Source organism: Cryptomeria japonica, chromosome 6, assembly GCF_030272615.1.
Source record: "Cryptomeria japonica chromosome 6, Sugi_1.0, whole genome shotgun sequence".
NCBI classification, from domain to species: Eukaryota; Viridiplantae; Streptophyta; class Pinopsida; order Cupressales; family Cupressaceae; genus Cryptomeria; species Cryptomeria japonica.
The window spans coordinates 450,415,792-450,487,880 of NC_081410.1; the positions used below are offsets into that span (position 1 = coordinate 450,415,792).

Consider the following 72,089-nt stretch of genomic DNA (forward strand, 5'->3'; position numbering starts at 1 on the left):
CCATCCCTCTCATGTCAAAGCATTTATTCCTTTTCAAAATCCCCCATGCATGTCCAAATTCTAACTCCATGTCAAGAGGATGAATCACACCACGAAGGAATAAATTTTTAAATGAATCAAGATCAAGACCCTAAAACCTTTCCATTGCATACTAAATTTGACTAAGATCTCATTTCCTTTGGTGATCCCCTTATTCCTATCCAAGAACACAATGCCTTTTCAAGTCCTATTGGTATCCACTCCTAAAGAAAGATCAAGATATCCCAGTCCATCATATCCTAGGTGATCCCCTTCCATTGCATGACCAAAATGTCCTTTTAAGTCCCATTGACACTCTGCTCCCTGAGCAAGGTCAAGACATCCCTTCCATTTTTCCTAATGATCCCATTGAAAGCCAAGAGTAGAGCACCTTCAAAGAGGATTCCAGTGATCTTCCTCCTTGTTTAGATCAAATTATCCCTTCACTTTCATGTCCAACACAAGATCCCTTTATTCGTCCATCTCCATTTCTTAATCCTCCAAATACACCCCAAGATCTCATTTCTTTTGATTATCCCATTATTCCTCCCATTCCATCTCATGCAGAGCTTTACATTGATCCTAGTCCCCCTCATGATTCTTACATGTTGGTGCGAGATGTTCAAGGACCCCCTACATGCAAAATGGGTTCCTCCACTTTGGTCTAGTCTGATCCACTTCATGATCTCGTCATTCATATCATATCATATCCACATCATAATGGACTCTCATCTTCTTCCCAAAGTAAAGAGTATCCTGTAGGTCAAAATATTTATAAACGCCAAGGGTTAGAATTTCCCAAGCAATAACCCCTTCATGTTATAGAAATTATTAATGGTCATGGCCTCAATGACATTCCTCAAGATGTTGGTATCCCTACCAATCCTAAATCCACACATATGCCTTCCCCTTCATTCCTTCCATCCATTTTAGGTCCTTATACCCTCTTTGTCCTCTATGCAAGATAAAAAAAGGCACACATCCTTGAGAACCTTCCATCCATCCAAAATACCTCCATTTCATTCCTATCCATCCATGCATTCTTTTTCCCCTCCAAGCAATTTTGATGCCAAGAATAAAATTCATAAATCTAGCAATCCACATGTATTAAAGGATCAACATGTCCAGTCTAATCGACATGTCAAAACAAAGAAAAATATGATCCAAAAAGAAAAGGAAAATAACAAAAGGCCATAGAAGCCCGTTGAGAAAAATAAAGCAAAGTCAAAAGCTATATGGGTTCCTAAATCCCTTGTGCAAGTGATGCATTCCAAGGAACCACAAAAGCATGAAAAGTCAAAAACCATGTGGATTTCTAAGAGGCTCCTTGAAGAACAAAAGTCAAAAGAAGAATCCAAATTGGCATCCAAAATTTCTATTCCTCCATCCAAACCTTCAAATCCATTCCTCCATCACCTCCTTCATCCATTTTGGGTCCTTATGTCCCAAAATGCCTATCCTTTCCTCCATCAAAATCTCAATATCCAAAATCCATTTTTCCTCCATTAGTCCACTCCTCAAGGTGTGTGCCAATGTTGATCTTTCCAATATTTCCATCCATTCAAGCCTAATTATTCCAATACCATATCAATTATCTAACACTTCTTTTCTATCCTATCCAATCGTTGGCCTAAATCCTTAGTTTCATCTCATTTCCATGTCATTACCCTACCAATGTCTTTGAACATACATTTAATAGTCATGGTCCATTTTTCAAGTCTAATATCCAAACAAAAGGTGTTTGATTCCATCCATCCCCTATCATGTGTCCATTTTATTCCAAAAAGTTAAAAAAATGCAAAAAAAAATTTGAAAAAGCAAAATAAAAATAATGAAAAAAAAAAGGAAAAAAGAAGAAACATAATGAAAAAAAATAGTAAAGAAAAATAATTCTTCCTTTGGTGAAAAATTGGTAAACAAGCACCTTGGTCAAGTACCATGATGAAAACCTTGCAAAAATGCATTATGCATAATATACATGAACTTCTTGCATACCAAAATTGGGGGCATGCTTCATCCATCATTATCCTATCATATCCTATTGCCCTTCATGATCCCATTATCCTTTCATACCCATGTCATATCCTCCATTATCCTATCATCCCTCATGTCCATATTCCGTTTTCCACCTTTGATCTTGACAAGGCTGAGGATCTTGATGAGCATCATGCTTCCTATTTGCATCTTTCAGTCCATCACAACTTTTGGTCCTTTATCCAGTGGCTTATTACAACTTTTCATCCATATTTCATTGTCTTATTATAATCTTTCATCCATATTCCTTGGCTTATTGCAACCTTTTGTCACTATCCCTTAGCCTATCACAACCTTCAGTCCTGTCCCTTATCCATTTTTGATCTTGCTTGTCCTATCCACATCTTATCACCGTCCATACACTCATTTCCATCTCTTGATCTTGATTTGACATATTCACATAAAAATGCAACACATGGTTTCAAAAACCTTTTGACATTTCCCTCATGCTCATCCATTGTTTTACATTGTCATATCCAATCCCTTATTCCATCGCATGATAGCCCTTGTAAATTTCATTTGCTTTATCTCCATAATAAATGACCTCTATCTTCCCCCCATCCACTGACATTTCAGCAAGCTTATTTATCCATTCATCATATTCCTTTCCTTGCTAGACAATGGGGGCAAAATCATAAAAAATTAAATAATGTCCTGAAAAAAATTCCAAAATTTTTAGGAAAATGTCTTGAAAAAATTTCAAAAAAATCAAATACGATCCTGAAGAAAATCATTAAAATCGAAATATGCCCTAAAAAAATCCTAAAAAATAAAAAAAAATGTCATGAATAAATTCTTAAAAAAATTCAAAAAAATCAAATACGATCTCGAAAAAAATCACTAAAAATAAAAAATGTCTTGATAAAATACTAAAAAAACATAAAATGACCTGAAAATATCCAAAAAAAATCGTAAAATGTCCTAAAAAGGCAAAAAAAAAAAAAATTTCACAAAACCGTAAAAATTGGAAAACGTCAAAAATCCAAAAACAATTGCTTTTGTTCATTTCACCAACAAACTATCGCTCATCTAGATATACAAACATTTTAGTAGGTGTCAAACGGAAACACAATAAACACTGCACTTTAACGAAATCACTCTTTAACATATGAACTGTTCATCAAACCAAGCATTCAAACTGATCAAAGTTGTCCTATCAATGATCAACATCAACATTATCAGTCCTTTGTCAGCATTATCATGGGTCTTATACATGGTGTAGTATACTCAAAACTAAATTGTGTCCTATCTTAGACAGGGTACTACATTCCTTGAAACCAGACAACATGATTGTCCTATCAACACAACACTATCACTTTGGTAATGGAGATCAGGATGTTTGTTTGACTTGTTTGAATTGGTGTGTCTTATCTTTCTTTGATTTATCTTTGATCATGTTCTTATGCTACTCAATGATGTCACTGAGTGATTTAGAGTGGCCAGGATGGTTCATGGTCATTTATTGGTTTTTGTTTTAAGTTTGTGGAATGTTTTCGTAGCATTTTGGGGCATGCATGTCTTGGGTGTCTGTAATAAGTACATTCTCTTTGTGAACGTCGCACATACTTTGACCCTTGACACATGCAATGTCTTTGGATGTTTTGACTCATTCATTGTCTGCGATGTGTCAGTTTTATGCAAAGGGATCACATTATCGCCCTAGCCTTTATTGCCATGGTGTGTTGCATCTGTTTTGTCATATTAAATAAAGGTTCTCACCTACTTTTTGTGCATTTTTGAAAGCAAGTTTTTCTTCAACACTAACTATTCTTCATTTAATTTCCTCTTACTAACATTTCTTCCATCAGTCATTATAATCCTCTTGGTCTAATCTTGGCATTATTGTCGATCAATTGGCATCTTTTTTGGATTTTTCCGACCAATTCCTTGAGGGAGCATACATATAACCTAATTGTAGTCTAGGGCATATTTCTTGATTATTCTTTGAAACAATGCTCATAATCACATTGTCTCAAAGAGGGGAAAAATGTAGGCATCTAAAAATGGTTAATGCTTGCAACGCTATACTTTCACATGTCCGCATGAACTTATTTTAGGGTTTTCGTATCTTATTAACATTTGTTGTACATCGTACACTTGATTTTTTTCATTTGTTGACATCTTGTCATTCTTCAATATTTCTTCCCTCTTCGATTGTGTTTATGACATTTTCAATTAGGTCTTGTCAACGTCATCTGCAGCTTGCAAGCTTTGGTAGTAATCATCTTATCATGTCAATTAGACATCGTCAATCCTAATTGATGTCGGATTAGGGTTTTTGTCCTCAATATTTATCATTATCAACTATCAATCATTTTGGATCCCTTGTCAATCATCATTTTGTTGATCCCTTGTCAATTATTGATCAATCTGTCATTGACCTTTGTCAATCAATATCGAATCTTTATCAATCATCAAGTCTTCATCATTTAATCATGATCAACCCTATATCAATTGCTTTAGTCTTGTCATGACCTAACTGATATCCTTTCATTTCTAATCTATCTCCTAGAGTTTTGTGATTTTATCATTTAATCCTAATTAAAATTCCCCTCTAGGTTAAATAAATCAATTTATTTATCCTAGGTCTCTCTTGTAATAATTAAATATTTCATTTAATTGGCTAATTATGTCTCCTTTGTGAATTACTTAATAAATGATTTATTATTTAATGTCACCTAATTTCCTAATTTCCTCATTTCTAATTTCTTAATTCACTAATTTCACTTTTCCACCTATTTACTAATTATTTTCAAATTTAATTTTCCACCTAATTATCCCTCTCTAGTTTCCCTTATTTTTGTGCTTCCTTTTGTCATAAGATGGAAGCACAACTCTCTCATTCATCATAAGTGTTGACATAGCAACATGCCATAGCTCTTGACAGAGCAACTTGTCCTCACACCTTGCATGGGAAATTCGTTATAGTCATGACATAGAAGGTGTCATAACCCTTCCCTTTTTGAATCATTGTGCCAATTTCGAATGAAATTGCCTTTCTCATCCTCTTTCATACTACTTTCACCCTTGTTAGATACTTGATCAGTCCCAAAGACATTGAGAGGGGGGGGGGGTGGGGGGGGTGAATCAATGTCTAACCGGTTAGCAAAAGATTTAAACTTCTTTGCAACTTTATAACCCAAATTAATATACCAGTAAACAAGTAATAATGCAATAAAGAGAAATAACAGTATAGCCATCAACGCACACCATAACACATATATTTTTGGCGAGGAAATCCGGAAGGGGAAAAACCTCGGTGGGATTTGTGACCCACAACATTTATGCATTGGCCAATATGAATAAATATTACTTATACAATAGGGGCCTGCACATGCAGGAAGGCCAATAGCCTAGAGCTCACTGCCAAACCACAAAAAGGAGTCACAAAGACTACAAAATTGGATGATTAAATCCAATGACAATGTACTGCTCAAAATAGCATCTGCAATGCTGGATTCAATACCGGTTAAGCTCTGAACATGAGTGTCAAAACACCTTCATAACCTTCCTTCTACCTTTAAATAATGTCTGCGTGATTCACACAAGGATCTACTTATTTTTGCTCTTCAATATTCGAACATACTCATACCATAACCATATCCCGATCTTCAATAAGATCTTACAATCATTTATACAAAACCTAAGACCAAATGTATAGGTCGGCTCACTAAAGATATTACAATTAAATCAATTATAAATAAGTCTTGATGCGATACAACATGTCAGCTCAATACATTTACCACATTAACCAATCAATTAACTATTTCCATAACGTGTCGTGCTGATCTAGAGTACTGATCCATAACCTAGACCTATCTATCGGTAAAGACAAATCTATCAACTTGATTAGACCAATAAGCAAAACACTAGATCCAAAGTTCCAATCCATGTCTTCGACATAACCAAATGATCTCCAAGATATCATTGCCGCTGGTGAACCATATAACCTATTGGTGAACAAATATCGGTGATTGTGCATAAGCCACTAACCATACCGGTGAACCATATTGTCGGTTCAATAGTAAACCACTATAAAAATAGTACCAAAACAACAATATAGACCTCCAAGAAGATAAGTGTTGACATCAATGACAAAACCAATGCAACACATGACAAAGTCATCCATAATACCAACAATCTCCCCCTTTGGCATTGATGGCAACACTAGATGGAAAAATATCTAAGTGCCAAAAACAGAATGCCAAAAACCAATAGACCAACAATCTCCCAAAGTTTTGTAACAGAAACAAAAACCAAAACCAAAAATACATATATCCAAAAGAGAATATTTTTCCAAGTAGAATGATCATCTCTCCCCAAATACAAACTATTTCCATAGATATCTCTCCCCCTTTGACATCAAATGCCAAAACAGTTAAGAATTCAAAAACATAACATTTAGCCACCCTGAGAAGTAGCTCTGGTTAAGCTCATAACCTCTTGTTAGGGATTTTCTTCTTCTTGTCAAGTCTAGAACTGGTGGAGGGTAAACTAGTAATAGCCCTTATAGCTTCATTGGTAATCTTAAATATTGAGTCCAACCACATAAATTCACCGTGAACCCTGCTAAGGACATAACATACGACTTCATCTGAGAATTCAGGCATATGGTGGATGCCTATAAAACCTAAATCCTCAACTACCTTATGTTCCAGTTTCACTACCCCATTCTTCTCAGTGATTACATTCATGTACATGTTCATCAAATCTTCACAATAGTACTCTGAATGATTTTTTGTAACATTTTATTATAACATCTATATGCCTTGCTTTTAGATAAATAACCAAGAAATATTTCTTCATTACTTTTAGGATCAAACTTGCCAATATATTCATCTCTTCTAATGTAATATTTTCTTCCAAATATTCTGAAATACTTAAGAGTAGGAATATGACCAAACCATAGTTCATAAGGGGCCTTACCATCCATAATACCAACAATCCTTTCACCAATTTATCTATAAATTGGTCTCTCTCATCAATCTTTTTCAACCACTTCTCGAATATCCTCACGTTGTCGAACTCATTTGCAATCTTGCTTTCTTGCTCACACTTGCATTTTGTAGGTGAAACCCACATATTTGGAGGAAAAGGAGAAACAATGGAGGTCAATGGAGGCAACATTCGCATTTTGGTTTGCAATTTCTTTTGAAGTTTGATTTACATTCCTTTATTGGGTGTGAGAGGATCTATTTTCATTGAAGTTTTGGTTTGTGGTTGCCTAATGTCATATTTCTTTGATGTTTTTCCATTTTCCTACCTCACACATACACATACATACATACATACATACATACATACACACACACACACACACACACACACACACACACACACACACACACACACACACACACACACACATATATATATATATATATATATATAGAGAGAGAGAGAGAGAGAGAGAGAGAGAGAGAGAGAGAGAGAGAGAGAGAGAGAGAGAGAGAGATTATTTTCCCCATCATTAAAAAGTTAATAAAATTCCAAATGAACATCGACTTATGGGGGGCGCTAATTTTGGGAGGAAACCACTTTTCAAGTGGTAATATAAATATATTTGATAAGCCACCTAACCACTTTGCAGGTAGTAAAATAAATAAATTTAATAAGCTGTAACCACCTAGGAAATGGCGACATTTGATTTGGGGAATGGAAATTAATTATTAATAAATTTATTCACTTGGTGTTTTAAATGTTTTATTTTATCACACATCTTATTAACTAGGTAAGTGTTACTCTGTACAAGATTATATTTTCATTTTTGGAGGATAATGGTTTCTCCCATTTCTAGATTTTTGGTAAATAGGGAATTAACGACCCCATTTATGGGCCCAGGGATTTAATTAATATTATAGTTGTAAAGTTAATAAGGGATAACAAAAATTTGTTCGGGATTATTATGCAATTTAATCACCCATTATATGGGTGGGAAATGGATTAAATTTCTTTGGAGATTTTTTCTCAAAGTTGGCTATATATAGGATAGCCAAATTTTTTAAAGGGGCTTTTTGGGCAAATTCTCTCCATGATGTCTTGTTTCTTTGAATTGTAGAATTCAAGAAGTTTGTGAAGAAAATGAGGATTACTCACTCACATTTGGGAAATAGATAGAATATGTAATCTCACATGTTGAAGAGGTGAAAGGAAATAGGTTGGTTGGAGAAAAAATAGTATCTCTTAGCTATCTTCTCCCAACGATCTTAGCGGAAAACTAAACAGGCATGTCCTGTGAAATTTTTCTTTGATAAGTTTTCTTAAAACTAGTGTCTGGAAATGTTTAGTACGAAATATTTGAATATGGGTAAAACATTCCATTGTAGAATAGTTAATGAGAATGAGATATAATTTGATCTATGAAGATAATGAACAATGCTGGATTTGCTATTAATGTTAAGGACTTTTTCCCAAGTTGCTCTTTTGAAGATTTTATGTAATGAGTGGAGAATATATTTATATACAAATGTCACTTAGATATAAATTAAATAGTGTAATGAAAATAATTGGAGAAGTCATATATTATAAATGTGATATTCTTAGTAAAAGTATCAGTTTGACATTAAGATGAAGCTAGCCAAATAAGAATGACCAGGATGTCATAGGAGATCGGATGAGAATCCCATGACTCTATTTCATTGGTTTTGAAAATTAGTATTGAAAGGGAAAGTCCATATATGAACTAGGATGGACTAAGATAATAGTCTCATACCTCTATATGGTCGTAGCATAGGGTAGAATGCCTAAACTAGATGTGGGTATCTTAAGCAATCTCATTTGAGTTTTGGACTAGTTGACTATTAATAAAACCCTAGGATGAGAGAGTAGTCTCCAAGGAAAGTAAGGGGTGGGTGAATGGGGAATTTTATTTTATGAAACTTTGGCCAAAGTGTCATATTAGTCACTACATACGACAAGTGAGGTTCACATGGGCCGAAACATGAACCATTCTAGATTGGTCATACTTGGTTAGAGGGTATCTATAATAGTATGGTTAGAGTGGAATATGTGGCACACAACCACTAGTACTCAAATGGAATGCCATAGGTCCCTTTTTCTATACTCCTCATGAAGGGCAGGGCCACTTCCAGTAGGAAGGTGTGTGGGGGACTGTTGGTGTATGGCTGGAGGAATAGTACTCAAATGATTCTCTCCCACCTGTAGTTGACATGCCAAGTCTTGCAATATGGATACAGATCTTTCCTAGAGGTAAAAAAAATAGTAAAGTTCTTATATGTCAAAATTTATTTTCAATAAAATCTATGCAATGTAAAATCGAAGGAATAGATTCTTTTCTACTTGATTTCTAATGAGTTTAGTTTAAGCAATTATTTATTTGAATGTAGTGAATTTTTTTTTTTATAACCTCAACCTAAGTATGGGTTTGATAATAGCATATGTTTTCTTTACCTATGTGTTAGGTTTAGGGTATTTTGCATTCCTTCCTCGCTTCCTTCCTCTCAACCTATTCTTCCACTAGAACCTCGTATCTCGTAAAATCTTGGTAAGGAGTATGATCTCATTGAACAACTTAAAGCTATTCATATCTCTTTGGTATTTGATTCAAACTTAATACACAAATCATGGAATGTTACAAGATGCTTTAAATAACTTAGATGTACCACCAACAATGACACCTAATAATATGGATTCTTTGATTGATCCTATGAACAAATCCAAAGATCAAATTGTATTCACACAAGACGAGTTGCCATCCCATGAGATTCAACATCAATATGATCCTCTTATGATTGTTGTCCCTATCAATGGTAATGTTATAAGAAGAACCCTTGTTGACAATGGCTCCAACCTTAATGTTTGTAGCATTAGTCTATTACATAAGATCAAGGTGGATACATCTCTTATTAAATCAAATTATCTTACTATGCATGGATTTGATAACGTTTCTAGGTCCTCTTTAGGTACTATTTCCTTACCTATTAAGGTGGGACCTGTTATTTTACCTACACCTATTCATGTCATGCCTAATAAGTTTACCTACAATCTTCTATTAGGACGACCTTGGCTTTATTGTATGCAAGATATCCCTTTTACTTTGCATAGGCTACTTAAGTTCATCTACAAACAATAAGATGCATTATTTGTTTGCTAATACCAATTTACAAGCTCTTTTGGAAACCTCATCTTATTGTTCAAGTACTTCTAATTCTTCTAAAAATACTCCTACATTTTCAAGTATGTATATTTCTTTGAGTACTCCTGATTATTCTTCCACTCACATTGAATCACCATCTCCTCCTAAAGATACTTTTTCACTAGAAAAAGTGCTCTTGGAAGATGATTGGGGGTCCTTAGATTTTACACCTACCTTTGTAGGAGAATACAAAGTCCCTCCAAGAGAAACTAAGATTAAGAAGGAGAAAGATATGGATGTATTTGAAAATCAATCCACTTTGTCTAAACAACTAAGTAATAATTTTGTGGCTACTTCTAATTCAAGCAATTATTCACAATCTTCTTCTTATTCATCTAATTATGGCATTGTGACCTATGAGGCCCCACCATCTTTTTATGATATGGCATCCCTTGATGGTCTAGGTTTTCACATCTTAGCTAAGAGTGGATATAATGGTAATGGTTGTGGCATAAATGACCAAGGGATTAAAGTTTCTATATAAAATAACATACGTGAAGCTTCATTTGGACTTGGATATAATCCTTCAAAGCCCACCAAAGCATCTAAAAGATCATCTCTCAATGTGAATTCTATATTTAGTAGTGATGATGAATCCATCTCAATTAAATCATCCTCTATATCTCTCAACACTTATCTCACTCATAAGGAAATTATGGTGATTGACAAATTTCTTTATGAATCTCCTCAAGAGATTCACAATCCCACTTATGAGGCTTTATCGTCTATTTATTCTAATATCCTCCCTTCTAGAAACAAGGCCTTAATGAGTTATACTTGTCCCTCTCCTAATTTTTCCACTATGTATGAGAAAATTTGTGTGCAAGAGGAACATGAATTAGTGGCCTATTCTCCTACTAGAGACTATTTTATTGATCAAGACATTTCAATACTCATCATCTTATACATTTTTTTTCTTTCATTGATTGTAGAGCATTTATCATGTCATATTCAAATTCTTCGTCCAATCTATCATATGATTAAATAACATTAGTGGCTATTATGTTGCTCTTTACTATGTGACATTGGTAGCTTACCCATTGGGGGATCATTGTGATTCATGATAGTAGAATTTCACGTGCAATAATACTTTGGAAGCAACATAATAGCCTATTTATGTTCCATCTATTGTCTTTATGTATGGGGGTAAGAATAATTTCGAACATCTCCCCTTCTTAAGATTAAACTTTCCCTATTGGGAATATCCTTCCTCTTATTTGAACAAGCATCCCTAATGAGGATCTTAAGTACATATCCTTAATTGGGACCTCTTCCTTGTTGTAAAAGTCTATAATCATTTATCAAATTATTTTCATTTATCGAGTGGTATCTTTTATAATAAACCCTGTTGGATATTGTTGAGAAGTTTGCGGGAATGTTGTTTTGTCATTGATGTCAACATATTGTCACGATCCTTATTATTTTTAATTTTTATTTATTTATTTATTTATAATATTTGTTTATGATTTTTAATATTTTAATAAGTATATTTATTAATTTTCTTTTGCTCGTTAAAGATTTAATTTAATGAAACAATAAATTATATTATTAATTAAAAATATTATTATTAAAAGAAAAATTAAACTCTTATTTTATTTATAAACTTAAAAATATAAATTCATATTATATTTCTACTAAGAAACAGTAATCATTAAGAGAAAAAGGGGGGAGAAATCGATGTTTAAATATCTATAAATTATATTTTAAAATAATAAATAATAAAACTAATTCATACATGGAAAATAGTAATAATTAGTTTTAGTACAGTGAAGTTTACTTTACTTTTTTTTATTAGTTCCTGCCTACAAGGAAACTATAGCGGAGGCTATTCCCTTAACGTCTAATTAATGCTAGGGCAACCAACCAATGATAACTTACTTTTTTGCAAATATTTTTCTATTTCCTTATGTCCACTGTCTAACCTGCGTATTGTTTAAGCCAATTATTACTGCCAAGTTTCCTAACGCTTGCCTATTGGAGTTGCTGGCCATTTGCAGGGGATTGATTGGTTCTCAATGGGAGAGAACACACATCTTCAGAGGAAGTTGTAGGGGCCGTCAAAATAGAGTTTCCCACAGTAGCTCGAAAGACATGGCCGTCGAAAAAAGAGTTGCAGAGGTAAAACCTAGGGATTGTGGCCGAATGCAGGGCACAAGAACAGGTGGTGATAAAAGAATGATTTCATCTGCATGCAGGACACTTGCGGTAGACTATAGAGCATCGATTTGTACAACATTGATAATTAGAAAAGCACAGAGGTAAAAAAATGCAAAAGCCTCGGTGAATATGTTCTTATAACTGTTTGGTAAATCTCTGTTGTAAATTTGTCTTTTCCCTGTAATTTATCGCTGTACTCGTACTAAATTATTGTCTTATTTTTTCTAGTCCTTTGCACATGCTTTTGATTCTCCAGCCATTACAATTGTGTAGCCAAACCCTAAATGAGTCTGATTATGTGCTATTCTCTCTGTGTTTGATTCTATTGAGAAGAAAATGGTGATGCATATTGAATGAATGTGAATCAACTCACTTGAATATCTCTTTACCATGGCTTTGATTTCTTTATTAGTTATTGAAACTGATTTGAATCACAAGGAAATTGATGCTTTTCCCTTCTATTATGATTGCGGCCTTCACAATTTGACTAATTTGTAGGTTCATTGTGTCAATTTCTTCAATGCTACTATGTTCAACATAGCTATTGTCATTGCTCAATTGCATTGAAAATCGTATAACGAGTTCCACTATTGTTATCATTTTGCTATTTAAGCATGTTGCCCTCTATTTCTGTTCGTAGCCTGTGAAGAATTCTATCAGCATTATCATCTTGTGCAATCATCAATGCTTCCAACATTATAGACTAACCTTCCCATTTACTTGGCTGCGTGCGTCTTTGCATTTCTCATAGCTTGATCTCTTCCTTTTATTATTGAAGCTCTTGTGCAGGTTCTACAACCTTAATATATTTGTGAGTTCCCTTTTTAATTAAATCATTTCTCTTCCATTTTAGGAAATCTTTATCACTCACATCTATGCCATCATGTTTTATTTTATTATCTTTTTACTCATTTGCTACACACTTTTATATTCTCCATGTTCTTGCTCTTTCACATCTTATGGTTTCTCGGTTAGCATTGCACTTAGCCAAATAGTCGAGTCTGTGTTGTGTTCCTCATTACCCCTAATTTTTGTGGCATTATACTTCTCACATGACTCTGCTAGATTCTTTATGCTTTGAATGCCTTGGACTCATTCCTCGAATCAAAGGCACGAGCATTTTAAATTATAACCTAATTTCCTTTCATAGTCTCCTTTGCAAAAACTTCCAAAATAATGCATTTCTTTTGCGTTGTTTGTTTTTCATGAACTATATAAGTTTTAAACTATAAAAAATTGTTTACATAGATATAAGCTCCTGACAGACTGGCCATTTCATTTTGGATTGGATAGCTCTTTTCAATTTATTTATTTTCTTAAAATAGGCTTCATATTCATATAAGTTTTTCTCACTTACATAAGTTGTTACGTATTATTGGGCTATGGATCTGCCTAGCCAGATAGCTATCAATGGTAGAGAGATTTGCTAGCACTAGATAAACTGCATGGCCATGCTTTCTAGCTTTATGGCTACTTTGGCTTTGTCTACTAGTGGTTGGCTAGGTGGGGTATTATCTATGCAGACTGGTCATTACAGTGTAAGTTAGGTAGCACCTCTGAAAATAGGAAAACTACATTTGCACCCCAAATCCCAAATTGCGCTATATGGCAATTAACAGAATTAGTTTCATTACCTTTCCTCATTAAAACTGTGTCCTAAATTTTGATCAAATGTATAAATTCTCGAGTTAAATCTTTGTTCTATGATTTGAGCCAGAGCAATGAACAGAGCAGAGAAAATTCATCCAAAAATTGTCAAGTACCTGAAGGATTTTGCTGACGTTACTCACGCCAAAGACATTATGCACACAGGCAAATTTGTCTGGCTCGTGTGCAAGAAAATAAGGGGCAAAAATGCAGTCTTTTGCACAACGTCTTGGCAAAATCTTTCAGGATGCGCAAGGAGAGCTTCCTATATGTTTACTTTCTCCCTTTTCAAACAAAAACTGTTAAAATTGGACTCCCAAAAAAATATATATAATAGAAGTTGTGTAGATTGAGGGCGTTGTCTACAATCTAGAACACCAACTCTTTAATAGGAATCAATAATCAGCAATCACATCTAATGTGAAAGATATGTTACATATGATAATGCTTGCATCAAATTTCACCTATCACCACGATTTCTTTAACAACCCATGCAAATTTCTTCCTTTGCATTTCTTCTTTATCTCTTTATCTTGTTGGTTATGTCGTATAGATATTTTTTTTTACCAAATTCAAATAGATTTCCAAGTTATTCACCTACAACCCTTTACTCTTGCCAATCTAGTATATCAAGGGATAGTTTCGAGGTGTGAAAGTTTAGACGCTTCAATCCTTATACAATATCAAACTTCTCCCTCCTTTTGTTTTGGACATATTTTCTTTGTGTTTAAAAGATTTATTATTTAGTTTTTCTTTGCTTATCTAATGGATGCAGTGGCTGAAACTTCTATGATTTGTTTAGGAATTTCTACTAATTTGCTTAGGAATTTCTACTGATGTGCTATACCTATTTCTAGATTTCCTTTTGAAATTTGTATTCCGCTCTTTGTTCCTTCATATAGACAATTAGCAAGGCTTTCCTGTAATGTTTATCACATGCATCCTAAAAGGCTTTCCTGTAATGTTTATCACATGCATCCTAAATTGTAATAAACATAACTTTTTAGCAGCATTTTAGAGAAGATTTAAGTGGGCTAGTCCAAAATTTGCATTAGCATTAGATCAAATTTGTTCACTGCTTTCATGATAGAGTAACATTGGATTACTAGATTTTATTGTTCCCCACTGCCTATGCTCAATTTGGCTCTTAATGTCCCTGTGAACTCAAATGTGCACTCCTTGAAACTTTTCAGTAGTTCCAAACCAATTGGAACTCTCTTCATATTTGGCATCTACTTCAATATCAATTTCTCTGTCTTTGTAACCATAGTTTCTGGTGGCTACATTTATATATTATAGTCATATTCATGCTCTTTCTTTGCGGATTTGAGTCCTCACCCCCATACAAGTACTCATAACTTCCATGTCTCCATGTAACAATTTCTAACATTACATGGTAAAACTAGAAAAGGAAATCAAAAGAGTTTGAAGAAGCATAAACAAAGTGGCAAGACATAGATAGTTTTAAGACTTGCTAATGAGGATGAAAGATAAGGTGAAAACTATGTTCTACCTCAAGTTATGGGGGCAAGGACACAAGTTAAATGTGATGAAGGCTGAAGGATCATTGCAGAGATTCCAACATTTCAAGGGTCCACAATGGAAAAATGATGGTCAACGTTAAAGATAACCCTTATATAAAATTATTATTTTTTCAAATGGAATTTGTATGGTAAGAAAGTGTAAATGTATTAGTACATGAATGCATCCCTTTAACCCCCAAGGGAGTCCAGTCATTCAACATGTGAGTCAAATGCACCCCAAGAAGGCTAGGACAAATCACAAGTTAGCTGAGTCTTAGGAAGACCTGGGCATCCCCTACATGAGTAGCATTGCTAGGAAAAAAGTGTAACTACTTTCTTTGTTTTTTAAAACCCTGCATCCTAGTCATGATTTTACTTATCATTTTCACCATTTTCTAATTGTACAGCCACTTGAAAGTCGTGATTCACTTATTTCCTTCACTCATATGCATGGTAGTAGTTGCATTTTCTTGCTGACTTCAACACCTTAATCAAAGTTTTAGACTGGCATTGGCATTAATAAAGTGTGTCATTTACACTTAGTTGAATGCATCTCTTCCTCATCACACTTTTGCAACACCTCTGCTACTTAATTAATAATTTTTTTATGATGTTTCTATTCAAATGCTAAGTTTTTTGTACATATTTATAAGTGATAAACTACGGTACAACCAAATAAATCCTTCTGTGCTAAACTTTAAATTCTCTGGTAGGACAACTCTGCCAAACATCACCTTTGGTTCTGTCATAAACCCTCACCAGAGTGGCTTTGGGAACAAACCATCCAAATCATTGTACCCTGGTTTCATTTATTTTACAATTTGAATTGCTGAATGTTTCCAATATATTTTGCAGACTCTACTAACTGTTATAAATTTGAGAATATCCTATAAAACTATTTGAGAATGTCCCGATAATCTACAAATGACTTTTTGGATGAAACATTATTTTTTCAGCATGAATAGAAATTCTCAAAAACTGTTTGGAAATACCAAAAATGGTCTTTTGCAACGCATTTGGAAATGTTCCAAGGATGTAAAAAGAATCCCACATTAAAATGTCCTATAATCTTTTGCAATGCATTTATAGCATTTGGAAATGTTCCAAACATTTAAAAAGAACACCACATTAAAAAGTCTTATAATCTTAATATATTTTCTTACACAATATGCCCGTCTATTTACCTTCCTATCCAGCTCTTTCAATAGCTAACCAAGTTCAACAATGGGGAAATAGCTCATTTTAGTTGGAATCCAATTTCTCTATCTGGCTTATTTGATTGGAAGCTAACTACCAAATATAATTCATTTTATTAATAAGAGTTACATTTATTGGTAAATCTTACCTGTCAAATAATCTTTTTATGATGTTTCCAATTAGATGCTAAGGTTTTTGTACAGATATATAAGTGACAAGCTATAGTACAACCAAACAAATCCTTCTCTGCTAAACTCTGTATTCCCTTGTAGGACGATTCTGCCAAATATCACCTTTGGTTCTGTCATAAATCCTCACCAAAGTGGCTTTGGAAATAAACCATCCATGTCCATCTTTGATATTTCCATGTTGTGGAAGTCTGGATAGTTACAAAATAGACATCTAAAAAATAGAATACTTATGCCTACTGGCAATCTCTATGTGCAATAGAATTGTTATTCTTTTTCAAGATTTTGTTTGCACTAACTGGTTTCTATTTTAGCTAATTTTCACGTCGTTAATTTTGCAGGTTTTTTAATACAAAAGCTCAAAACAGCCACAAACCCAACAGTTAGCTCAAAACAGTCAGCAAGCTCACAATGAAACTGATTAAAAAAAGCCCATGAAATTACATAATTTATTACCGCTATACTAGTTTTGTCTTCAAAATGTAAAGCATAGTTAATAGGCAAACAATGTTCAAACCAGGTACTTTCATTTTAAATTCCACGTAAATCAGCTAACAATGTGGTCAGATAAGAACGGAAACAGACACATTTAGCAATATATGTCTTTATATATATTTTTTCCTTATTGCAATGTTGTGTATATCTATTAAGTAGATATTGTATATGCTGATTTGCCACCTTTCTCACCGATTTTGATAGTTGTGTTTCTACAATAAAAATCTATTCGACCTTCCATCTGTTGCACCACACTAAACAACCACACTTTCCTACCAGTACACTGACAGGAACTTCGCTGCTTGCAGCTCTTGTTATTAAAAGATTTCATGTTTTAATGCATGTTTCTATTTTTTTTGTTTAAAGTAAAAGTAATACTTCTTAAAAGGATAAGTAAGTGATTTAAGTACATACATTATATTAAAGCAAAAACAAAATTTTAGAACTTATCCCACGTGATTGTAAAGGAAAAGTTTATTTTAAAATTTAATAACTTTAAATAGATTCAAATAAAACTCTACCTTTGCCACGTAAGAAAAGTATAGAGGAAATCATGCGAGAGTAGATTGATTTTTATAAGCATGCGTAGTTTAAAAAAAAAAAATATATATTATAAAGAAAGTCAAAGTCAAGTTTAATGAATGTTTTTTTTTAAAGCAAGAGTAAGGAGATTAAAATAAAACTTATTTTTACATAACTCAAGCACACCATGAATCGGTACTTTTGAGTGTACTTTATTTAATATTAAAAATATTAAATTAGAAGATAAACCCAATAATATTTCGTATCTTCTCATGCAAGAGGTAAAAGTTGGGGTTTGTAGAATAAAATGGGAGAAAGAAGCCAAGCTTATATATATAGAGATGGGAATGATTAGTATAAAAAATAGAATAATTATTGAGAACCAAGATGGATTATATTCTCGAGAATTTCCATCTTTTTGATGCTAGTTGACCATTCAAGGACTATGCATAAAAGGGAGGCAAAGCTTGGTTTAGGCGTTCGATTTCAAGAAGAAGAAAAGGCATTGCAACCATTAGTGTTCCTGCTATAATCTATCAACAACTTAGGCTCAGCTAAAATAGGGAAGGAGGCGATAAATTTAGAAGATAGATAATTTAAAAGCCCAAGGTCATTTCTTCTTAAAAATACTTCACATTTCTTCACCATATGAAGGAGATCATACAACTGAAAACATATTTGGTTTTGGTAAGAAGATAAGGGAGAAGTCAGTCATGTAGATTTAGAGACTCTGAACAATTTCACAGAATTAAGCTTTGTACCAATCCACTGCAATTTGAGAGATAAGTATTTGATCCATAGTTATATTTATACATGTGGAATGTCTTTCTATTGGGTATGGAAAATAGGCTTGAAATTTGAATATGTGAAGATTAAATTCAGAATAGCTCGAACTTTATTGTGGATTGAATATATATTTATTTTTATTTTATTTTTCTATTATTCGAAGGATGTAATTGTAGTATTATTTTGTATAAAATATATAGGAGCGATCTAGGAGTATATTATACTATTGAAAATAGGGAGAATAGAGGTTGCTACTATTTCAGAGATAGATAATTGAGAATTATTCCCAATATTTAATAAAATGTTAAAATGGTATTATTGTAGTTGAAACATTATACATTATTTATAGATGACTTGAATTGTAAGCCTTATAGAAGATTTGTAAGATTGGGAAAATAGCACAAAGAACGTACAACCACCTTGATGTTTTCTTTCATTACCCATCTCTTTTTTTTTTTTGGAAAGTTAGGTATATCATCTTAAATTTTTGTAGGTTAAAATGATTGGGATCAATTAATTCAACCCAATGGGATAATATGATACATGTATTAGTGGTATGATTTCATTAAGAGATAAATAATAAGTATTAGGATACAAAGTATAAGTATATAGTCTAAATTGAATCTATTAATAACCAATTACTATGTTTCCCACTATCAATGTTAAATCAATTATTAGTCGTTCTTAAGTAAATGATTTAATAATAATTTTTTGTGTATGCAAGGATTGTTCTAGAATATTATATAGTTAGTTAAGAAATTGATATTTATACTAGGTGTTTGGTCTATAATAATCTTAGTATAACATAGATCCAAAAGTCAATAGATGGGTACAATATATGCATATTCCTATGAGCTTATATGTGTGCAAAAGATGTACCCCGTATGGAATTGGTTATCATATAAGAACATTATTTAAATCTTGGTTGGTTTATATGGGTACCTCAAAATAATTATGATTGAAGTTACATTCAAAAACTTGGATATGCCTAGACAATTACACTTTTGTGAACTTACGTACTCCTATATTCCATGTATGCTTTTATGAGAATATGTGCTTCTTTTTCTCTTGTATGAATGTTTACAAAGGTGTATTCTTGTATTTTTTTCTTGGCATCTGAGATAAATTTGTGTTATGTTTACCTCTTGAAATAAATTATATGAAAATGAGATCTTGGAATGATTTTAGATGGTCAAGCAAGGTTTGTTGTTTCTATCTTTACATGTATGTTATATGCTCCTTGTGTGACCTTGATATCATTGCATTAGTGTTGGAATGTGGATATTTTATGCTACACAAATTCTATTACTCCTATTAGTATTGCATTGTTAGTCTTCCTCATGCTGGGCTGGGTATCTTTCGTGTCATGAGAAATTCCGGGGAAGTGTAACTACTTCGTGGTAGGGTGGTAACGCGCTCTGACAGTGTCCTCGCCCATGATGTGTGCGAGGGAGATAGATGTTGGGAGTTCCTGATAGGGTGGTCATCATGATTTATTGCTTACAGATTTATTGTTTTTGACCTTGTGGTTTAGTGTAAAGGTATCTTTTTCCTTATGTTTATCTTGTTGTCAGCTTATGTAATTTAACTTCATATGTTGAAATGTATTATCTTGTCTCTAACCTTGTGTATTTGAACATGTGACAATGATTTATTCTTGATTATGTGTATTTTTTGAATTATGTTATTTTTAAATATTGGTGGTCATTACACATATTATTATGTGTATTCCAGTGTTGCAGTCAGATTAAATGAGTTGGTTTGGTCAGTGTGTTTAAGTTGAGTTGCTATAAATTAAGGGTTTTGATATATGCATCTCTAGTTGATTCAGCAGAAGTTTTAGTGGTTCACATGATTATTTGATTGAGTTGTATGGTATGGTATTGTGTTTGGTTTTTGAGTTGTTCATGTTATTTGATATTCTGGATTTGCTCCGCATTGCTCTAGGATTGCAATATCTTTGTTTGTCGATTTGGTAGAGTGTTTTGGATACTCTAGTATCCTTAATTCAAATGGTTCATGATTTGGATGTTCGCAAGCGTATCTTTCAGTTTGATAGTTAGTTGAGTTAGTGTTCTTGAAGCTCGATATATTAATGAAAAATATTCTAGTAAATGGTGCTATTGCGGATGTTGTTGCGGTAATTCATGATGCTCGTGGATGTTTCTAGATTGTGTTCTATGTTGGTGGTCCACATTGATCATCGTGCACATTGATGATGTTTCTCTTGGTTCGATGATGTTCTTCATGTTATGCAAAATTCATGTTGGTTGTGGCATGTTACAAAAGTTCAAGGCATAATTCTTGGAGGTGTTTCATGTTTGTGGTGGTAATTTGCATTCGTACTATGTCTTAGCCAACATTGTTTTGGTCTGCATGTTTCATTGTAGTGTGTGTGGTCATATTTTGTAATTTGTATTGTGGTTTGAGCCGATCTTGAAATATAGGTTGATGATTTATATAAAATGATGTAATTTTGTATTGTGGGTGTATCTATGGAATCTACAAGTGTGTAAATTGTGAATAAAGCTTTGATCTTTCAATAGCAGAAGAGAAGTGCAAGAGAAGTTTTGTAGAGTAGTATATGAGCTTAAGTGGAACTATAACCAGGTATTAGGAGATGCTATTCTATTAGCTCATGATCTTCTAGATATAATTTGAATCTTTTTGTAAGATAGTGAGTCTTCCCCAGGGTTATAGCCCTTTTTGTTATTATGATTTGAGTAGTGAGCTCTAGGAAATGTTCCTGAATGCATGCACATTCCCCATTATAATATTTCATATACTTCTAGCAGGGTATCATCTTATAATGGGTAGGTTCCCATTGTGGTTTCTCCCTTAACCGGGTTTTCCAGGTCAAAAATCTTGGTGTTATGTGTGTTATTGATGTGGTCTTGATGTGTGCTTTAACTATTAATTATCAGATCTAAATTTAAGTTTAAGTTGTATAAAGTTTTGTGCAAACTGATTCCTGGCCCTCTTAGTTTGCTTCCTATTGCCAACAATTGGTATTAGAGCTAGATCCTCTAAAAGAAGTTTGTCCGCTTGAGGAGATCCAGGATGACAACCTACATTTACAAGAAGGATAGTTCGAGGTTTGATGGAATGAACTACTCTTTGTGAAAGAACCAGATGGAGTGTCACATACAATGCATTGGCAAATACTATTGGAAGATTACAAAGAATGTGTATAATGTTCCTCAGAATGGTCCTTCATCTCTGGATAATATTAAAGAAGCTGAATATAATATTAGGGTGAAGGAATATTTTTTGAGTGCCTTGACAAACTCTGAGATGACTAATGTGATGGATCTGTGGATAGCTCATGATATCTGGAAGAAGCTAGAGACTTTGTATGAAGGTGATGGTCATGTGAAAATTGCTAAGTTGCAGAACCTTAAGGGAAAGTATGCGATGCTGAAGATTGGCGAAGATGAAAATATTACATCCTTTATGTAGAAAGTGAATGAGCTTGTTCTAAATATTAGATTTGTCGGTGGAAATTGTTAGATAAATCTAAGATTGTAGCTAAGGTGCCAAGATCATTGCATCTTGCTTACAAACACAAGGTTGCTACTATAGAAGAGATCTAGACAGTAACTGATGTAACTAGAGATATGCTAATTGGTAAACTTGTTGCCTATGAGTTGAGTGAATTTGGATAATCCCTTCCTAAGTTTGAATATACATTCAAAGATACTATTTCTAGGAAGAAGAGATGTGATCCGAGAGAAAGTTCTACAAAACTATCCAGATATGAAAAGGAAATGAGAGATCTTGAAGAAGAAGAAAAAGAAATTGAGGAGCTTGGAGCACTTATTTCCAGAAGATTACCTAAAGGTGCTAGTAAGTTTCCTCTTAAATGCTTTTCATGTAACAAGATAGGACATTCTGCCTCAAGGTGTCTCAAAAGAGTTTCTCAGAAGCCATTTAAACCATATAATCCTAAATATCAGACAAAGTGTTATTATGCTGCTGATGAAGGTGTGACAGATGATGAGTCTGATAAGGGAAATTCAGGGGACGAGTGGGTATTCATTTCTATCAAGGAAGATGATCCAGTTACTACTGATTATACTAGCTGCATTAATGAGGAGAAAGCTTTGGCTGTTAAAATTGAAGAGAAATATGCATGGATTTTCATCGGTCCGGTGGATTGTTATATTCAATGATAGTCCCAAAGACAATTTGGGGGGGGGGGGGTGAATCAATGTCTAACCGGTTAATGGAATATTTAAACTTATTTATAACTTTGCAACTTAAATCAATGTACCGATAAACAAGAAATAATGCAGTAAAGAGAAATAACAAAGACAACATAAATGCACACCATAACACAAAATATTTTGCCGAAAACCCGGTGTGGGAAAAACCTCAGTGGGATTTGTGACCCACAATATTTACCCACTGGCCAATATGAATAAATATTACTTACAACATGGGCCTGCACATGTAGGAAGGCCAACAACCTAGAGCTCACTATTCAATAGAAGAGTCTCACTGACTACAAAATGGATAATTAAATCCAATACAATGTACTTCTCAAAATAACATCTCTAATTCCTGGTTCGGTACTGGTTTAAGCTTAGTCAGATACCTTTACTAAAAACCTTTCGTTGTCTTACATAATATCCTTCTATTCCATGCTATTACAAAAATATCCCCACGTCTATCAAAATGATCGATAAGATCTCATACATATATGAGTCTTTACAATACATCATGTTGGCTTACAAATAATTAATTACATTTACAATATAATCCATATAAAGAAAACTATGTCTCATGTTGGCCTAAGAGCGGGTATACTTCATTGTCGGTGAATGTGCCTGCCGATGCTGGTGCCGGTCCCTGCTAGTGTATGATGTCTGCGATGTCAGTGCCAGTGTAGAAACCTGTTATTGGTTGGTTGCCATCAATGAAAACATCAACCATATTCTTGTAGAGTGTAGAATGCCAACAATCTCCCCCTTTGGCATTGATGGCAACACTCATGAGAAAAATCTAAAACTGTTATCCAAAAAAGAAGTCCAAAATCTGATCCCAAAAAGAGTGTGCTCCCCCTGAGCAAGTGATCTCCTCTGTGCATTATTTTTATCCATAATACTCCATATTACTCCCCCTTTGACATCAATGGCAAAGGATGACAAAAAGAATCAAAGAATACAAAAGTGCTACCTCATAGCCTGTAACCGATTCTGTACAAGTTGAAAAATGTCTGCTAAAATTATATTCAAGCTCTACATGAATTTTTTATTGTTATAAAGAATGGTCTCTGTTTGCTAGATCAATCTGGTCAGATAGTGCATCTGTTGCTCTGGTGATCGTTCTCCTTGAATTGATTCCTTTTATAGCTCAACCCGTTGAGTGATAAGACTGTCCAATCTTAGACCAATTTTTCTTTTCAGTTCCCTGGATTTTAACCTTATTCTTGCTTTCTCTTTCTCAAGTTTCTCTAACATCTCCTAAAAAACTGTCATTTCTTGCTCAAAAACTGAGATAAGTCCCAAAGAACCTATCATATTATCCATAATATCATCTATTTCCTTCTGTGTCTTCTTAATATCCTCAACAATATCTTCAGTCAGGAGGTGAGGCTTGCAAGCTTCTCTATATAGTTCCTTATATTCCAAAATTGTTGAGTTAAGTTCCGGTAATAGTGAATCCATGTGCTCAATACAGTTTTTGATGGTTTTCTCAAAGAATTCACTTTTCTCTTTATCTACTCTTTCCTTTATAGTATCCTCATTCAGTTTATCTATAGTTAGAATGTTCTCAACAATTAATTTGGACAGGTTGGTGCAATCATCTTCAAGATAGGTAATGTGTCATCAATAGCCTTAAATGCTAAGGCGTTGCAATCTATTATCATCTTAATAGAATCCAATGGAACATCTATTACAATGGTGGGTCTGAATTCTCCTATAGATATGCTTGGTTTTGCAATAGATTTCCTTTCAACAGATACTTGCCCAATTACCTTCACTATTTCTTCCTTATTTCCATCGATTGCCTCCTGTTTATTTACATTTTCAACTAGTTTCTCTGTCTGTGTAATTACCTCTGCTTCTTTTGGTTTTTCAGTCTGTATAAGAACCTCTTCAACTACCGGTTTCTCTGACTCCATTTTCTCTGTGTTAGTTACCTTATCATCTGTTGGTTTCTCAGTCTCCGGTTGCTCAGCTTGTGCCGGTATCTTAGTGTTCTGAGAGTCAACAGTGTGTGTCGATGACTCAGAGATTTCACTGATCTTAGCATCATCTGCCTTAACCTCTGCAATCTCTTTATCCACAACAATTTTAATATCTTGTGTATCTACATTCATGGTGAAAAGAATTTCAGAATCAGGGTTAGTGTCATCATGAGTTATTTCTTCAGTTGCCTTATCCGGTTGATTGTCTGTATGTACCGGTGTCTCAGAAGTTATTGGTGGAGTATCCTGTGTTGGTGGAGGAATGTTATCTGTTACCTTTATAATAGGTATACTACCAATTTTTCTTTTCCCTTTGTCCTTCTGGTATACCTTAGCAAAAGATTTGTCCATTTTTTATTTCTCCCTTTATTCTTTCTTTTCTTTTTCCACAAAAAATATGTCTCATTTGTCCATAGTTTCATCAACAATCTCTTTCACTCTCCCAGCCATCAGGCTAACCTGCTAGTGTCCACTCAAAAAAACTAACCAATTTGCTTCAGAAATTAGTTCATGAATTTCCTCTTTAGAATTTATAGGAAGTACTACCAATAATGCTTCAACCTTTAACTTTTTATCTAGTTCCATCACTGACAAGCTTAAATACAAGTCATTCGGCAGATCATCTACAACTTCAATTAAAAATTTCTTATAGATGTCTAAATGCAAAATAATACTAGCCTCTATTGTGTCCTTGTCAAAATCTTTGAATAATGGTACAATTTATTTACATTGCAAATCTTTCCATCTTATGTTATCTCATTTACCAGTTCCTCCAGTGTAAGGGTATCCAGTGTCTTAGTTTGTTGTTTCTTCTTTTGGGTAAGCTTCTTCTTAGGTTCCCTTACAACCTACTGCTTTTTCCTTAAAGTTCTAGCCTTTTTAGGTGAAGGAGAAGGTAACGGTGAGGTTTTTCTCTTCTTTCTCTCTACTCTTTTGAACTCAGTTGATTTTCCACTGTCTGTATCCAAAGATGTGACAACCGGTGAAACATGAGCTTCTGGTTTCAATCCTTCCAGTTCACTAGCAGATATACCACTCAAGTTCATTATATTTTCCTTAACCTCCTTAGCCATCTTGGATGCATCTCTGATAAACTTTTCTTAATCCATTGTTTTAAAAATTCTTGCTTTATTTCATTTACCTTTTCTTTTCCCTTCTCATTAGATCCTTTCTTATTCGCTGGTATAGTCTTGCTTCTACAAAATTTTGCAATATGCCCAATCTTGTTACATGCATAACAAGTTACATTATTCCTCTGAATAACTTTTCCATAACCTTGACCAGTTTGTGTTTTGCATTGATTAGATAAATGTCCAAATCTACCACAAACATAGCGTTTCACATTCATTCTGCAATTTTCTGAATTGTGACCAACTTTATTGCATTTGGAACATTGACCGATGGGTAAGTTTGTATTCTGATTATTTCTAAATCTGCACTGATTTTCTCTATGACCAAATTTGTTGCTATTGAAACATTTCCCATTAAATTTATAAGCATTAGGTTGTCTTACCGGTTTACTATGATCTTGATTATTTGCAGTCCCAAAACTTTCTCCATGTTCAAATCTAAGTCTAATTGTATCTCCATCAGGTTTTTGTCTTTTTAGCATGTCATCAAGTCTTTCTGAACTTTTCTTGAATTTGTCTTTGTGTTCATTTGCAGTGATCAACTCATTTTACAAAATGTCAATTTGTCTTCTAAGCTCCTCTTTATCATGTTGCATGTGAATCATATCTATCTTTAGCATATCGTTCTCATGACAAAGTCTCAGATTTTCATTTGCTCCATCATTAAGTGTCCTAGTCAAGTCTTGTTCATTCTTCTTTCTATCTTCAATATCCTTACACAACCTCATGGTTAAATATTGCATTTCATTCCTCATATTGGTGTTATATTGCCTCAACTTATCTGCAATATCACTAAGAGTTTCCTTTTCATCATCATGTTTCTGTATTTGCTCATGAAGTTCCTTTCTCTTGTTTTGTGCTATAACCAAGTTCTCTTGAAGTCCTTTAATGAATTCCTTAGCAGTCCTTAGATCATCTTCAAGTTTGATATTCTTCAATTTTTTTGTATCAAAATCTTCAAGAGCTCCTTCCAACTGTTTTCTCAAACTTTCCATCAGTATCGGATTCAAAATATTCCTCAAGCTGCTAGGCTTTTGCAAATAGAGGACCGGGCTTTGATACCAATTGTTAGATTCAATGACAGTCCCAAAGACACTGAGAGGGGGGGTGAATCAGTGTCTAACTGGTTAATGGAATATTTAAACTTATTTATAACTTTGCAACTTAAATCAATGTACCAGTAAACAAGAAATCACTAATACATTTGGGGTCAAATTCCGATGGAGGTTTCCGACGGACAAGGAGCGTTGGGGTCAAATTTGATTTTTTAAAAAAATATGCCCGTGTTCGTCGGAATTCCGACAACATTAAGCATTTTATAAAAAAAAAAACACAACGCATTTTCATTTTGAATTGAAACAATTCGAAGCAACCGACGACCGTCTTGCCTCCCTGCACCCCCCTGTCGGAGCGATCTCTGCACAAGCAAGGTAAGGGCAACTAATTTTTTTCTGCAATCATATTGAGACTGGTGTTTTTTTGTGAATTAATCCATTTTGCAAATTAATTACATGCTATGTGTATGCTACCCCATTTTGCAATTTTTGTTATTGGAGCATTTGCAACTAATTTCTGACAAAAAAACCCCCTTCGATTATGCTTTGATGGATGTCCATACCTTGTTCCAAAGCTCCTATTTTGGCACACGCAGGGAGGATGCTAGCAAACGTTGCAGCAGAGAAACATTTTTAACAAAATACAACAGTTATGGATCATGAAACCCTTGACCCAATAGACACTACACATGCAAAGCTCGAAATGAGTTAATAAAATGTTTTTGAACCAAATGCTTAACAATATTTAGACACGACAGTAATGAGGATTTTTACAAAAACAACCCTTAATCATACAATAAATATACATACCAATTTGTATATTTATCAGAAACGGGCTACCAGTTACATAGTCATCCAAGAAGCAAGAACCCTAACTAGAACCAAGAAGCAAGAACCCTAACTATCGTGTGTCATAGCCAGAGCTCGAGATATTGTAAATGAATTTCGATGGGATGATAAAAAAAAGTTAAGTATAATATATTCCCATTTTCTAGTGACATAAAGTGTCCCATTTTTTTAATGCCTTTAGAAAGTGTTTCAAGCCCAAAGTCTTTTAGACACTATATTCAATGCCGTTAGAAAACTACTAGGCAACAATTCTCTTATCCAATGATCAAAACCATATAACATAGGCTCACATATTCAAATAGTATCACCAAATTTGATATTCTATGCAATATAAACATAGACTGGAGTAAACATATGAATGATGAGTCTTACTAATAAGACCCTTTTCCAAGTACATATTAAATTTTATCTTTTTCAGCCTATATCATATGGTAATGTATCCTTTTTCAAACCATGTAATTGTATTTGCATATGATCACTATATTTTTCTATAGCAACCAAAGTCAATGAAGATACATGCTAAGAGATGATTGTTCATTGATGTCATTGTAATGTGAATCCTATAGTGTTCTTTTTTCACTGTTCTACTATGCTTCTCAAGCTGCACCAACATAGTTTTATTTAATGGCTTTGTTTTGATAGTGATTTCTCCATGGCTTCCACTGTCTTTTTCTTGGCACATTCAATGAATTGTCATCTATCACTACTATTTATTGTCATTTTTACCTTTATTGAGGTTGTTCTCATACATGTCATTCACTTTGTCTATGAGTATATCTCAACCAATTCACTGTTGTAAGTAGAAATAAAAGATTAGTCTCATCTCTTTTACTATTTTAGACCTTCATAGTAATCTTTGCAATATATCATTTCCTTCCAATTATATGGAATAATGATTTTCTTTTTATGGAATGTGATGAAGGCTTGAGTGTGTCTTCTTGAACAAAAAGAGGACTTAGAGAAAGTAGATTCACATAAGGATAGGTGGATTTTCCTAAAGATGAAGGGATAAGACTTAACAAAAAGAGGACTTAGGATGATGATCACAAGGAGGATTAATTTAAGGATATGGCATATTCACCTAAGGGATAGTGTATTCTCCCAAGAATATGGAAAAACTATTGATTGGTGGAATGACATACTAGATCAAGGAATGATACAAGGGTAGATTCACCTAAATATAGGGTAAATTCAGCTAAAAGGGCACCCATGAGATTGTGGTACTGAGTACCTATCTATGGATGGTGTATTTGGATACAAGTATGATGAAACCATGCTTGTGTATGATGAAACAAAGTCCAGATCTCTATTATAGGTCCAACATAATCTCTATTATTTGAGACACCATTTTATTAGCATATCCAATTAGGGTAATTTATGGGTTTAATTATGGATCATGTTGTCTATTTCCATGCACTATTGAACTTATTTGGATATATTGTGATTATTTTAATTTTGAAGTTATAAATAAATTATGTTTGTACCTTATAAAGGGTAACTCCAATTGATGTTTGGGCAGTTTATTTGAAAACTTATGGTGATTATTACCCTATGTTATGTAATTGAGTTATTTTTACACTAAGTAATTAACTAGAAAAATGAATTTGTATTGTTGTACAAGTATGATACAATACAAGTATGATGAAACCATGCTTGTGTGTTTACATGTTTGTGCATCCTATTGAGAACCAACCTCGCTGTTGAGGAACTCAATAAATGTGGTGTTAAGTAGAAGAATGGAAAACTCAAGAAGCTATGGTGACATATTGTGGCATTAGTAGGGATTATCTCTATTGACCACACCTTTCAAAGAGTATCCCCTAGTTCTCCTCATAGAATGGACCATTGGATGGCTCATAGTGGTATCCTATCCTACATTTATCTTGATGGCATTGTCGATAGTTGGTATGTGGTTCTTGGTACGGGTTTCCTCTTACCCTATTATCTTATTTATATCTTTGTTCCAACATGTGGAGATTGATTTTTGTCATGCTATGATGATTTTCATGTTTGCATGTGTTTTGACATTATGCAAATAGATATGATGTCACACCATACTTATGTTTTGATATAGTGTATGTGATGGTTACATGTTGTTGATGGTAGCGATTTGGGTTCAAAGACACAATTCCACACACACACACAAATATTTGAAGATGCATTTTATATTATTCCTTCTTAGTGGCGATTAGTGTTGGAAGATTTGCACACATGTAGAGAGGAACTCATGTTAGATACAATAGGTTGTGTTTGATAACATTTGAATGTGCCTCATGATGTATACATGTAGCTTTGGTGTGTGACATGCATGAACATTTTTCCATAAGACACATTGCTATGTGGCATGTGCCCTATGCATGTCATCTTTGTGAGGCATGTTGCTATGTGCAATGTGGCCCTAGGTCTATCTTCTATATGAGGTGTATTGCCATGATATGTTAGGATTTGTAGTGTGCAGGCCACAAATGCATGCATGAGGGACTATTATTATAGTCATGTTTTTTGGGCATGTAGCCTAGGCATGTCTTCTCCATTAGGTACATGGCCATGCCGTGTGGGAGTTTTTGTGTTCATGCCACAAATGCACACATGAGGGACTATTATTGGAGTCATGATGAATCTTCACTCTATTTAGCCACAATTTCTAGTCGTATAGTTATGTAATGTGCACTTTTAAGGATTGTGAAGTTTCCTTCAATTATTGATGATCTCTCATCTTTGTTGTATGGGCCAACAATTTTATTTTATCTTGTTTGAATTAGTTTAATCACTATTGTGATTTTTCTCTATTGTGTAGTTATTGTGGCTATGCTTGATTTGCTATTGGAATTGAACACATTTATTTGACTTATTATTGTTACTATTTTTTCTTTCTTTCAATATTTATGATCTTTGGTAGTTTAGTGAAACTCTTGCTATTTTTAAATGTTGCCTTCTTTGTTGTGATGTGATTCCTCACCAAGATTGACATAGATAACCTTGGATGAGTGTATATAAGGAATCAAACATTGGGAAAATTTGAGGATAGGGGTAAGTGTTTTTTGTATGGGTAGCTACGATCCACTTGTACATTCTTAGTGATTATTGACGGCTATGTCTTGGAGCTGGCTAATCCCATTAAACAAACAAGGGGGAAGTCATACATAATCATATGGATCCTCCCTAGTTGTGTGTGGATTCAAGACAACCATCATTTCATATGGTTCTTGGTTACTTTGTGAGACCATGGCATCCTCTTAGACCAATATGTGAGCCTTGTATTGTTATCCCTACAATGTGGATGAATAAGTGTATGTTTAAATAAATGCTTTGCTTAGAATACTCAAAAATGTCTCTCAGAAAGTCTGCAACAGGCAAACTTTTAGTAAGAATTTGCAGACACAATGCTCAGAAATTAACACAATCAGCTACATTAAATACGTTCTCTATTAAGTTCAATGGTTTTGGTTCGATTTGCAATTTTTGTGAAGCTTTTGCACTGAAGTTTCCATAGCCTGATTTTTTTGCCTATGAAGAAAGACCATGTCAGATAATATCAGCGAAGAACAAAATAAGGAGACAATTGCTAGATTATGGTCTAACTTGAAAAGAAAAGGTGATGGGAAATGTTATTGTCCCTGCAAAATTTGTAAGGGCTTAAAGACTAGAAGACTTCTAATCAAAACAGCTAAGAAACATTGTAGGCAACATGGTCACATTGAAGGGGGACATGATTATCATCCACTGGTAAGTTGTTCATTATATCGTTTTAACAATTTATATACATAAGAAATCACTTGATAATGAGATCATCATCACGGTTTATTTATGTAATTAATTTTATATAGGTGGAGCACCCTAGAGCACATGGTATGGATCAACAAAACCCTGAGAATATGGTTTTGGAAGTGGAGGAACATGGAGCTGTGAATATCAAAGCTGAAGATAATGATCCCATGGAAGATGACGATCATGCACTAGAAAACACAATTGAAGATGATGGTACAAATACATTGATCCATGACACATTTAGTACTGGCACAACTGATCATGATGATCAGGATGACCTTGATGTTCATGATTTACCTCTTCTTGAGAAGGCATATGAGCCCCTTTACAAAGGCTCCCAAACAACTCTTCTCTCTGCCGTATTGTTGTTGGTGAACTTGAATGTTATGAATGGTTTATCCAACATAACAATCTCTCGTATGTTAAGGTGTGTCATACATGTCATTATAGTTAATAAATGGTGAATCATGTACCATTAATATTCTTTATATTAACACCTCAAACTTTTTTTTTTGTTGTAGATTGATAGGTGAGTTTTTCTTACCACCATCAAATATTCTACCTCGCTCATATCGAGAATTATCTGTCATTATGAAAGATATTGGAATGGAGTATCAAACAATAGATGCTTGTCCCAATGATCATATTATATATCATAAACAACATGAATTTGGAACAGAATGCCTTGAATGTCATATCAGTAGATATCGAATAGATCAAATAACAAAAAAAGTGCCTCGCAAGGTTCTTTGTTATATTCCCATTATTCCATGTATGCAATGATTATTCAGGTGCACTAGCTTGGCACAATTTATGGATTACCATGCATGCAATAGAAGTCGAGATGACATTATTCGAATGCTTGTGGATGGTTCAACATTTATGGACATAGAGGAAAAGTGGCCACACTTTAAAGAAGAACCTCGTAATATCAGGCTTTCATTGGCAGCGGACGGTGTCAATCCATTTGGAGAGTTGAGATCTATTTACTCGGTGTGGCCTATTTTTGTTATCAACAATAATATTCCTCCATGGATGTCAATAAAGAGGGAGCACATAATGTTGGCAATGATTGTTCTAGGTATTTTATCATTTAATAGTCATCTACATTTAATTATAAATATAGCAGTAAAATGGTCATAATAATTATGTAAGTTTTTGTTCATCCCACTAGGCAAGTACCAAGTTAAAGATATGAATGTATATATTGAGCCTCTTATCGATGAGTTGCTGGAGTTATGGAATGGTGTGACCATGTATGACATCTCTAGACCAATGGGACAAAGACAATTTCAATTCCATGCAATGATTGTATGGACAATACATGATGCCCTAGGGCTAACACATTTTTGTCATACATTATAGTGTTCAAGTTGCACATGATAATTATAATTATAAAAATTAACAGATTTAATAGAATTATACATTATCTTGTAGGTCTTCAAACAAAGGGAAAATTTGCAGGTCCAGTTTGTGGTCCAAAGATGAAATCCCGTCATTTAAAAAGTTTAGGAAAGCAGGTGTTTGATGAGTATAGGCACTTCCTTCACAAAAATCATAAGTACCGGAATACTGAAAAACATCTTTTCAATGGGAAAGAAGAGACTACATCAAAGCCACAAAGAATGACTCCTCATTTATGGAAGTTGGAATATAATAGAATTAATCATCAAGGTAATGTCATTCCATCTAATGGTTTATGTTTGGAATTTGAATTTTTCTATCGTGTTTTGTTTACTGATGATGTAATTGATGATATTGAAAGTCGTCAAGGCATGGATGGCCACCTTCCAAAGGGACTAAAAAGTTATCCCAGACAATTCAGTAGGTTGCCTTACTACGAGCAGCTACAAATTGTGCATTTGTTTGATACAATGCATATTGGAAAGAATATAACAGAGACATTATGGAAAATATTGGATGGAAGGCATAACAAAGAAAAAATTGTCAAAATTTGTAGTGACATTGTGGAATCCAATCATGCAATGAAAAATGTCATTCAATCAAATAGCAATGGAGATCAGATTAATATAAGTGCCCTTCCTTGGTTATTAATGGAGCAGCAAAGCAATTCTATAAAAGAAGTCATACGAAAATTTTGATTTCCCACAAGATTTTCTGCGAACATAAACAATCTCATATCAAAGAAGAGTGAATTTGGACCAGGGATGAAAACGCATGATTGGCATACCTTCATTAAGGTAATTCACGTTCTTGTGTATTTACTATATATTTGTATACTGCGCATGTACTTTTCATTGTATTATGTTAGAAAACAATGAAAAGATCATTTTATAATTGTTGCAGTACATTCTACCTCTGTCTCTCCTAGACCACTTCGACAATAATATCAAGCGAGTCATATATGATCTTGGAAAATACATGAGGTAAGTAGTGATGTTTGTTCAATTTGTTGTATATATATTATATTTTCCATTTGTTTTACTTGTTATGCAATATATTTGTATATTATTTTGTAAAGTCTCGTTTATATATTTTTGCATCTTCAATCTCTTTAATTAGGTGGTTGTCATCTAAAGAAATCCACAAGGAAGATATAAAATATTGGAAGAGAAAAATCCCTCATCTAATGTGTGAAATGCAAAAGTGTCTACCTTCAACTTTTTCAATGCACAAGAACACTACCTCATACACCAAGTTGAGGAGATCGAATTGTGTGGACCTGTACACACTAGGTCAATGTGGATGGTTGAGAGTCACTTGAAATTTTTGAAGGCTTTGGTTCGACAAAGAGCACATCCTGAGGGTTCTATGGTGGAGGGATATATGGTATACCAAACTATGGTGTACATTACTGAATATATTCTTAAGTTTGCAGCAAAAATCCACGTAGATCGCATTTGGGATCCCAACCCCATTAATAAATTCGAAGGGGAGCACTTGATGGGGAAAGGTAGATTGAAGAAAGTGAGAGGTAATTATAAGATGTTATTTGTAGTAAATTAATTCTTCATCTTCTAAATAAAGCAATTGTAAGTGGTCTATTAATTATTTGTACAGTTGGTCGGGAGTGGGATGCACTACATTTGTATATTGCAAACAATCTTGATTGGATGACGGTGTGGATTGAACGATGTCAACATTCTGGTCGCACATTAACATGGGATGGTGTTGCTTCATTGGTTAAAGAAGCTAATCGTAATGGAGATTCCAATGTTACACAAAGGGAAATTGATTTAACATATGGTTTAAGAGATCAACAGGTACGTATAATTTTATTAATCACCTGTATGTTTATCAACTCATGATGCAATAATTTTAATATGTTAGACATATTGTAGGTCAAACACCACAAGGCTATGTGCTGCAATGGTCATAAATTTTGCATCAAACAGTTGGATGACACGAAGAAAACTTGTGATTCTGGGATAACTACAGTCTTTGAGGTGACCAATATTTCATCTAGAAACGACATACATCCTCAAGTGTCTCAAAATCGATACTATGGCATTTTGGATGATATACTTGAGTGTGACTTTAATTCCTTCAAATTAGTTCTGTTCGTCGTCAAATGGTATAGGCTACGACTAAATATAAATGATCCTGATAGAACTGTTATCGAACATGATAATGGATTTACAATGGTTAATACAAGGTCATTTGAACGAGTTGGGGATGAGCCCTATGTTCTTCCAAGTCAATGTGAGCAGGTATTTTACTCGGAGGTTCCACATAAACCGGGTTGGTCATTTGTTGTTATACATGATCCAAGAGGAAGGCCGATGATGTATAATGTGATGGAAGAAGAAGATACCGAAGAAGTAGAAGATGATATAGATGATCACGATCGACAGTTACTCAATGATGTTCCTGACGGAAATGTACACAAAGAAGAAGTTGATGATGATGATGGTGCTGCTACTGATGATGATGGTGATGGTGATGGTGATGGTGTCGATGATGGTGATGACGATGACGATGACGAGCACAATGATGACGACGACGACGATGACGAGGAGGAGGAGGAGGAGGATGATGATGATGATGATGATGATGATGATGATGATGATGATGATGATGATGGTCATGATGATGAGTTGGATGAAGAAGAAGATCAATGACATGAATGAAATGTATGAGATGCGATTATTATATTATCTATTTAATATTGATATCTTGATAGAAATTGATTTGACTTATATGGTTACATAATTAATTCATATGTTTTGAATTCTAATGCCATTACTTAATTAATTCATGATGCACCTCTAGCTATGTGATAGATGGTGATTTAAAATACATATGTGATGGATTACTTGCTTATGATGATACATGTGACATTTTTTGAACTTTGTGTTTATTTATGGAATGTGGACTACTTATTAGCTATGTGATGGATGGTGATTTATGATACGTATGTGATGGATTACATGTTTATGATGATACATATGTGATTCTTATGATGCTCAATTACATATATGATGATACATATGTGATGCTTATGATGCTTATGATACTGCAGTATTTATTGTTTATCAAATTACAAATGTAATGCTTATGATGCTCAATTGTTGGTGCAGGAACCTGAACCCCTTTGACGAGGATCTTGCATAGTCTCATGGATTGACAGGTATAAGTCAATACACCTTATAGAAATAATATATTTTTTTAAAATTACAAGAAAAACAAACTTCCTCAGTTTTTCAAACATCAACATTAGCAGCAAATCTAATACAGTTATCAACACTTGAGGCCCCAGTTGGACTTACTCAAATTTTAATCTCAACATCAACTTTATGGCCGACTTCTTCATCAATATTACCCTCATATGCAAAATATCTCTCTCATTACCAACTAACTCTCTCATTTGATGGTGCACAGGTATCACCAAATAGGTATTTGTCAGATGTGTCTTCCTTGAGTGAGGGAAATGCAGGAATAGAAGAGGAAAGTGAGACATGTAGTAGATCTCAAATAGGGAGATCAACTAGAGGTCAAAAGATTAGAAGAAAATTCAATAAACGCATGGAATTTTTTCTTGCTCAAGGGGGGTCATGTTCTTTTGATGATGAGACCAAAGGCGACATTGAGGTGCCCTTGAGGTACAAACATCTACTGAAACAATGTGTACCCAAGGAACTTCCTCCAATAAACACTGATTTTTGTGTTAATGAGAGGATATATCGCATATCACCTTCGTCGTTACATGGTTTGGGCCTATTTTCCATGGACAACATAAAGGTCTGTTACAACAAAGTTGTTGAATTGATGGAGTTTGTTGGACCTTGTTACAATTATAATGATTGGATGCAGATTGTTCGATATAAAAAAAGTATGCATAGGTATGCACTATCAGCCAATTATATACAACAAAAAGATAATGATCAAAGTAAATGAGTGGCTGTATACATTGATGGAAGGCCAAAAGCAACAGGGAATATTGCAGGTTTTACAAATAGTACATGACCTGGGTTAACTAATAAGCAACCCAATTGCATATTTGAGGCACGTGAGGGAAATTGTGTGTTTGTATGTGCGATAAAATCAGTAAGTGCAGGGGAAGAGCTGCTAATCGATTACAATTTGAATCATATAGATACAAACAAAGTTACTATCATGGGGGTGGTACGTACTATATATATACCATTTAAGCCAACTTCCAATTAATGAATCCAATAAACCATTGTATTATTAAGTTTTTTTGCTAAGTCTATTGGTTTCATTTCGCTAATGTTTTTATATTTTTTCTTTGTCATAGGGCCACATGGATCCACCACATAGCACAGATAGGGGTGTAGGTCCCGACACTTCTATGGAGTAGGTAAACCTCATTGTAATTGTACAAATTAGATAGAATCAAACTGTTACATTATGATCTTTTCTTGAGTGTTTTGAAGTAATTTTAATAGTGTTAATTATATTCTTGTCATAGACAGATGTTCGGGATAAGGGAAAGGAACCTACAGTACCTCAACATCTCCATAGGGATGTGGGGCAGTCGACAGTGTTATGCGCTGATGACATCACACTTACTGCAAACCCTATGCAATTTGTACATAAGAATATTAGAAAAATTAGGCAAGAGATTCTTGATTTGGCAACCATAAGTCCTCAGACTGATGAGATAACAAAGAGGGTGCAACTATTGTTGATGACAATGGAAAACTTGCAAGTAAGCAGTAATGAAAACTTTAATCATAACAAAAGTTCAATAATGGTTTATATTTTTATCTCTTTTATGTCATTAACTAAAATATGTATGTGTTGTTTTTACAGAAATTTATAGGGCCTCATCATCCTAGTGGCGATGATCAGGGTATTGCAAGTAGTTCAGGTGATGACCATGTTCTATATATTAAAACCACTCCTTTGGACTTGTGAACTTGCTTTTTTAATGTTTTACATATTTAATGTATTACTCTTCAGGTGCTGACATGGGTCTGAGGTCGAGCCCAACTATATTGCCGATTGCAATGTCGGCAGCACGTAGCATGCAAACATCATCTGTTGCACTGGCTCGTGTTGACCCGCCCACTGGTGGTAGATCCCTCTTTTTCTCTCTCTTTCGTTATGTGTTTATTACCCTTGAAGTGTTCTTTCTTGGAGGCATTTCATAGTGGATTCATTTACTATGGCAGGAGATGCACATGAGGATGCGCCAGAGGCGAGTACTGTTGATAACATACCATCATTTTCTGGATCTTCCCGTATTGCTAGTACAGGAATGTTGCAGGCCACATTGGTGGTGAGCGACGAAGAAATGATTCCCTTGAAGATACAGAAGGTTCCAAGTACTTTAAAAATATTATTATATATAGTCTAATTGTAATTTACTTATTGATCACTCATTTTGGACTAATGATCCCATGTTTTTTTTCTAGGAAAAGATATTTTTTATAAAAATCTTAATGACATTTCATTGCAGATATTTGGGCCCACCATACGTAAAAGGTGGAACATCATACGTGAACTAACCCTTATCCACTATTTTGATTTCATATCATTGCTAGAATAGTTTTCCTTTTATCCATTTCTTGAACTATATCAAAGGTAGCTTCAGCTTCTTTCTAAATCTAACAGGTTTGTTTTTGCTTTTAAGGTGGAATGACCAAGAAAAAAAGTTAAAAGATGAACTCACAAACTGTATGGTAGGGTTGTTTGGAAATGACACATTCGACAAGACTAAGCTCCTGGAAAAAGCTGGCACATATCTGAAGTATGTGAGGGACCAATACAGGACACATTTAGAGAAGAACGTAAAGTATGAGCATCCCCCCATGATTCCAGAGAGGGAGTGGAAGGACCTGATTTTGGATGCAAAGGAGAGAATTGAAAGGAAAAAAGGAAATACACCACTAGACGCCAGAAGAAGGTATGTGATACTATTAAGAATGTGAATATGTACTAATTATTCATTATATTTATATAATCTAACATATTTCAAACTTTTCATAGATTGAGTGACACGTCAAAGGCAACCAAGGCAAGACAAGAAAAGCATGGGCAACACAAACTTGACTCTGGTGGTTATATGAAACTTGTTGCACGAATTGTAAGAATCAGTAAATTAAGTATCACATCAAAATATTTATAAATTGTAAACAATTTTTTTTTGATCAAACAATACAAGCAAAATTCACAATACTAAGCAAAAATGCAGGGCTCTGAATTCAATAGAGTGCCAATAGAAGATGACAAGAGAATTGGCTACCAGAAAGGCTATATAGCCGTGGCTAAACGACTATGAGAATTGAGTGGGCAAACATGAGATGTTAAGTTTCAACATAAAGTGACTTTTTTTTTAAATAAGAAAGTAATGATAACACTGCGCGTGACATTGCAATGTAGCATGATAATCATGGAACATAACTTGTACATGAAGGTCTGGATGTGCATCCTAGTAGTGGAGGTATTCATTTGCTATTCAAATTTTTTTATGTAATTATTAATACAATTAAACATCTTAAATTGAAAATTAGTGTAGTAATTAATGTAACCTTTATTGTTAATATTTTAGAGCATGTAGTCAGTGGTGACCAAGTGGAGCATGATCCAGGTAGACAACATCAGGAACGTGATGTTCCCCAATCAGGTAAAGAGGACCACTGTTATTCCTTTAAACAAATTTAATTGCAATTGGTGTATTGATTAATGTAACGTTTTGTATTTCAACTCCAGAGGATCTAGAGGGTGCTCAACATGTCGAGGTTGAGGCTAGACAAAATGATGTGGAAGATGATGTGACCCCATTAGGTAAAGAGTGTAACGGTTGTGTTTTGTAAATTAATGAAATACTTGTAACAATAATAAAAAAATGTTTTGAATTTAACCCAATTCTTTGTTATTGTAGAGGACCCCCCTTTGGTTCAGCATCCTCGTCCTTTGTATAGGACTAGGCATACATCAAGAGCACGAGAAGAGGGCATAACATCCGCAGATGGGGGAAATGATGAAGAAACCGATGTTCCACTTAGTCTTTTCATAGCTTCAAAAAAAAAACAAAGAAAGAAATGATTGCAATCTACCTTATTTGATAATGACTGATTTTTATGTGTAATGAATGTAATTATGTGCTAATGAATGTTCATGAATGATATGTGTTGATGATTATTGATGAATGTTGCGTTTTAATGAAAGTTAATGAATTTTATGTGTTAATGAATGTTATGTGATAATGAATGAATGTTATATTTTAATAATGGATGAAAGAATGAATGAAAGAATGAATGAATGTTAGATGTTAACGGGGAATTTAGAGTGATGTTAGGGGGGGGGAGGGGCCAAATGAGCTTCCACCTTCACGTGGTTGGCCCTATTAAGTAGAGAATATTAAACTATTCTCAAAACAAAGTGAAGCTCAATTATAAGATGTGAAATGTTTGAAAGGTGAGAGTCCACAAACAGATGTGAAATGTTTAAGTAGGCCTCCCAATGAAGTGGATCTCATAGACACGAAGAATCCTATATAGAGAATCATTGAGAGCCCTTGAAGAAGAAAATTTGAACTTCAATGAAGCAATACATGATGGAGGAATATCTTGCAAGAGGAAATCAAAGCCATTATGGTGTCATCTAGATCTGAAATGTGGTCTACTTTTCAAAAAAGTAAAGATGCTTGATATGAATGTGTCATTGATTTGACAATTTCTAATGTCTGGTAGATGACTTTGATGCTCTCAAATTGTTCTTGAAGCTTATATGGCTTGGTTCTAATCCTTATAAGCTTTTAGACTGATTTAGGCACTATGATCTCACTACAAATTTATCATTTATTGGTTGTTCTTTTGTTGATAGTGACATTTATCACTACTTTCATTTGAGGCAATCACTTCTTGACAGTCAAAAGGTTGCCCGAGGTCAAGTTATATCATGGAAAAATGAACACGGAGAAGAACTTCTATTTTTAAGTAACAAGGTATAGATCTACATTCTGCATGACACTTTTGTAAATCCATGCATATACTGCTCTTGTATATAATTTACTTTGTTAAAGAAATTCTTGTTATTATTATTCCAAAGAGGTTTACCTCGGCTGGGCATGATTTGAAGGAAAATCTCTCCCCGCATAGGTAAGGAAAGAAAGCATCTAGATCCTACGTGTAAAACTTATATCCTTTCATAATCATGCAAGCATAACTTTCACAATCAAAGCCAAGTCTTGTCCAAAAAGCTGCAACTTCCCCATCAAATGGGGAGGTAACTCCCCCAAAAAAAGCTTGACATCATGCCCTCTGAGGGAACTTCATTGCTGAAAACTAAATTGTATGCCTTCCATGACCATTCAAGAAACCCTTAATAGTGGCCCACACTAAGAGTGGCAATATATAACTATCTAGGTACTCTAATATTCCTTCCTCCCATCCCAGTGCAACATACCAATGCACAAATGACCATAGATTTGTGGATATAGACAGTCCACATTCAAGTCATCTCACTATAGCCAATTGATGTAGGGGCATCTTCAAATTCAAATCATGGGATTCTCAAAGAATAAAACTCCTCTTGATTGGTTTTCAGGTTTTGTAACACTTAAGGATAGTTTTGGTTTATTTTCATGTTGATGTAATAAGTCACCCCACCTTGTAAGCCTATGCCCTAGGTAGGTGTGTTATAAACCACCTTGGGTATATGGAAATTGGGGTTATTCATGCCTTGAAGTAATTTTTAGTGCATTTGAATATTTTTAAGTGTCTTAGGGGTCAATTAGTGTCTAGGTGTGTTTAGGAGGACAAAATGTCAAAAGTTGTCAAAAGTTGTCAAGCAACTATGACAACTTTTAACCCAAAATTGCAACTTCCTCCAAACTGCCATGTTGGTTTCCAAAATCAGTTGATAACTATTGGAAGGGTCATTAAAGGTTGAATTCCAACCTTTGGAAAGGTTGTTGAAGGAAAATGAAAGTTTTGTGAACAAAGAAACCAATAAAAATCTGTCTTTTTCCTGCATTTTGCTTCTATTTCCCATATTCCGTATAGTACGGCTTTCTCCAGGGCATAAAACCTCTTGAATATGAAAGTAAAATGTCTTACCTTTCCAATGCAACAAGTCTGAGCCTCTAACTCTTCTGGAGCCATGAGAAAAGTGGTTTTTTGTGAAGGTACTCCGGATTTGACAGTCTACCTAGGGTTTGATAGCAAATATGAGTTTTTCTTGCTGATACCTCATGGGATTTGTATGGCGTTTGGGGTGAAGCAAGTGGTGACAATTTAATTTAATATTTCTAGGACCTTTTTCAGGGAAGTGACAGGTAAAGGTGAGGGTTTGAAGTTTTAGAGGTGGGCATCTCTATGTGACCACCTTGGTTGGGTATGCATCCGACCCCACAAATGATGATACCGATGGAAAAAAGGGCTATAACTTGGTAATTGATGTTGTATCCATGTCCCCCACGTGTCTCAGGTCTTACTTTGCCTAGGCAGTAGATTTTGAGTATACTTCCTTTGTTAAGGTGGCCTAATTAGGGCTATTAGGCCTAGGAGTGAAGTTGGGTTTATAACCCTTAGACATTGGATCTGCCCAAAAACTTTTGGAATCATTTGGAAATAACTTGAATGAAACAAAATCCACTCTCAGTTGCAGAGGTCTTTTCAGAAATTAACAAGAAACCTTAAGTTTTTCAGACTGGCAGGGCTACTAGGCGTGACAGACCTAATTGTAGCAGCAGTACTAATTTTTCTCAATACATCATGTTTGATGATTGGAACAAGTATATTAACCCTATAGGATAGTAAATCAAGGTATTGGAGGTCCCCATTGCCTTAGGAAGTGTGTGTCCACCTTTGGTTGGGTGTAGTGGCCTTTGAGTCCTGAGAGACTTTTGTGAGACACTGTGGGATTGGCATTGTCTAGATGGCTTAGTATGGGGAGAGGTATGAAAACAATCAAATTGAAACCAATCCAACCCTTTATGTCTTTGTAGAAGTTTTAGGGTCCTTGTTTGGGGTTCTTGAGTGAAGGATCTTGTATCAGCAACAAGGGCTCTGCATCACCAATGGGTGGATTAAATCCATACAACTGCGTAACTTGTACATCTAAAACAATGACGCATGTAAAACTCATCATCACATCAATAAATTGCAAACTAAGATACAAAGAAATACCATATGGATCTCAAGACAAAGACACCAAATCAACTCCAAATCCGATTTGCCAAACAATTCCACTAGTCAAGGAATCCATCAAGAAAATATTGTAGAAATGATGAGGGACTAATGATTGCATACCAACATCTCCTCAACGAGAAAGTTGCAAACAATCTCCTTGAATCATGCACTAAACATGCATGGAAACCCACAACTATCTTTCATCTAGAACCACCTATTGATGTTTTTTTATGCACCGCAAACACAATAAAATACCAAGGTATTCTATCATCTCTTGAACAAACAAACTTTGAATGCTAAACAAAGTGATAAATCAAAGCAACTCCAAGGTTTATAATATGAACTATGCAACTTAATTGCATGGGATAGACTTAGTGAATATGGTGTGATTTTGCTGGAATCGCAAGGGGGCTTACATTTTTCTTGAACTCTACCGGAACTTGGACTCTACACTAACTTGCTTGGAAAATAAAAGACAAAAGAGATAAAGAATTACCCAGATTGACTATCAAATCAACAGTTGAGATAATATAGTGAAACCCTAATTAGGGCTTGTTATAACAAACTCCATTATAGCCAATTAAATAATTACATTGAATAGGACACATGTCCACCTTGAATTCTAACCAATGAGGAAATAGGTTAGGTATGCTTGAACAAACTTTGATGCATTGCAATGTGTCACTAGCTCATTCATTAGATGAATCAAGTACGATGAACTTGGACATGTCAATGTGGCTTCACTTGATTAGGTTGACAATGATTGGATGCCAACTCAACTTGCCAAGTTGATCATCACAAAGCTTATGTGATTGAGCAATATCTCTTGATACTCAATGTTATCTAGTTTTCTCAACATGATGAAGGTGGTGGGACATATTCCCAAATTGTATCATCTAGATGACCAAGTCCTTAGCTTTTGATTAATTCTTTTGAAACTATCTACTTGATCATGTTTGTGTCCTTCCATCTTCCTAATAGTTCTTGATCCTTTTATGTGACCATGTGCTTAATGAAGTATATGTTTGATGATGCTTGGTCCTCCTTTTGTTGCATCTCCATACCGATGATGCTTGCTTCAACTTCATGGTGCATATACTTGACTTGAATGGCTTGCTTTGATGAAATCCTCTTTGAGATTCAAAAATCTACCTCTTTGTGGGGTAATTCACCTTGGTGAATATGTTTGATATAGACTTTGTAATGCCTAGGCTTGATGTAGAACCCACTTATTCTTGATCTATCCAACCTTGATCACCTTTGTAACTCTGACTTGAATACCTTGATCATTGGTGATTGATGTCTTACATATGGCCTATCGTGTTGTAGATCCCTTCATTTTAAAGCAATCCTTATTGATTTCTCCTTATTCTACTGATTGCTATTCTTGGATTTTCGAAGGGAATGCAAGATAGTCTTCTGTTTCTTCCTTGTTGAATCCTCATAATATCTTGATCATCATTTGACATTGTCCTTGCGCCTTGAGATGCTCCTTCCTTTGTATTGCATTGTTGAAAGCTTTGAATAGGTTTAGCTCCTCATGTTGCCATCCTAAACTCATGAATCTTGGTGTTGATATTGATGTGAAAACCCTCCATGATGCCAATGTCCTCTTTCATGCCTTGAAGCCTCCTTTCATCAAGTGTCTTCATCCTTGCATTGAAGAATGATGTTGGCATGCTCTACGTGCTGGGTAAGGTGTTCTTTTCCTTGTAATGAAGTCCTCATGACATCTTGAAAGCAAGAAAGAACATATCGTGAATGAAATGAAAAACAAATAATGCATCACAAATAAATTTAATCTGATTTTATACCCTAATTCATAGACCTGCTCCCTAATTCTTCTCCTCTTAATTGGTTGCAAATTGAATTTGATGAGCGTTTGATCTTTGTTTTATATGCTTCCTTTTTACCTTTGCCTTCATTTCACCTCCATAGGTCGGCCAACCCAATAATTGTTTATTAAATTCATGAATTTACCTTCCTTCTAGCTAACTTAAGGTGCTCTTCTCTTGCTGAGTGGGTTTGGACTCCTCTCATGCACAGATTTAGGTGCAAATAACAAGAAGGTTTGCACAGATTGGGGTCGGCAATGTAGAAAATTACTGATTTTATCCTTTAAACGTTTGCATTTTTCCTCAAAATAAGGCCAACTTAGGGCTATTTTACCCCCGAGTGGGTTTGAAAGGCTCATATGCACAGACTAGAGGTGAGAGAGAGAGAGAGGGTGAGAGGAAGAGATAATGACCTGGAGAGGGTAGAGAAAGAGAAGTAGAGAGGGAGAGAAGAAGAGAGGGATGGAGAAAGAGACCTAGAGAGGGGAGAGAGAAGAGAGATAGTAGAGAGGGATAGAGAAGAGAGATAGAATAGAGATACCAATGCCAATCTTTTTCTGAAAAATCAGCCTACCGTCGGAATTTTGACATCAAAGCATAAAAATTCCGACAGAGGAGTGCCGTCGGATGCACATCATCCTCGTCAGAGCTCTCCTGGGGACCATCGTAATTCTGACTCCAAGGGTTCAAATTACGACGGCCTCCAAGAGAGTTTCGATGAGGATTCTGTGCATCCGATGACACTCCTCTTTCAGAATTTTTACGCTTTGATGTCGGAATTCCGATGGTAGCCTGAGATTGAGACGGTATTCTTTCTAGGTATGAGTATCAATGGCGGCTGTCGGAAAGGATGGGGCTGATGTCAGAATTTCGATGACCACAAGGATAGTCGAAACTTCCGACAAAAAGTTTTCGATGACTTTTTTTGTTGGTAGTATGACAAAAATGCGTCAGACTACCAATGATTTGCCGTCGAAATTTTGACCCGAATGTACTAGTGAATAATGTAGTAAAGAGAAATAACAAAGACAACATAAATGCATACCATAACATAGAATATTTTGGCAAGGAAACCCAGTGTGGGAAAAACCTCGATAGGATTTGTGACCCATAATATTTACTCACTAGCCAATATGAATAAATATTACTTACAACATGGGCCTACACATGCAGGAAGGCCAATAGCCTAGAGTTCATTGCTCAATAGAAGAGTCTCACTAACTACAAAATGGATAATTAAATCCAATACAATGTACTTCTCAAAATAGCATCTCTAATGCTTGGTTTAGTATCGATTTAAGCTCAGTCAGATACCTTAACTAAAAACCTTTCGCTGTCTTTACATAATATCCTTCTATTCCATGCTATTAAAAAAATGTCCTCATGTCTATCAAAATGATCTATAAGATCTCATACATATATGAGTCTTTACAATACATCATGTCGGCTTATAAATAATTAATTACATTTACAATACAATCCATATAAACAAAACTATGTCTCATGTCGGCCTGAGAGCCAGTATACTTCATTGCCAGTGTAATATGGATGCCGGTGAATGTTCCTATTGGTGTATGATGTCTGTGATGTCGGTGCCAATGTAGAAACCTATTAATGGTTGGTTGCCATCAATGACAAAATCAACCATATTCTCATAGACTGTAGAATGCCAACATGGATTTCGTAGAGATATCTTGAGTTTCGGATTGATGTGTGGTGGCTGCTACTTAGGGGGAGTAGTCAGTGGTTTAGATGTTCAAATTTGTATGTATATCTAAGGGGAGAGAATTGTGATTGGTCTTGTATATTGCATTGATGTCAAAGGGGGGGAGAAGAATGTTAAAAACTACTATATCCTTTAGTAATCTCAGGGAGAGATTGTTGAAAGTTATTAGTTGTTTATTCCTTTCTTTGCATTGTTTGTTTTTCACATTCATATGTTGCCATCAATACCAAAGGGGGAGATTGTTGGATATTGTTGAGAAGTTTGTTGGAATGATGTTTTCTCATTGATGCCAACATTCTAGTGTTGTAGTCAGATAACATGAGTTGGTTTGGTCAATGTGTTTTAGTTGAGTTGTTGTAGATTAAAGGGTTATGACATAAGTATGTCTATTTGATTCAGTAGAATTTTCGATGGTTCACATGCTGATTTGATCGAGTTTTATGGTTCAATATTGTGATTGGTTTTTTAGTTGTTTGTGTTATTTGGTATTCTTGATTTTTCTCTGCATTTGTCCGGGATTGCAATATCTTTGTTTGTGGATCTGGTATATTTTGGATATTATGTTGTGTCCTCAATTTAGATGGTTCTTTACAAGTGTATATTTCACTTTGACAGTCAGTTGAGTTAGTGTTCTTGAGGTTTAGTATATTGATGAAGAATATTCTAGTAAATGGTGATGTTGCAGATGTTGTTGGGATAATTCATGAATCTTGTGGATGTTTCTAGATCATGTTCTATTTGTGTTGGTGACCCGCGTTGATCGTTGTGCATATTGATGATGTTTCTATTGGTCCGATGGTGTTCTTCATGTTATGAGACATTCATGTTGGTTGTGGTGTGTTGCAGAAGTTTGAGGCATAATTCTTGGAGGTGTTTCATGTTTGTGGTGGTGATTTGGGTCCATAGTATGTCTTAGCCAACATTATTTTCGTCTGCATGTTTCATTGTAGCACGTGTGGTTATGTTTTTAAATTTCTATTATGGGTTAAGATGACCTTGAAATATAGGTTGATGATTTAAATAAAATGATGTAATTTTATGTTGTAGGTGTATCTATGGAATCTGCAAGTGTGTGTAAAGTGCAAATAAAGCTTTGATCTTTTGATAGTAGAAGAGAAGTACGAGAGAAGTGTTGTAGAGTAGTATATGAGCTTAACCAAAACTGTAACCATACATTAGGAGATGTTATTCTATGAGTTCATGATCTTTCAGATATAATATGAATCTTTTTGTAAGACAGTGAGTCCTCCCCAGGGTTGTAGCCCTTGTTGTTATTATCATTTGAGAAGTGAGCTCTAGGCAGTGTGCCTAAATGCATGTGCATTCCCATTGTAATATTTCATATACTTCTAGTAGGGTATCATCTTATTGTGGGTAGGTTCCCATCATGGTTTTTCCCTTAACTAGGTTTTCCACATCAAACAACTTGGTGTTATGTGTGTTATTGATGTGGTGTTGATTTGTGATTTAATTGTTAATTATCATATCTGAATTTAAGTTTAAGTTGTAAAAATTTTTGTGCATATTGATTCATTCCCCCCTCTCAGTTTGCCGCTTGTTGCCAACAAACCCTTCTATATTGTGAATGTGCTTATCCCTATTAAGGATCTCTTTCCTTTTTTTAGAAGAGTATTTTTATAAAAGATCCATCTTTGATATTCTTGTCTCTATACTTGGGGGGTAAGAATGCTATTTCAATCTTCTATTATTTTCTCCAATGATTCACCTTCCTTTGTTGAGGTGTATTTTTTAATTTGATGTCATTTCTTGCATAGAATATGTGTGTTCCTTATTTAAGACCTATTCTCTGTAAATAATACATCTTTCATGGACAATATCTCCTTAGTGAAAGTGTGAAATCCTTCACTAAGAATCCTCTTTCCCTACACATTGGATAAGGTGGGTATTATTATTTTTCTTCTCCTCTTTTCAAATATGTTATCTCTCCCTCTATTCCCAAAGGTAGATGTCTTTAGATAATGATCTCTTACTCCTATTCGCAATTTAAAAGGTAATTCTTTTCCAAACACTAATTCTGCATTTTTTGCTTAATCTTTCATCTTGTAGTAGAGAGCTCCAACTCTCACACTCTTGGTTGTGTTGGAATTGTGGTTTAGTTATTTTTCTTACCAAATGATTCTCCATTATTTTTGATCTTGTATCAAACCTTGTTGTGAGTATTTGTCAACAATTTTCCTTCACAATTCGATGTGGTAAACATGATACCCTGTTTCAACTAACTAATTAGCAAGTCAAAACAGGGGGGCATGTAGTTACCCACAAATTTCAGTCATTTTCTTAGTAAGAATTTATGTCATTTTGTGATTTTATCTAAAAATGTGGTTTTATAGGATGCGATTCCTAACAATGTACTGAGATACCACTGGGGGCTTCATTCAACACCTTATGGATATATCCTTTTTTGTGAATGTTTACTTTTTTGTATTTTAGCTTGCATATGTATGTAGTGTCATATGACTGCTAAAGTGGGGGTTAAATGTAGCATCATAAATTGTACACCCTTAATTGGGTGGTACAATTTTATGCTTAGGTTAGCACCCGCCTTAGTGTGTTTCATTTTGCATTTTAAATTCCCTTTAAGCATTTAATTAATTAATTTAATCAAATCTAAAGTTCTCTTTTTTCACTCCACACATTATAAATTAGGCCCTTAATCTTAAGTGTACCTCTTTTTAATTTTATCCTTTCAATTAATCAATTCATCAAAACCTTAATTAAGTCCTATTTCGACCTTTAAGGCCCAATTTCACATATCTAAACACCTCTTATTATCACACTGATCTAGAATTAACTTTGTAATCACGAAAGCACACATCCCTAAAAATTTGTACAAATGTCAGTTGAACTAGAGTGTGACATTCTGGTCCCAATTTTTTTTTCTTGAATTTAGGGATCATGTTTTGGTGGTATTATAATGTTTAAATCCAAGTTCGTGCGGAAATATATCAATTCTAGGTCAACCTTTGTTCAAAAACAAAGTTAGGGTTTCATATGTATAACCTTTCCTTTCCTCATTTGAAGGATCCAATAACTTTAGAAATTTAAGGAGCCTCTTAAGAAGTGAAAGTATAGTTTCTGTGAAGTCTTCAATTAGAAAATCAAGCATTCATCAAGTCTACTTCAACCATTTTCATCATCAATTGAAACTTTTAAGATATTGAAGAATAATAGGAGATCACTGACTGTTGATTGGCTTGCACCTCTCCCTTAGGGTTTGGTATGGTTTCATGTTATTTTCATATTTTTATATGAGTTTCACAAGACTTGTTGTCAGATATACATTATTTCTTTAGATCCATTATTGAATTATTGATTTGAAGCATTCTTATTTACACTATATTCATTTAGGGTTTAAACTCAAAGCATAGGGTAGAACTCCAATTCTTGTATTTTAGCTCATTTAAGATCTTGTAAACACATGAGGTTTTAGCACACACATATTTAAATATATTATTGGCTATTTGTGGAGGTGGAAATCACCAAAAAATGGGTTTGACTAAGGAAAAACCTATATAACCACCAAAACACCATTTTTCAAGTTGCAGGTGTAGGTACAAAGATCTGATAGAGCTATGATCTTTCAAAAATCCAGAATTCACAACCACAGGTCTAGATCCAAAAGAAGGCCCTTGATCCCTAGGACTGGAGTGCCCAACACTCTAGTCTAAGTTCAAAATTCCCAATGCCTTTTCCTCAACACTTTTGGGTATTCTTTGGCAATTCTACATCTCAAGGCTTCAACAAGTAGATTCTAGAAGTCTAGCTTAGTACAGTAAGGCTCGGACCAAAGCGCCCAACACCCTGGTCTAGCTCAATCAGTCCCAAATTCTAATATTAGGTGTATACCAGAATTTTTCCTTCAACACTATACTTTGTGTCTCAATTTTAGTTCTATATTTGTCTATTATTACAGTTTACTTAGTCATTTCCTTCATCTTTCTATCTTAATTTGCCATTATTGCACATTTAGCTCATTTCCCTTTTATAGAAACAAAGAAATAGAAACCCTAAGAGTATTCTTGACTCTCTTTTACAAGAGTTAGTCAAAATAAATCACTTAGGCTCTTTCATATTCCAATGTATGGAGGAAAGTGGGGTTAGGTCCTAAACTACTCGATCCCATTTTTCACCATCACACTAAATATGACTAGGATGTTATTAAACAAGCATTTGTTTCTTATCTACTCAAGGATAATCTTGTTTCAAGTGATGTTTTAGACTTACTTCCAAAAGTGTTGGTGGAAATGTTGATCAAGTGTATGGCTTCATTTGATGATGATAGTGGTGATTTAGATAAAGTGTGTACTAAGATAAACCTAGCAAATAAGATGACATAAAAATGTGTAAGGGTGCATGAGAATATTAAAATTAATTTGGAAAATTTTAGAAACATGATTGATAATGTTTCATGTTTATATTATTATTGCTTGAGATGGAATGCTTCTATGAAGAAATTTAAGGATGAGATAGACTCTATTTAGTCTTATTTTAATGAGTTGGCTTATTTGTTCGATATCTATAAAGATGGCAATGTTGTTATGAGATCTAGGGTTCATGATCTTCACTCTCAATTATCCATGTGTTAGAGACAAAGAGATGGCTACATGAGATAATCATGTGATCTAAAAGATGAAATGGGGTTGTGAATGTGGTAATTTACTAGGTTGTTGGCAGATGCTGAAAAGGTCAAATGAAGTGTGTTGAATTCTGATATCTTTGATGTTGCAGTATATTTGTGTCTCGAGTGTGAGTGTCATAGAAAGATTTTGTTTATTAATATTTGTTCTTGGAAGTCCTCTCTTGTGGGGATTAAGAAATGATTCAAGGACATCTGGCTCGATAATGTATGATAAATTTAATGAACATTGGTTGAGTAATCTGTTATATAAAGGTGTTTGCATTCAATATGTCCTTTTTCTATATTGAAGTGATTATTTTTGATAGGGAGAGTAACAAATGTGTACAATTTGTTTTGGCAAGAATAGTTACCCTTTTCCTTAAATGTCAAAGGGGGAGGAGAAGTATTTTTTATATGGGGATAAGTATTTTTGTGTTGCCATCAATTATAAAGGAGGATATTGTTGCACAAATGAGTCTTGGTTGCCATTGATGTCAAACTTACTAGTGGTCCAATTGATGGTACTACTGTGATGTCAAACATATTGGTGGTTCAGTTGTTAGTGCTATTAGTCTTATTGTTGGTTGGTAATGTCTAGTATTTATTGTTGGTGGTTTGGCTATTTATCTAGAAGTTTCTTGATATAGAAGTATATGATTGTATCTGGATATTGGTCTAGATATCTGCCAGTAAGTGATATTGTGTAGAGTTGTATGCAGATTTTGTGCAAAAATGTTGTGTTTCCTTCAGAATTTGAGGATATTCTATGGAAACTAACTGTAATTGTTTTGGATGGTAAGTATTGATAATATACTATGTTTCTAGAGGACATAAGTCTTTTTGATTGGTCTACAAACTACTCTAATGAATGGTATATTTGTCTTGTAATGTATGGTTGTACTAAATATGTATCAGATGGATTTGTGGATTGGTATTGAATAACCATGGTGGAATGTGTTGGAGATTATTAGATTTATGTTAATAATGTTGTTTGTGATGTCAAACTAGCTATCTGGTTTTGACTAAGCAGTGTATGGGGTCTGGATATTGGTCTAGACGTTATGGATGCTATGAATGTTATATGCGAGGATTGTATGCAGTCAATATGGGAAGTTTAGTGTTGTTGTTTTGATTTGAAGTTATTATGCAGTATGTTATGGACAACTTTGGATGATGTATCTTGAGGTTTCTTGCAGTTCTCATTATCCCAGTTGGATATTAGAGTTGTTGGAATGTGTTGTTGTCATTAATGTCAACATATTCCTGTGTTGTAGAGAATTGGTATGTTGTAGAGAGTTGAGTTGGTTTGGTTGCAGATGTGCTGATGCAAATTAATGGGTTTTGAGATACTTATATCTAGTTGATTTAGTATGAGTTTTAGTGTTTCAGAAGGTGGATTCATCAATTTATGTGATCTGGTGTGATGGTTGGTTTTTTTGTTGGTTCTATATTGCAGAGTTGTGATTTCTAGATTGTATTGCCCGAGAATTAATTTCTTATGTGTTGTGGATTTTAGAGAGTGTTTCAGACGTTCATGTGTATCCTCAATTTGGGTGGTTCGTGATTTGGAACTTCACAAGTGTATCTTTTAGTTTTTTGTTGGCGTTCTTGAGCTCTGGTGATGAAATAATGATGATTCTTGTTACCCAAGTTGTTGAGGTTATTGCGATGAAATTAATGTTTCTTGTTGACGTCCTTTGATTGTTTTCTATGCGTTTTGATGGTCTACATTGACCATGGTGCACTTTATTGAAGATTTTATTGGTTCGGTGGTTTTATTCATATTATACAACTTTTCGGCCGACCTGATGGTTGTTACGTGTTGTGAATGATCTTGGAGAGATAATCAGTGGTGTTGCATGTTCAAGGATTTGTTTTGGGTCCATGCTATTTCCTTGCCGATGTTGAATTAGTTTGATTATTGATTTGTGTATCATGTGATGTAATTTTGTAATTAGGTCTTATGTGTTGAGCCAACCTTGAAGTTAAGGTTAATGATTTGTATAAATAAGTATTGTAATCATGTAAGATGTGTGTTTTCAGTTGTGTCCATGATCTATGAGAGTATTGTATGTGTGGACAAGTTAATTTATCTTTCAATAGTGGAGAAGAGCACAAAAGTGTTGTTGTGCAGACAATGTGCTTTATTAGAACTGTGATCAGGCATTTGGAGATGCTATTCTTTTAGTTCATGTAATATATATTGTTGCCCAATCTTTGTAAGGCAGTGAGCCTTCCGAGGGTTGTAACCCTTTGTTGTTTAGATCAGTGAGCTCTAGTCAATGTGCCTGAATGCATGTGCATTTCCCATTGTAATATTTACACATACTACTACAAAGTATCATCTTATTGTGGGTCGGTTCCCACTGTGGTTTTTCCCTTAACCGAGTTTTCCACATCAAAAAATTTATGTGTTATGTGTGTTGTTGATGTGGTGTTTATCTTTGTTATTGTTGTTCTTGATCAGATTTGAAGGTAAGGTTAATTTGGTTCAAGTTTGGTGAAAATTGATTCACCCCCCTCTCAGTTTTCCTACATTGTTGTTGTCAAAATTGGTATCAGAGTTAGATCCTCCGGAGGGAGCTTGGCTGCTTGAGGAGATTTGGGATGGTAGCTATTATTTTCAAGAATGAGAGTCTGAGATTTGATGAAACTAATTACTCTTTATGAAAGAACCAAATGTAATCTCACTAGAATTGCCTTGGAAAAGATTATTGGAAGATCATGAAGAATCCCTACAATGTTCCTCAGAATGGTCCTATTATTGTAGATGAGATCAAGGATGCTAAACATAATATAAGAGCTAAAGAAGCATTGCTAAGTGCCATGACTGATGCATAGATGACTAATGTGATGGGTTGTAGACTGCTCATGAGATTTGGGAGAAGCTAGAAACCCTGTATGAAAGAGATAAATATGTGAAAGTTTCTAAATTACAGAGCTTGAAAGGAAAGTATGAGATGCAGAGAATGGGAGAAGATGAGAATATTTCATCCTTTATGGATAAAGTGAATGATCTTGTGTTGAACATCAGTTGTGCTGGTAGAGTCCTTGAAGAATATGAGATTTTGGCTAAAGTGCTAAGATATTTGCCTCCTACTTATAGACATAAAGTTGCTACTACTGATGAAATTCAGACTATGACAACTGTGACAATAGATATGCTGGTTGGTAAGCTTGCTGCTTTTGAGCTGAGCGAACTTGGTGAATCACATGGCAAAGTTGAGATTGCATTTTGTTAGGTCCCGGAGACAATTGAGAGGGGGGGGGGTGAATCAGTTGTCCAATAAATTCAACCAAAATTAACTTAACCAAAACTTAATGCTTAATACCGGTAAACCAAACTTTATTGCCGGTAGACAGTTATATCAGTTAATTGCAGTACCGGTAAAGATTAATGCATGAAACAGAAAGACAACAACATCCACAACACATAACACAAATATTTGTACGTGGAAACCTTGTAAGGAGAAAAAACATAGTGGGAAGCCTTACCCACAATCAAATGATACAACTGCAGATAGTATGTGTGTACAGTATGGATTTTGCACATGTAGAAAGGCCGACTGCCTAGAGCTCACTGTTCAATCACAAAATGAGAGTCACACTGACTACAATTGGATGGTTACATCCAATGATAATGTATTGCATAAAATAGCATCTTCATATGTTGGATTCAGTACCGGTTTAGTTCTGATTGCCTTCACAAAAAGCTTCCTTCAACCTTCAAATGATGTCTGTGTGTATAGCTCTGCTTATTTTTGCATATACCTTATTACAATTACATTTTCTAATTGCTTGTTAATCTCACAAATGAGATCTTACATTTATACCATAACCTAAGACCAATTGAATAGGTCAGCTCAATAAAAGATATTACAATAAAATTAATTACAAATAAATCAATATCCGATGCATGATGTCAGCTCAAATGCATTCACAATAATAATAATAAATCATCCCCATATCATGCCATGCTGATCTGGAATAGATATGCACGTTGATGCCTATTCTGGGCCTATTTGCTGGTAACAACAAATATCCAAACCCGAATAAGAAAATAAACAAATTGCCAAAACCAAGTGATCGAATAATGTCTTTGACATAACCAAGTAGTCTCCAAGTCATTCCAAGTGCTGGTGAACAAAGTTGAGACTACATTTAAAGCTACTGTATGCTGGAAGAAAAAGTATGACCTAAGAGAAATTTCAACTAGGGTTTTCAAATATGAAAGAGAAATGAGAGAGATGGAAGAACATAAAGAGAGTTGGAAGATCTTGAAGCACTTATTGCAAGAATATTTCCTAAGGGAGCCGGTAAGTATGAAGGGAAGTTACCTTTGAAATGTTTTTCATGCAATAAGATTGGTCATTTTGCTTCTAGATGTCCTAAAAGAGCAGAAAGAGTGTCAAAGTATGATAATCCTTACAAGCCTAATTGCAAGTATAGATACTAGAAGAAGTGTTATTATGTTGTTGATGAAGGTGTGATAGATGGTGAGTCTGAGAAAGGGAATTCACAAGATGAATTTGTGTTCATTTCTATCAAGGAAGATGATCCAGTACCTACTAATTCTACAAGCTATATTGTTGAAGAGAAAGCCTTGGCTGCTAAGATTGATGAGAAAGATAAATGGGTGATTGACAATGATTGTTCACATTATGTGATAGGTGATAAAGGTAAATTTGTGAATATGGAGAAGTATGATGGTGGTGTAGTGAGATTTGGAGACAACAAGGCTTATGTAATCCATGGTAGAGGTTCTATTTCTCTTGATGGTAAGCATAATACTGATGATGTTTTATATGTTGAAGGTTTGAAGCATAATCTTTTGAGTGTTGGACAGATGGTTGATAAGGGATATGATTTACATTTCAAGAATGGGAAATATAAGATCTTGAATAGCTTCGGTATAGAAATTGCATCAGGAACTAAAATTAAAGGTAGTATATTTCATCTGAATGATGGTGAGAAAAGTTGTTTGATTACTCAAATTGATGAGAGTTGGTTGTGGCATAGGAGAATGTGTCATTTTATCTTTGAATGCATGATTAAGATAAGTTCTACTCAAGTTGTTAGAGATCTGCCTAAGATAGTGAAGGCTACTAATTTGGTGTGTAAATAATATCAATTGGGAAAGAAAACACAGAATTTAATTCAAGAACAAATTGTATTCATCTAATGGATTACTAGATCTAATGCATAATGATTTATGTGGACCGTCTAGGGTGAGAAGCTTGCAAGGTGAATAATACTTTATGTTGTTGATTGATGACTATTCTAGGATGATGTGGGTCACTTTTTTAATGAATAAATCTGAAACACTTGAGAAATTCAAAATATTCAAAGCTAGAGTAGAGATAGAGATAGGATTGAAGCTGAAGTGTTTGAGATCTAACAAAGGAGGATAATTCAATTCTGGTGAGTTTAATTCCATTTGTGAAGAGAATGGAATCAGAAGATAATTATATTCTCCGCAAACTCCTCAGTAGAATGGAGTTGTTGAAAGGAAGAACATAATTGTTTTGGATGCTGCTATAACTATGATGATTGAAGGAAATGTTCCACATATCTATTGGAGAGAAGTTGTTAGCACTGCTATGTACACATTTAATGAGGTGCAAATAAAAGGTGATTCTGGTAAGACTCCTTATGAGTTGTGGTTTGGTCATGTTCCTACAGTTAGGTATTTCAGAATCTTTGGAAGCAAATGTTATATAAAAGGAGATGAGGATATAGGAAAATTTGATGCAAGATGTGAAGGAATATTTTTGGAATATTCTACTAAGAGCAAAGCCTACCGGTGTTACAAAAAAAGACTGAGAAGGATAGTGGAAAGTGCGAATGTGAAGGTTGATGAGAATAATAAGAAGCAAATTAGTTCATGGGAATATGAGTCTGATGATTAGGATGTCACTTCAAAGCAAGTGCAAACTCTAAGCATGAAGCAGAGTAATCCGAAAGAGATAGTAAATCAAGATGTTGCTGGTAGTGAAGAAGTTCAAGAGAGAGAGAATCGAAACAATTAGAATACCCCCAGGTATGTAAGATTAAATTATTTAGAGAATCAAATATTGGTGATAAAAACAAAGGTGTGATGACTAGGAGAAGAATTTCTACTAAATAAACATGTTTGATTTCTAAAATTGAGCCTAAAGATGTTGCTAAAGCCTGTAAAGATACAAAATGAGTAAAAGCTATGGAAGAAGAGTTAGATCAAATTGAGAAGAATAATACATGGGAACTTGTTCCGAGACCTAAGGACAAGAATGTAATTGGAACTAAATGGGTGTTTTAGAATAATTTGAATGAAGATGGAGAAGTTGTTAGAAATAAAGCAAGACTGGTATGTAAGGGATATTCACAAATGGAAGGTATTGATTTTGAGGAGACTTTTGCTTTGATAGCTAGAATTGAAGGTGTTATATTATTTCTTCCATATACTGCTCATAAGAAATTCAAGGTATACCAGATGGATGTGAAGTCAATCTTTTTGAATGGAGAATTGAAAGAGGAAGTCTACATTGAGTAACCAGATGGACTTTCATTAACAAATAAAGAAGATATGATATGTAGATTGAAGAAAGCACATTAAGGACTTAAACAAGCCCCTAGAGCTTGGCACACTAGATTGTACATGTATTTGATGAAGCTGGGATTATGTAAAGGTACTGCTAATAGTAGCTTATACTTCAAGATTAATAATGATAATATTATGATTATTGAAGTCTTTGTTGATAACATTATTTTTGGAGGAGATGATGATTTGAGTAATAAGTTTGTTGATGATATGCAAAAGAAATTTGAGATGTCTATGATAGGTGAGATGAAATTCTTTCTGGGATTGCAAATTATACAGACTGACAAAGGCATTTTCATATCTCAATCAAAGTATGTGAAGGAATTGCCAAAGAAGTTTGGGTTAGATGATTCCAAACCTGTTGGAACTCGTATGGTGACTAGATGCAAGATGACAAAAGATGATGAATCTCCGAAGGCTAACCAAACACTGTATAGATCTATAATTGGTGGAATGCTTTATTTGACTCTGACTAGACCTAACATTAGGAATGTTGTGTGTCTTGTTGCAAGATTTCAAGCTGATCCTAAGGAAATTCATGTTACTGTTGTGAAGATGATATTCAGATATTTGAAGGGAACAATTGATTATGGTTTGTGGTATCCAAAGAAAGATGATTTCATTTTGAGTGCTTATACACATGTTGATTGGGTAGGTGATGTTGATGACTGGAAGAGCACTACCGGTGGAGCATTCTTTTTGGGAAAGTAAGAAGCAAGATTCTATTTCTTTATCTACTTCAGAAGTTGAATATATTGTTGCTGCTAGCAACTATACTCAAGTAATTTAGATGAAGCAGATGCTGAAAGCTATTAAAGTTGTTTATAATGAGCCTACTATTATATATTATGAAAATTATAGTAACATTTCTAAGAATTCGGTGTTACATTCTAAGACAAAACACATATCAATCAAGTTTTATTTCTTGAGAGAGAAGGTGAATGAGAAGGAAGTTAGATTGGAGTATGCATCTACAAAGGAACAAATTATGAATATCTTCATGAAGCCTTTGCCTACAGATAAATTTGTATATCTAAGAGAGAAGTTAGGCGTGATTGCCTCTCCATCTATGAACTAGATGCATTGATCTGCATCAATCCGATGGATTTCATAGTCTTATCCTAACATCTAGATTGATGAGTGAGTGCTGCTGCTCTGGGGGAGTAGTCAATGTGTGTTTCAGTTATTCAGATTAGTGAGTTTATTCTAAGGAGGAGAGATTATCTAGTCAGGGAAAAAGATTAATGATTCACATGTGTCTTTGGCATTTCTGTCAAAGGGAGAGAGATGCATGTGAAAAACCATCTTATCTATCTGAGGTAGAGAGCTATGTGTGCATGATCTCAGGGGGAGATTGCTGGAGTTGATTTATTTCTTTGCATTGACTGGTTTTCACATTCATATGTTGTCATCAGTGCCAAACGGGGAGATTGTTGGATATTAGAGTTGTTGGAATGTGTTGTTGTCATTGATGTCAACATATTCCTATGTTGTAGAGAATTGGTGTGTTGTAGAGAGTTGAGTTGGTTTGGTTATAGATGTGTTGATGCAAATTAATGGGTTTTGAGATACTTATTTCTAGTTGATTTAGTACGAGCTTTAGTGTTCCAGAAGGTGAATTGATTGAGTTATGTGATCCAGTATGACGGTTGTTTTTCTGTTGGTTCTATATTATATTGCCCCAGAATTGATTCCTTATGGGGTGCAAATTTTAGAGAGTGTTTGAGACATTCATGTGTGTCCTCAATTCAGGTGGTTCATGATTTGGAACTTCACAAGTGTATCTTTTAGTTTGTTGTTGGTGTTCTCAAGCTTCAGTGACAAAATAATGACAACTCTTGTTATGCGAGTTGTTGCGGTTATTTCAGTGGAATTCATGTTGCTTGTTGATGTTATTTGATTGCGTTCTATTATTTTTGGTGGTTTGTGTTGATCATGGTACACGTTATTGAAGATTTTATTGGTCCAATATTTTTCTTCGTGTTATACAACTTTATAGCCAACTTGATGGTTGTTGTGTTTTGCAGATGATCTTGGCAAGATAGTCAGTGGTGTTTCATGTTTGAGGATTTGTTTTGGGTCCATGCTATGTCCTTGCTGACATTGTATTGGTCTAGTTATTGATTTGTGTATCGTGTGATGTAATTTTGTAATTAGGCCTTATGTGTTGACCTGACATTGAAGTTAAGGTTGATGATTCATATAAACAAAAGTTGTAATCATGTAAGATGTGTGTTTGCGGTTGTATTTATTATCTGTGAGAGTAATGTATGTGCAAACAAGCAAATTTATCTTTCAATAGTGGAGAAGAGAAAAGAAGTGTTGTTATGCAGACAATGTGCTTAACTAGAATTGTGATCAGGTATTTGGAGATGCTATTCTTTCAGTTCATGTAATTTAGATTGTTGTTCAATCTTTGTAAGGTAATGAGCCTTCCTAGGGTTGTAGCCCTTTGTTGTTTAGAGAAGTGAGATCTAGGCAGTGTGCATTCCCCATTGTAATGTTTACACATACTACTACAGAGTATCATCTTATTGTGGGTAGGTTCCCACCATGGTTTTTTCCTTAACCGAGTTTTTTACATAAAAAATTTGTGTATTATGTGTGTTGTTGATGTGGTGTTTATCTTTGTTATTGTTGTTCTTGATCAGATTTGATGTTGAGGTTAGTTTGGTTTAAGTTTGGTGAAAATTGATTTACCCCCCTCTCTCTATTTTCTTGCATTTTTGCTGCTAAAACCAGTACCCCGATATTAGTTATATATACCGATATTAGTTGCTTTAGTAATTGTTAGAAGTATCTCTTTGAATTTTCTACTATAGTTTTCTTGGTATGCGTGAAATATACATTTTGGAGACATTGAGCTTGGTTTTGTTATAATGGGTTGATATTCTTGGGTCTAGATGACCTTGCCCCATTCTGGTAATCTTAGTGTATGCATTGGCAATTGAAGTATGTAAAGGAAGCATGTAGAAGTATTGTAGAGGCCAACCTGAGCATATTGATAACGTGTTGGGATTGAATGACACCGTATTTTGTATTTGTTCCCTTTGGTATATATATATATATATATATATATATATATATATATATATATATATCTGTGTGTGTGTGTGTAGTAGCTTAAGCAAGTAAAGAGAGAAGAACAAGACTAAGTGTGTGAAGGTGTGTGATGTGTGAAATTTGGTCGAAAAGATAGCAATGTGTGAAGTGTGTATTGCGAGCATCAAAAGGAGACAGTGTTGCAATAGTCCTTTACCAAACCAGCTGTAAAATAGCTGTGTAGATATCTCTAACTAGATCTTCTATAGAGTTTGAGATTTGTAATTTGAGCTTAACCTTAGAACTAATCCTATGCATTTGGAGATGCTATCCCTTTTAGTTCAACCCTTTTACTTGTAGTGAGCATTTCAATAGTTCCCGTCTCTTTATTGTATCTAGAGTAAGTAGTCCGATAGTGAGTCATTTTTGTAATTTGGCAGTGAGTCACCCGACAATGAACCACCCCTCTTTGTAAACACAAATAGAACTAGTTATATTCTCTTGAGAGTTGACACTCTCCATGGTTTTTCCCAATTGGTTTTTCCATGTATAAATTCTGATATTTATCTTATGGTTGTTCTCTTCATGTTTAATTTGCATTAGCTACATTATTTAGTCAAGTTTGTTTGATATTTAAGTGGAAGGTTATAATTGAGAAGAAAAGTTTTAATCTCTAGGAATACTGATTCACCCCCCCTCTCACTATTTTGGTTCTTTCAACTTGATCAACAATTGGTATCAGAGCTTTGGCCCCTTGCTTGGAAAGCTTAATTGCTTGAGGGAGATCCGCATTGCTTGAGTCATGGTACTTTTATGCTAGGAAAAAGATATTTAGATGGATGAAGATTTGAAGAAAGATCTTTAAGATTTGGAAAGTGTTGAATCAAAGAATAAGGAGTTGAAGGAGAATGTGAAGGTAGCAAATGAATGTGTGCATAAGTTGAGAAAGAAAATCCAGAAGTTCAAATTGAGGCATAAGGAGGTTAACAATCAGTTGAAACAGGTGAATGAGACTATTAAATATTTGTTACAAAAGATTCAAGAAAAAGACAAGTCAGAGAAGTTCCTAAAAGAGACAATAAATTAGAAGTCACGAGAATGTGAAAAGCTTGAACAATAAGTGAAGAATCCGAAGGCAGAATATAAGATCCTTGACAATAGTAAGCTCCTAAAAGATTTTACCAGCATGCATCAAGTTAAATTAGACAACTAGACTTGGTTTCCAACTTGGTATATGTTCAGATTAGAATGGTAAATAAGAAAACAAAGAAGTTAAAGTTGAAGAAGAGAAAAAGTCAAAAGATGAGAAGAAATCTTGGAATTTGAAATCAAATGAAAGAATACCACTGGTCTGTCAACCTAATACACAAAGGTACCTATATTTTAATGGCTATTTTTTAAAATGTAATAAATTTGGTCACAAGGCAACAAATTGTAGAAGCATTTGGTGTTATAGTTGCAATATATTTGGACATAAAGCAAGTCTTTGTAAAAATCATGTTGTGAGCCACAATTATAATCTAGTTGATTCAAAGAATTACAAGTTTCATGGATATTGTTACACTTGCAATAACTATAGACATAAGGCTAGTCAATGCATATACATAACACATCTGGTAAGATCTAAAAGGAAGATTGTTAGTTATTTTAAATGCAAGCAGTCTGGACATCATGTTGATCAATGCAAGAATGAAAATATGGAGAAATTTGTTGAGAAGAATGTGATGAAGAATGGTGAATCAAAGAAGAAAGAAAATTTTCTCTAGAGAAAGAAGAGTGAGAGAAAAGGAAGTGAGCCTGAAGTACCAGAATCTGGTGTAGGCATCCCTTCCTTCGGTAATTAAGTTCAGAGTTTTGGGTTAGAGGGAGTTAAGATCTAAAAGAAAAATATTTTATCCTCCTTGTTTGAGTGGATCATGTCACTAATCCAACACGATAGTGCTTTGAGTGATATCTGGTAATTAGAGGAATCTTGCTGACATCATCAATAGGATAATTCTTAGTTGCAAAACCCTAATGAAGTATCTTGAGTAAGTTAAGTATCATTTTTTGAGTTCATTTCTTTCATATCGGTTAATTGTGCTTGAGTATATTGTGAACAATAGAGTAGTAGTAGAGTGAGTGGTGCAGGTAATCATGGAAGAAAAAATTATTGTTGGATAATCTAGTAGCGAGGAATTTCAACTTGTGGGTAGAGTATTCCTTAATGAGTTTAATCTGGAGAAGATCAGAGTTGTTGAAGCTGGTTTGAATGATGATGAAATGCAAAGAGTCAGAGGATTGAAAGGCAAAGGTCTGAATCTATGGACTGAATTCCCTTGGTTCAATAACGTCGAGGTTATCAGGATAATTAGATTATCTGTGTGTGGGATAACTACACCGTGTTGGATAAACGCTATCTTCTTACGAAGGAATTCATTTCTATGATCACTAGTTTGTCTGACAGTGAAGAAGTTTTGACAAAGAAGTCAATTGAATAGAGAAGTATAAGCCCTAACTGGCATGAAGAGTGATCAGCAAGCCTTGATCATTAACACAATCATTAACCTTGTGGTGAGGTATGTTGCCTACGAAATCTCTTATAAAATTTATTTTAGAAATAGGGAAGGTTCCACCTTGGCAATTGCAGTGTATATGACACATATGCTTGTGATGGAGAACAAATCATTCGACTTGTGTGAATTACTGAAATAATTATTGTTTGAAAAGATTAAGATGACAAAAGAGAAGAATTATGCTTTTTGGTTTGGGTCATTGCTTGTGAGTTTGGTTATGTACTATTTGGAATCCCTTCTAGCTAAAGAGAATGTTATATGGGAGTCTGGTGTTCCAATTTAAACATAGATATTTAGATATTTGAATAGTTTGGATAAAAAAGAGGAAGTTTGCAATGCCTAATTTAAATTATTTGTGGACATGTGGAGTGTTTCTCCTATTTCTATATCTTTGTCTTTCAATTTTGGAAATTCTTCTTCCAAAAAGAAGAAAAGGAAACAACCTATTCCTGTCATTACTTCAAAGCCAAAGAGAAGCAAGGTAGAAGATGTTGTAGTAATTGATGATCCAAAATCCCCTATAGCTAAAGGAGATTCGAAAGTTGTAGAGCAAAAAGTTGGAGATTCAGATGATGAGTCTAATTTGTTAGAACTGGTTGACAACATGGATGGAATCAAATGGCTGACTTCTATCAAGTTAGATAGGATCAAGAGCATTTTGATGAAGCATTTGATCCAAAACAACACGAGCCTTGAAGATGTCAATAATCTACTTCTAGAATCTTTGAATGAGGTTAGATGAAAGAAAGAATGTCTGAGTAGTTAGTTGAGGAAAAAGGTCTAGAAATGAAGAACATGCTAAATGAATATATTAATGCACAAAATAACTTATCAACATGTATTGAGGAATTGAGAGACTATATCTGTAGTGCTATCAAAATCTACAAGTATTGTATCTCTTGGCTGACAGCTATAGTGAAGTACAAAAGTAAGATTGATGCTATTGAAGATGAACTGACAAATCTAGGTAAGTCTTGATTTTCTAAGCGATAAGGATGGTGAGCAGAGGAAAAGAGTTAATTCTCTTCAAGTTGAGCTCGTATTATTGCAAAGGAAGAAAGATGACTTAGTGAGGATATTTTGAAAAGTTAAGGAGATCGTTGAAGCCAATCTAGAGCATTTTTCAACATTGCTTGAGAATGCACTCAACTATGAGCAAAATCCATCTGCTCTAGATAATTTTTTGAATTTAGTCAATTTGTTAGTTGAGTGCAAAAGTCTTTCAGTAAGTATAAAATTGGCTACACATTCTTGGGAAGTTCTTCTTCTGTATTTGAAACAAAAATAAAAGTCTATATTTCCAAAGAAGAGTAGTTGAAAATTTTGGTGTGATATTTAAGTTTGACATTTTTGGGGTGTATATATCTGTTTTTTCCTTTTCTTTGTCATCAAAGATATCCTTTGTCCTTGATGTCAAAAGGGGGAGAAAGGAATATGGATTTGAAGAGTTGCATAAGGGGAAGTTGTGCATAATTATGTTTTCTAATATGATTTTCCATCAATGACAAAGGGGGAGATTGTTAGATTTGTGTTAATGATATTGTCATTGATATCAAACTAGCTACCTAGTTTTGACTAGACAGTGTATGCGGTCCGGATATTGGTTTGGATGTTATGGATGTTGTGAATGTTATATGCAAGGATTGAATGCAGTTAGTATGTGTAGTTCAGTGTTGTTTTGGTATGAAGTCATTATGCAACATGTTATGGACAACTTTGGACAGAGTATCTTGAGGTTTTCTAGAGTTCTCATTATCTCAGTATCCTGGTATCAGTTATGTGTCTCAATGTTAGCTGCTTCGGTAATTGTTAGAAGTGTCTCTTTGAGTTTTGTGTTATGGTTTTCTTGGTACATGTGGAATCTACATTTTGGAGATATTGAGCTTGATTTTATGATAATGGGTTGGTATTCTTGGGTCTGAATGACCTTGCCCCATTTTTGTATTCTTGGTGTAAGCATTGGCAATTGGAGTATGTAACAGAATTGTGTAACAATCTTATGGAGGCTAACATGAGCATATTGCTAACGTGTTGGCCTTGGCCGACACATTATTTTGTATTTGTGCCCTCTGGTATATATATAAATACATATACATATGTAGTAGCTTAAGAAAGGAAAGAGAGAAGGACAAAACTAAGTGTGTGAAGGTGTGTGATGTGCAAAAGTTGGAAGCAAAGATAGCAGTGTGAAGTGCATGTTGTGAACAACAAAAGAAGACAAAGTTGAAGTAGTGTAGTAGTCCTCTATTGAACTTGCTACATGATAGTTGTGCAGAGATCTCTAACCATATCTACTATAGAGTTTGAGATTTGTAGTATGAGATTAACCTTAGAACTAATCCCATGCATTTGGAGATGTTATCCCTTTCAGTTCAACCCTTTTACTTGCAATGATAATCCTGATAGTTAGCTATCTCTTTGTTGTATCTCTAGTGAGCAGTCCAGTAGTGAGCTATTATTGTAATCTAGAAGCGATCCACCTCTCTTTGTAAACACAGATATAACTAGTTATATTCTCCTGAGAGTTAACACTTTTTGTGGTTTTTCCCATTTGGGTTTTCCACATATAAATTCTATTTTTTATCTTGTGGTTGTGCTCTTCATGTTTAATTTGCATTAGCTATATTATTCAGTCAAGTTTGTTTGATATTTAAGTGCAAGGTTATAATTGAGAAGAAAATTTTTAATCTCTGGGAATACTGATTCACCCCTCTCTTAGTATTCTAAAGGCCTCCGGTATTGAGCTTAACCAAGACTGTAATCAGGCATGGTAGATGCTATCTCTGATAGTTCATTCTTCTGGATTGTTTTTCAAATTATATTGAGGTGGTTGTAACCTCTCTATAGTCAGTGCGACTCCTTTGTAATGAGCAATATGCTCTAGGCAACGTGCCTTCCTGCATGTGGAGGCCCTTTATTATATTGCATACTTTTTACAGAAGTATCATCTGACTGTGGGTAGGCTTCCCACCATGGTTTTTCTCTTTATTGGATTTTCCACATACAAATAATGGTGTTATTTGGTATGGTTGCATTGTGGTAATTCTTTGTTTCATTCTTAGGTTTTATTGCTAACCAGTATCTATTTCCACTATTTTGCTATTCAATGTTTATGTGCTCCTGTTAAAGGTTATAAAGTGATTTGATTAATATAATCTATTGACAACTGATTCACCCCCCCCTCTCAGTTGTCCACCAATTATCCTAACAATTTGTATTAGAGCTTTGGTCCTTTTTTGTTGAAGCTTAACCACTTGAGGTAGATCTTATGGAAACTAGTACTTCAAATCCATTGGCAACTATTTTCAGAAGAGAAATCCCTAATCTTGATGGAACAAATTATGGGATATGGAAAATCTGAATGGAGACTCATCTTAGATGTCTTGGCAAGGATATTTGGGAGATCATTGAGAAAGGATATACACCTTATGATCCATCATGTGGCAATCCTGCTCCTACAGACTTGGACAAGAATATTGAAAATGATTGCAGAGCTAGAGAAGCCCTCCTGTGTGCCCGCACTGATCAACAAATCATGGGATTGACTGATAAATCATATGCAAGTTATGTGGGATAAATTGCAAATTTTGAATGGAGGTAACCCTACTATAACAATTGCTAAACTTGATGGTTACTGGGTAAGATATGAGAACTTGAAGATGGAAGGTAATGAAAGAATTGCTACATTTATGGAAAGAGTAAATGGGATTGTCATGGGAATTCAATGTTGTGGAGGATCTCTGAGTGAAGATGAAATAGTTTCTAAATTCTTGAGAGCCCTACCACCGGCTTACAAGATGAAGGCGACTGTAATTAATGAATTGAGAACAATGGAAAACACTTCAGTTAACAGAGACATTCTGATTGGGAAATTATCTGCTTTTGAGCTTGAAGAATTTGGACCCTCTAGAGCTGCAAAATCTGAACCTGCTTTTTATGCATCATCATCTATCGACAATAGTGATTGGAAAGCCCTGTATGAAAAAGAATTGAAAGATATGAGGAAAGAGGATGAATAATTTGAGCAACTTGAAGCCTTATTTGCTAGAAGAGTACCTAAAGGACTAACAAGAAGTAAGTATGAAGGAAAACTACCTTTTAAATGTTTTGCATGTAATAAGACTAGTCATTTTGCATCTAGATGTCCTGAAAGGAATGTAAGATTTGAAGAAAGAGTTAAGAAATCATTTAAGCCTAATCAGAACAAATATAGATTCAAGAAAAATAAGCAATGCTACATAGCAGATGAGGAAGGAGTAAGTGATGACTCTGAGGATGAACTGGTAGGAGACTCTGCTAGTGGATCCAGAAATGGAAAGGAATGGGTGTTCTATGCTTTAAAGGAAGATAAACCAGAACCAGCTATCAAGAATGAAGAAAAGGCCCTAGAAGAAAAAGTTGAAGACAAAGATGAATGGGCATTTGATAGTGGATGCTCACATCATATGATTGGAGATAAAAGAAATTTTTTGTCCCTACAAGAATACAATGGCGATCAAGTCAAATTTGGGGATGACAAAGCATGTATGATCAAAGGTAGAGGTATTATTTCTCTAGATGGCAAGCATAATACTGATAATGTCTATTATGTGGAAGGTTTAAAGAATAATCTTTTAAGTGTTGGTCAATTGGTGGACAAGGGATTCCAACTTTAGTTCAAAGATAGAAAATGCAAAATCATTAATAAAACTGGTTTGGAGATTGCGATCGGTATTTAGACTGGAGGTAATATCTTTCACTTAAACACTGGTAATAGGACATGTTTGATTTCTCATATTGATGAGATTTGGTTATGGAATAAGAGGTTGTGTCATGTTAATTTTGATTGTATTGTTAAGATCAGTTCAACAAAGGCATTTAGAGATATACCTAAGATTATGAAGCCTCATAATCCGGTATGTAAGGAATGTCAATTGGGAAAGCAAGTTAGAACTTCTTTTAAGAGCATACATGATAAATCTAATGATGTGCTTGATTTGATTCATACTGACTTATGTGGTCCAGCAAGGACCAAAAGCTTTCAAGGTGATAGATACTTCATGTTGATAATTGATGATTATTCTAGAATGATGTGGGTGAATTTTCTAAGGGAGAAGTCTGAAGCTTTTGAGAAATCCAAGATCTTTAAAGCAAAGGTGGAAACAGAAAATGGATTGAAAATCAAATGTCTAAGATCAGATCAAAGAGGTGAGCTCACTTCTCATGAATTCAATAGTTTTTGTGAGATAAATGGGATTAGGAGACAATTATCTGCACCCCAGATTCCTCAACAAAATGGAGTAGTGGAAAGGAAGAATAGAACCATTTTGGATGCAGCAAGAACCATGATGATGGAAGCCAAATTGCCTCACATCTACTAGAGAGAAGCAGTGAGTACATCAGTCTACACATTCAATAGAGTTCATATCAAAGGTGAAACCAGTAAGACTCCTTATGAATTATGGTTTGGACATACACCTACTATTAAATATTTCAAAATTTTTGGAAGTAAATGTTATATCAAAAGGGATGATTCAATTGAGAATTTTGATCCTAGATGTGATGAAGGGATATTTCTTGGATATTTAATTTAGAGAAAAGCATATAGATGTTATAACAAAAGATTGCAGAAAATTGTGGAGAGAGCAAATTTGAAAGTGGATGAGCAATACAAAGATTAGTCTATATCATATGATAGGGAACCGACAACGGAAATGATCATAACTGAACCGAAAATGCCTCAACCAGTACAAGACACTGAGACAGTTACACCGATACAATCAAAAAATTCAACTATGACTGATGATTAGAACAATGAACCTGAAGTTCAGAAGGCACCAAGGTATGTAAGATTAAATCATTCAGAAGATCAAATCATTGGAGATAGGAGCAAGGGAGTTATGACAAGAAGAAGACTGGAAAATGAAGAGGTATGTCTTATTTCTTAAATTGAACTGGCATCTGTTATTGAAGCTTGTAAAGATAAACATTGGTTAAAGGCTATGGAAGATGAATTAGATTAGATAGAGAAGAATAACACTTGGACTTTAGTTCCTTGGCCTAAAAATAAGAATGTTATTGGAATGAAATGGGTTTTTAGAAATAAACTAAATGAGGATGGTCAAGTTGTAAGAAAAAAGGCTAGATTGGTTTGTAAAGGATATTCACAAATGGAAGGAATTGATTATGGTGAGACATTTGCACCTGTAGCTAGAATTGAAGCTATTAGACTATTTCTTGCCTATGCAGCATATAAGAACTATAAGGTCTATCAAATGGATGTTAAATGTGCATTTTTGAATGGTGAACTTGAGGAAGAAGTATACATTGAGCATCCTGATGGATTTTCACTGATAGATGACAAAGGTATGGTTTTCAGGTTAAGGAAAGAACTATATGGATTGAATCAAGCTCCTAGAGCTTGGTATGCAAGGTTGGATAAATATCTTTTGAAGCTTGGTTTTACTAAAGGCAGTGCTAGCAGTAATTTATATTACAAGATCACTAATGATGATATTCTGATTATTGAAGTATTTGTTGATGATATAATTTTTGGAGGTGAAGATAAATTGTGCATGGAATTCTCTAATAATATGAAGAATGAATTTGAAATGTCTATGATTGGTGAGATGATATTTTTCTTAGGTTTGCATATTATTCAAATTGACAAAGACATTTTTATCTGTCAAACTAAGTATCTAAGGGAATTGTTGAAGAAGTTTGGTATGGATAATTCCAAACTAGTAAGTACACCTATGGTGACAAGTGAGAAATTATATATCAAAGACACATCTGCACCAGTAAATTTGACAAGGTAAAAGTCTATGATTGGTGGCTTGTTATATCTAACTCAGACTAGACTGAATATTATGAATACAATAAGTATTGTTTCAAGATATCAAAGTAATCCTAAAGAAAATCATGAATGTGCAATAAAGAGGGTATTCTGGTATTTGCAAGGAACATAATATGACTTCTGGTATTCTAGAGATGATAACTTCACTTTATGTGCATATACAGATTCAGATTGGGCAGGAGATACTGATGACAGGAAGAGCACTTCTGGTGGAGATTTCTTTGTTGGAAAGATATTGGTTTCATGGATCAGAAAAAAAAATCATGCATTTCTTTATCTATTGCAGAAGCAGAATATGTTACAGCAACAACTAATTGCACTCAAGTCTTGTGGATGAAGCAAATGTTGAAGGATATAAAGGTAAATTATAGTGAACCGATAGTTATCTATTTTGATAACTCTGCCGCTATTAACATGTCTAAGTATCTGGTATTTCACTCTAATACTAAGCACATATCAATAAAATATAACTTTCTGAAGGACAAGGTGGAAGAAAAGGAAGTCAAATTGGTTTATGTGAACATTAAAGAATGGATTGCAGATATATTCACTAAACCACTATCTAAGGAATCATTTGCGTATTTGAGAGACAGGTTAGGGGTATCTACCCCTCCAGGAGAAACTTAATTGATGGAGTAGACCATCAGTCCAGTATGCATCATCAACTTTATCCTTTGCTTTGGGTTGATGTAGTGGTGCTACTACTTAGGGGGAGTAGTCAGCTTTGAGATTCATAGAATTTTGATATTTATGTCAAACCTTTGGCATTGATGTCAAAGAGGAAGAGTTATATGTGAAAAATAATGTTATATGGGAGAGAGATTTAGATCAGTTTTAGATTGGATTGCACTCCTCAAGGGGAGTTGCTGGGATTTTTCAGTTTCTCATTGTTATATCTTCTATGATAAATTTTTGGCACTTCTTGGCACTTAGATTTTTCCTTTTTCACATCTAGTGTTGCCATCAATGCCAAAGGGGGAGATTGTTGGCAATATGAAGGAATTGATTATGTGTTGCATTGATGTTTTATCATTGATGTCAATAGTAGCTGTTATGGTTGGTTATCGATAGACAGGTTTTGGTTACCGATAGAAGAACTTGTGTTACAAATAGAAGGGACTATTAGTTAGATACTATAAACATGTTTGGATCAATGGAATATGTTTGTTTTGATGGTTCTAGATAATGTTTTGGTTAGTTGGTATTGACTTGATGATCGGATTCTATCATACACTCCAGTAAACCTATACCGGTAAGGGTTTAAGGTTTTATCGACAGAGCTTTTACTAAGAATCTTTGATAGGATGCACAAGTGGTGTTGGTGCGGCTTCTAGATGGAATTCAGGATGCAGAAGATGATATTTGTTCATTCATCGACTGACTGGAGACATCGCTTTGGCATGGTGGACCTAGATTAGGTCCAGTACCTATCTAGGTTATGGACCGATATCATGTTACATGTTCTCTACATGAACCAGGATGATTTATGGATTGGTTAATATTGTTTTGGTCTAAAGCCGACATGGCATATCATTGCAATGTGGATATATGTACTAATCTTATTGTAATATCTTTTAGGTGGCCGACCTAATTGGT

At 34.5% G+C, this 72,089-nt stretch overlaps 1 protein-coding gene across 1 annotated transcript; it reads left to right on the top strand.

The window, feature by feature from the left end:
• Positions 1–12,058: 12,058 nt before the first annotated feature.
• On the top strand, positions 12,059–17,550 carry LOC131037526 (uncharacterized). The gene is made up of 2 exons (XM_059221870.1): positions 12,059–12,465; positions 17,261–17,550. The coding sequence occupies exons 1-2, from the start codon at positions 12,074–12,076 to the stop codon at positions 17,304–17,306; spliced, it is 438 nt and encodes a 145-aa protein (XP_059077853.1). The 5' UTR covers positions 12,059–12,073; the 3' UTR covers positions 17,307–17,550.
• Positions 17,551–72,089: the final 54,539 nt, after the last annotated feature.

Bases quoted from the DNA above. Each gene is read 5' to 3' on its own strand.
- LOC131037526 (XM_059221870.1), top strand. From the start codon at position 12,074: ATGATAACTTACTTTTTTGCAAATATTTTTCTATTTCCTTATGTCCAC. The intron at 12,466-17,260 runs GTAAAAAAATGC...TTAATTTTGCAG, and splicing joins ATAATTAGAAAAGCACAGAG to GTTTTTTAATACAAAAGCTC.